The 72,089-nt window shown below is 39.4% G+C and overlaps 1 protein-coding gene across 1 annotated transcript; it reads left to right on the top strand.

Moving 5' to 3' along the window:
• Positions 1–37,272: 37,272 nt before the first annotated feature.
• Positions 37,273–61,188, top strand: LPL (lipoprotein lipase). The gene is made up of 10 exons (XM_043927732.1): positions 37,273–37,670; positions 43,126–43,295; positions 48,382–48,561; positions 50,239–50,350; positions 51,338–51,571; positions 53,131–53,373; positions 54,621–54,741; positions 55,634–55,816; positions 57,330–57,434; positions 59,689–61,188. Coding segments are annotated over exons 1-10 (1,437 nt in total). The 5' UTR covers positions 37,273–37,582; the 3' UTR covers positions 59,690–61,188.
• Positions 61,189–72,089: the final 10,901 nt, after the last annotated feature.

The raw sequence follows: 72,089 nt of genomic DNA, 5'->3' as shown, positions 1-72,089 counted from the left end.
AGTAGCTCCTTTCCTTTTGATCTTCTAATTTTATAGTACATCACACTTAATATTTGTATATTCTTCTACTCTAGCAGATTTGCTGAATTTATTTCATTTCCTCTTCACAAGAAGCCTGAGAAACTTTATGACCCTAATGTTAGAAACAGAAACTTTACATAAACAGAAATTTTCAGACGGTCACAGAAAATCTTAAGATTACATGGCTAGTCATGGGAAAAATGGGTTCAAAGTCCAGTTCTCTCTGATGTCAGATGCCCACTCCTTCCATTTTACCTTACCAGTCTCCACAATTGAGCAAATAAACAGGTAATCTGGGAGAAGGAGGTACTGCTTAGCCCTACATAAAGACCCTTCAAGTGACTGAGTTGGACAAAATGATGTTCAACACAGATTGGCTTTACAGAAATTACAGAGACTTCCCTGGTGGTCCAATAGCTAAAACTCTGCACTCCTGATGCAGGCAGGCCAGGTGAGATCCCTAATCAGGGAACTAGAACCCACATAATATTCCATGTGCTGCAGCTAAAAAGACCCCACATGCTGCAACAAAGATTGAAGACCCCATGTGCAGCAACTAAGACCCAGCACAACCAATAAGTAAATATGTATATATATATATATATACATATATATATTTTTTTTAAAGAAATTACAGAGTTTCCATGGTGGCTCAGTGGTAAAGAGGTTGTGGCAGGCAGATTACCTGCCAAGCCAGGAGACATGAGTTTGATACTGATTCTGGAAGATCTCATATGCCACAGAGGAGCTAAGCCCATGTGCCACAACTATAGCGCCTCTAGAGCCTGTGCTCTAGAGCCCAGGAGCTGCAACTCCTGAAGTCCATGTTCCCTAGAGCCCAAGCTCCTCAACAAGGGAAGCCACTACAATGAGAAGCCCGCACACCACAACTGGAGAGTAACCCGTGCTCACCAACTAGAGAAAAGCCCAAGAAGCAACAAAGACCCAGCACAGCCAAAAATAAGTAAATGTATTAATATAAAAAAAGAAATTATAGTCATGTTACTGATCCCAGATCATGGCCCTGATCTTCTCTTACAAGCCTCCTCCTTCCAAAAAGTGTAACAAACCTGAGAACTCAAATATAGTACTGTAATTGTTTCCATGATTGCATTTCAACTAAAAAGGAAAAGGAAAGGAAAGTGAAGTCGCTCAGTCGTGTCCAACTCTTTGCAACCCCGTGGACTGTAGCCCACCAGGTTCCTCTGTCCATGGGATTCTCCAGGCAAGAACGCTGGAGTGTGTTGCCACTTCCTTCTCCAGGGCATCTTCCTGACCTATGGACTGACATGGGTCTCTTGTATTGGCAAGCGGATTCTTTACCCCTGAGCCACCAAGGAAGCCCAGTTTTATTCTACATGTAATCGTTTTATGCCCCCGCTCTCTCCTCAGTCCCAGTACAATCTCTCTTGAATGTTTTTCAAACTCTCTTTCATGAGAAGCAGCGTGGTGACCTGAAAAGTCGTGGGCTGTGTTCTGGAGTCTCAGCACTGCTGTTGCTCACTAGGGATAGACCTCGTGGAAAGATAGCTCTTTCTGCTTCCATTTTTAGATGTTCTCTATGCCCCTTTAGCAAAAACATCCTGGAGTTCAGCATTTGGTTAACTTTATAACTATCTATTCCTTTTCCTCTGAAGATTCCCCACAAATTCAACCAGAGCCAAAATAATCTAAAACATTGTTGTTCAAAGAGTTACACATAGACAATCAGCATGGGCATCACCAAGAAGCTAATTCAAAATCTCAGGCTGACCTCAGACCTGCTGAGTCAGAATCTGCATTTCAATGAGGTCCTAATGATTGATTATACATTGAAGTTTAGAAGTTCTTATCTGAACATATACTTAGGCATTGACTCCAGAGCTTGGGAGCACAGTTCCTGGCAGTCTGAGGGAACAAGTCTGGCTGGGTCACATGACGGAGGGCGTCCAGAAGATTCAAGGAAGCCTATTTTTTATGATTAGAGTTTTTAGTCATTGACGTCAGTGACCTCAGAACTTCTTCCTGGTGCTATACCTGGAATGATGTCACTGTAAGATTCAGGACCATGTCTTTCAGCAGCAACAAAGAGCCAAGAAGATTATGCCTCCAAAATAAAGGGAAAACCAGTGAGAAATGAGCTAAAAGAAAAATCCTCCTAGTTCTTCCTGCCTCGAGATTTTATCCTCCTGTCTTTTTATGTCTTCTGCCTTTCTCTGGCCTCCAGTTTCTCTATTCCCCTTCTAAGTGGGGATATTGTTGAGATAGACTCTCTCTTCTGCTTCCTTTCTGACTTCTTTGAATCTAGCACTAACATTTTTCCTTGAAATAATACTCACTAAATAAGATAATTATCAAAAACTAGTAAAAGTTGCCAAGATATCTGGCTTAGAGCCAAAGTCTGGCCTGGCTCTTCTCTTGAGACCAAAAGAATATTGCCCTACAACTACCCGCTGTGTCCCCTCAGAGATGGCGTATGTCGCTGTAATTTCAGCTGCCATTGCTAAAGTCAAGTCAAATGTGAAGGTGAAAGGTTGAATTTAGCTTATAATACAGCAATGACTTCTGAATTTTCCATTATCTCGCAGCTTTAGCCTTCCTCTTTACAAGAGAGAAGCAGAAACTAATTTTTAAAGTACTCTGAGAGGAGCCAAGATGGCAGAGGAATAGGATGGGGAGACCACTTTCTCCCCTACAAATTCATCGAAAGAACAATTGAACGCAGAGCAAACTTCACAAAACAACTTCTGATCGCTAACAGAGGACATCAGGCGCCCAGAAAAGCAGCCCATTGTCTTCAAAAGGAGGTAGGACAAAATATAAAAGATAAAAAGAGAGACAAAAGAGCTAGGGACGGAGATCCATCCCGGGAAGGGAGTCTTAATAGAGGAAGTTTCCAAACACCAGGAAACCCTCACACTGGCGGGTCTGGGGGGAGTTTTTGAATCTCGGAGGGCAACCTAACTGGGAGGGAAAAATAAATAAAGTACTCTGAGCTGAAAAAATAAACATTATATAAGCACCATGCATGAGAGTAATTTTATATTTTCTCACTCAGAATGTATGTACCCTTGCTTGCTACTTTGTTCTAATAAGCTTATATATCTGATTTCCAAACCATAATAAATTAGAAAAGAGATAAATGTTGCTCTATGTAAGTGCGTTATAACAGCTATTGGGGATGGAGGATGCAGTAAAAGGGAGAAACCCTGCACATACACGCACACAAACAGACACACCAGAAGTACTATGGGATTGTTTTATGAAGAGGCAAAGATTGATCCTTACACCTGTCCTCTGGCCCTGAAAGCTTTGTTGTATTACAACTCAGTAGCCCAGTTAATATTCTTAATAACAGAGCTGAGTTATACAGAAAAATGTAAAATATTCTCCAGTAAGCTGAAAAATAAAAAGACACTTAAGCATAAGTTATGGTTTCCCTGGTGGCTCAGATGGTAAAGGATCTGCCTGCAATGCAGGAGACCCAGGTTCAATCCTTGGGTAAGGAAGATTCCCTGGAGAAAGAAATGGCAACCCACTCCAGTATTCTTGCTTGGAGATTCTCAAGGATAGAGGGGCCTGGCAGGCTACAGTCCATGAGATCACAAAGAGTTGGACAGGACTGAGAGACTAGCACTAACTAACACTAATAGTTTAACTGTAAAAACTGTAACCGTAGCATAAATAGAATTTAGACAATTTTTCATTTAAAATAGTCAAATAAAACCTTGTGGGGCTATGCAAGGATTATGACTAAAGCTTCGCAGCACCTTATAATTTGTATAAACCTTAAAGTTTTTTTAATAGGTTCTCATATACATTATTTTTCTCTCATTCAAATGCTATTAATGAAATTTGAAATAAGTTAGAGTAAATAAATGAGGGAAAATAAATATATTTTTAAGAAAAAAGTAGATGCCATCTCTATGGAAGCAGAGTGATTTCTGTTATGCTGGCTCTGTCTCTGAAATTACAGATAAAATGTTTTAGATAAATGGAAAAGAAAAATGTGTGTAAAAAAAAAAAATCATACCTCTGTGGCTACAAGAAGTTTAGTGATTACATGGTCCAATCACCCATATAATACTCAAGGTCTTTTTACAATATCTGTAATAAGTGATTCTTCAATTAGAATTTAATCATCTTAAGAGATGTTTTCACTTCTTTTATCTTTAAGTAACTCCCTCAGAATATTCCTATTTACAATGAGTCATAATCTACCTCTTTCCAGCATCTACCAATAATATCTAGCTTAATCTGTTTTGGTCTTTGTTAGTAGAGAAAGGACTCAGGAATAGAGGTAAAGAGAGGTGAGGGTGTTCTCTTCAAAGACCATTATGTGAAAGAGAAACTGGACTTGTGATCTATGCATAGAAGTTATGAAAAGGCAAAAGCCATTTAAGCAATAATTACTGTCCACCAAGGTGGCTTCCCTGGTGGCTCAGAGGTTAAATCGTCTGCCTGCAATGCGGGAGACCCAGGTTCAATCACTGGGTCGGGAAGATCTGCTAGAGAAGGAAATGGCAACCCACTCCAGTATTCTTGCCTGGAGAATCCCATGGACAGAGGAGCCTGGTGGGCTACATTCCACAGGGTCACAAAGAGTTGGACACGACTGAGGGACTTAATTAACTAATGTGAAACTTTCTTAAGAAATTCTGAGTTTCCCATTAATGGAAACACTCTAACAGTAGCATGATGACCATTTCCAGGATACTATAGAAAATCTTCCTGTATTTCATGGGAGATTATGTTTTACTAACTCAAACTTAGTTTTACTTACTACACTGTTACAATTTCTGGGTTACAACTCAATGCTCAATATTTTATCATTTATAAATGTTTATCAACATTTATCATTTATCAAATATTATCATCAGTAACATTTATTTTGTGCTCTTAATGAGTCAGATATTTCATATTTTGTTGTTCAGTTGCTAAGTCATGTCCGACTCCTTGCAACCCCATGGACTGCAACACACAGACTTCTCTGTCCTTCACTGTCTCCCCCAGTTTGCTCAAACCCATGTCCATTGAGTCAGTGATGCCATCCAACTGTCTCATCCTCTGTTGTCCCCTTCTCCTCCTGCCTTCAGTCTTTCCCAGCACCATGGTCTTTTCTAATGAGTAATATTTATATAATCTTATTATTTAATTCCAGGAAACAAGTGATATTATTAATGTTTCCTTTGATAAATAAGAAAACCAAGGCTTACAAAGATTCAGAATCCTGTCTTTAACCTATAGAGATTGAGAAAAGATCAGTGGTTGCTAAGGACTAGCAGTGGAAGGAAAGATTGACTACAAAAGAGCACAAAAAATTGGGGGAGGTGATGGAATTATTCTATATCACAATGGTGGTTATCACATGACTGAATGCATTTATCAAAACTCATAGAACTGTGCAGTATGTAGTTTTTTCATTGACTTCTTCTTTATGACTTAGGACTGAGCCACATATGTTAAGAATATGACACTGGGAAACTTATGTATCATTAACATTGTGTGCCAAGATTATTTTAAAAGTGATTTACTTATATGTGTGTTTTCTGTTATTTTAGATGAAGCATTTATTTCAGAAAGGGTTGCCATATGCCTCGATAGTTTGAATGATAAACTGAAGCCTTTCCTAGAATACTATTAGGGTCTAATGGTTATAAAATATCTTCTTTGAAAAAAAAAAGAGAGTGAATTGTACAACATGTTAGTCACTCAGTTGTGTTGGACTCTTTGCGACTCATGGCGGGCTGTAGCCCGCCAGGCTCCTCTGTCCATGGGATTCTCCAGGCCAGAATACTGGAGTGGGTTGCCATTCCTTTCTCTAGGGGATCTTCCCAACCCAGGGATTGAACCCAGGTCTCCCACACTGTGGACAGATTCTTTACCACTGAGCCACCAAGGAAGCCTGTACAACATAAAATATATCTTAATAAACCTGACTTTAAAAACCTTGCCCTTGATCATACAGTTGGTTAGTGCTCTTCTGTGGGCTGAGATAGTCACAAGTTTGGATTCTGTGGCTATTTGCTCCTTGCCTGTGATCTATAATTTGGGTAAGGTGCCACATTTGTAACTTTGACGCTTGGCCCAAACCCAAAGACTATATGGATATTATCCTATGGAAAAGTCTGTGTCTTAATAAGTTCTATCACTTTTTACTATATTTATCACTGTATTCACCTCTATAATTCATTTATCTATTCATGATTTCCAAACTTGCTACAATCTGATTATCTTGAAAGAGACCATTTTCTTTAGAAAGATAAGGTTTCTTTATCTCTATAACTATAATAATCTCTACAAACCTAGTATCTTTCACAGTACCTTATTCAGGCACAGAGGGTCTTTTACCTTAATAAATAACACCAGGAAAACTGAGATTTGGATTCAGCATGAGGGAATATTTCAGATAGTCACTGCTGCTCAGAGATAGATCAGGTGCCCACTAGAACAAGTGTGTCTCTACATCAGAGAGCAAGTAGTAGTGTGTTAGGCACTCAGTCATGTTCGACTTTTTGTGACCCCATTGGCTGTAGCCTGCCAGTTTCCTCTGAAGATCCGGTGATCTTCCCGACCCAGGGATCGAACTCCTGTATCCAGTATTGCGGGCAGACTACCTTCTGAGCCAAGTATTTCTAAAATCTTTAACTGAATTTATCAAAGCTCCCACATTAAAAAGTGCTCAATTATTTCTCTAAAGGCATGAGGAAAATTGACTTCATAGATTTATAAATGCAGACTATCATGAGGGATAAAAGAAGAAGACCTTGCTTTACTTCTACTCCCACTTAGCTTCTGTGCTTGCTGTGTATGTGTATGTGTGATCATGTGTCCTATTGAGTGCAACTTAAGGGCAGGATTTTTAAGCAACTGATGAATGAAATCACTCTGAGAAATCAGTTTCATAGTAGTCAATTTCATAAAAGAAAAAAATGTTTTTATAATGATGATATCTAAAGATATCTATCAGATGTTTTTATTATAACTGAAAATTGTTATAAGTGAAAATAATCTAAGTGATGTCTTTTTTCTTAGTAGTAATAAGAAAAACGAGTAAGAGGTTAAATCCACCTAAATTGTAAACATTTTTGAAAAACACATAATATAGCTTGCATTTCATTCACACAGATCTCAGATGCTCAGGTCAGATTTGTGCACACCACAGTAATCTCTGAAAGTTTCTAGCACCAACATGCCAATTGACTAACCATGGCCGTAAATGCAAGATACTGAAATCCAGGCAGCACCTCATCCTTACAAAACAGCTTGAATAGATACATACTCAAGGACAGAGTCCTATAGGAAATAAGGTTGGCAAGTCTCTGCAACAAAACGGATAAAAAGTAGATGATCTGACAAAGAGAAAGTCAAGTCGGGCTCCAGGGCTCTCCTCTCACCTGCATGCATGATCTTAAGTCACTACATGCTGGACTTTTGTTTCCCACCTACAATGTGAGAAGTACACAACTGTGTGCATAGATTACAGGACTAATTGTTATCATCTCAATAGCTAATGCAGTAAACATTTTAAATAAAATTCTGATCTGACATTGAGAATGTCTGGAAAATTCTTAGCTTTCAATATTTGCATGAATTTTGAAATGCCAAGCCATTGTGAAAATGTCTTTGAGCTTTCCTGTGTCTGGCCAATCGGGACAAACAGCAACCCATGTGAATTGAGTAAGATAAAGATTTATTTTAAAATAGAAAAATCTTGCCCCATAGAACTTGTGTCACTATGAACACTGGGAAATATCAAAAAATTATTTCTTGTAGTTGCTCAATAGTGTTAGAAAAGGTTAAATGAAAGGGACAAATTGCCTAATATACACTCCTTCTTTAAACCATGAAACAAAATTAGACAACTACATAAAACCAGGAAGTCCTAAAACAAAAAAAGTAAAGAAGTAAGTGTCTACTGGAATAAAAATCTTATAAAACAAGAAAATATGCGTATTATATTCTATAGAAGACAAAGAAATTGAAGAATTGCATAGCCCAGTGTGAAATAACATTTGAAAGCATGTACTTAATCTACAACATGATACATCAGGTCTCAAAGATCAATTAACCTAACAATTTACTTAGCATGTCTATCTATATGCTTTTTTGTATAGTGTTTTAAAATTTTAAAAGAGTTTTCACATAAACTGTCAATTTAAGACTTCATAAAACTCTTAGGGAAATAGAGTAGCCTAAGCCCATCAGGATGCCTGTCCCTACCTTCTGCCCAGATGCCAATGGGAATGGCTTACATAAATCAGTAAGAAAATCCTAAAGATCGAGTATCCTTATGTATCTTGTGAGACCTGCTGGCCACCTTTTTTACTTCCATTCCTGGATTCGAAAGAAGTAACACACAATCTCCAAACCAAAAGCTGTCACTTGCAGATAACTATGCGTGTGTGCTCAGTTGCTCAGTCATATCTGACTTTTTGCAGCCCCATGGACTATAGCTCACCAGGTTCCTCTGTCCATGGGATTCTGCAGGCAAGAATATTGGAGTGGACAGCCATTTCTTCCTCTAGTGGATCTTCCCAACCCGGAGATAGAACCCGTGTCTCCTGCATTGGCAGGAGGATTCTTTACCATTGAGCCCCCAGGGAAGCCCCACAGATAACTTTGGGCACATCCAAAACCTTGGTCTCTATCAACAGAAAGCTACATGTCTTAGCTTGGGACATAGCAGATCCTGACAATCTAGAGGCTGTGCACTTATGCAAAATATTGACAGAGATAACACTACCACCAAGAGTTGTTGTAAGAACTGCATCTATCCATTCAATCAATATTTATTGAGGCCAGAGTGACATCACCAAGATGGCAGCATAGGAAACCCCAGCCTCTATCCCCCAACAAAGACCAACGATTAGATAGCTATCCATGAGCAAAAACAGTTCTGGGAGAGCTTGGTGTCCACTTAAGAAACTTTAACAACCCAGTGAAATTTTTAAAAAATTAAAAATAAATGCAAAATAAGAGAACGAAGACCACTTTATTTTCCCTGAACCATCCCATTCCTCCAAACTGGCATTCCTCATTTCCAAAATGGAACTCTGTTTAGAAAGCATTCCCTTCAACAGGAAAGGAAGAGAGTGGGATGAGTGACCAGCTTTCCCAGCATTTCAGATACCACATGAAGGTCCAGTTTCAGTTTTATCCTACCCAGACCGCCAAAGCTGACACTTATAGAGTTCGCTAGAAACAAGGAGAAAACCAGGGGCTACCAACAGCAGCCACATATGGAAGTGACTGAGGTTCACAGTAATCTGCTTTTACACGTAAAACCACCACCTTTTGACAATAAGGAAGAAAGCAATGGACAGCATAACTGATGCAATCTCCTTGCATATTTCACCAGGTTTTCACACAGGTATGTGAATTCAATGACTCCAGCCACCTAAGTCCTTTCCTGATCCCTCCCTCCACCTCCCAGAGCCCAGGAATCGCACTAGCAGCCAGCCCAGTCTTCTGCAGCTGTAAAATGCAAGTGTATAAAATGCAATTCTAGACCCCTGTGTCTGCACCCCACCACCAGTTGTGCACATACTTGGGTCTAGCCCCTCTAGTTGTGCACCTGCACACTGCTGCCTGACATCCACCAACAGCCTTCACTGTGCGTGCTCACTCAGGAAAGACTCTGCAGCCCCAGGAAAGCACATATGACAGTCATAGTCGCCATAACTGCTTGTGGGCCCAGTCAAAACCTTGTCTTCTGTCACTGGCCTTCACCACTGTGATTACCTGCAACCAGCCCCTATAGCTGAGCACCTTCAAGCTATCAGCCCAAGCACCTCACCATGCTGCACTGCCAGGTACCTGGAGCAAGACCCAACAGCCAGTGAAGTACATGCCAACAGCCAGGGCCTCTGAACTATCCGTGTACCAGCAGTAGCCTATCCTGCCCTAACAACTACAGAAATGCCACATCTTATCCCTGTCACTACATAGGTAGTTGCAGCTGGCCTCCAGAGCCAAATGTGTGCATACTACCAGCTCTGGTCCCCAACATTATTTGCAGTGGTCCCTAACCAGTGGACCTGGAGGCACAGCTGAAAAACCCGAGAACCTTTGCAACTACCATGGACACCCAGTAACACTCACCAAGGGCCACATTGTTATCAATGCCTTGGACTCAATGGCCTGAGTTTAAGGGCCATAATGCCTCCTGAGCTGCAGGGCCAGCACACACTTCTCACTTGTCACCCTGCAACCCTAGACCTAGGGCCACGGGATGCACCAATGTGTCTGCACTTGCAGGTAAAAGCCTTTCTTACTGAGATCATTTCATAAAGTCTGACCGTGGTGACTGCTTCAGCAAATGTGCAGAAATCTACATAAAACTCCAGGGACCAGGGAGAATCAGGGAAACACTGACTCCACCAAAAGAATGCTGTAAACCTCCCGTAACAGGCCACATAGAAATGGAAATAAAGGAATTACCTGGCAAATAATTCAAAAATAATTACTATCAAAGTGCTTAGAAGTCTACAGGAGAACGCAAACAATAATATTAGGAAAGCAATACAAGAACAATATAAGAATTTCAGTAAAGGTAATAGAAAAGATAAAAAAGAACCAAGAAATTTTGGAAATGAAGACTACAATGGCTGAACTGAAAAATTCAATAGAGAGCTCCAACAACAGACTTGACTAAGCAGAAGAAAAATTAGTGAGCACAAAGATTCAGATAAATAAAATTGTAAATGAAAAAGAACACACTATAACTAATACTGCAGATACAAAGAATCGGAGAGATTACTAAGAACAGAAACATTCAATAGGGCAAGGAGAGTTTCTGAAACTAATGTTAAGAGAATTAGATAGTCACATGCAGAAAAAAAAAAAAATTGGATCCTTATCATATACCAATCACAAAAACGAACTCAAAGTGGATTAAAGACTTAAACATGAGACCTGAAATCACAAAACTCCTAGCAGAACACATAGTGAAAAAGCTGCTAAATACTGATCTTGGTGATGATTGCTTTTGGGGTATATGACACCAAAAGTATAAGCAATAAAATCAAAAGTTAGCGAGTAAGACGACAGCAAACTGAAGAACTTTTGCACAGGAAAAGAAGCATTCCAAAAATGAGAAGGCAACTTGTGAAATGGAAGAAAGTACTTTCAAATCATATATCTGTTGAGGAGTTAATTCCAAAAATATATAAATAACTCATACAACTCAATAGCAAACAACCAATGAAAAACTGGGCAAAGAAAATGAATAAAAATTTTTCCAAAAGAGACACCTGAATCATTAATAGGTACATGAAAAAGTGTTCCACATCACTAATCATTAGAGAAATAAAAATAAAACCACAGTGGGCTATCACCTCACACCTTTTAGAATGACTATCATTAAAAAGACAAGCAATATCAATTGTTGGTAAGGATGTGGAAAAAAGATCCCTTGTACACTGTTAGTGGATAAATGGTGCATCCAGTGTGGAAAACAATATGGAAGTTACTCAAAACATTAAAAATAGAACTACTATACAATCCAGTAATTCCACTTCTGGTTATACATCCAAAGGAAATTCAAATAGGAATTGAGAGAGATATGCACGCCTAATGTTCATTGCAGCACTACTCACAGTAGCCAAGATTTGGAAACAACCTAGGTGTCCATTTGTTGATAATTAGATAAAGGAGATGTGGTATGTATTTATTGATATGTATGTGTATAGACAATATTATTCATCTACGAGAAGAAAGGAAATTCTGTCATTTGGGACAACATGGATTGACCTTGGGGACATTATGCTCTGTGAGATAAGTCAAACAGAAAAAGGCAAATATTGTATTATATCACTTATATGCAGAATCTACAAAAGCAAAACTATAGAAACAAGAGTATAAAGTTGGTTACCAGGGGCTGAGGGGAGAATGAGAAGATATTGATTGACGTGTATAAACTTCAGGTTATGAGTAAGTTCTGGGGATCAAATATCCTCAGATATAATCTCCTGGTGAATATAGTTAATAATAGTATATTTTATATATGAGAGTTGATGAGAGAGAAGATCTTAAATGTTCTCACCACAAAAAAGAAATTGTAATCATATAATATGAATAAGGAATTAGCTATGGATCTGGTGGTGGCTCAGACAGTAAAGAATCTGCCTGCAATGCAGGAGACCCAGCTTCAATCCCTGGGTTGGGAAGACCCTGGGAAAGGAAATGGCAACCCACTGCAGCATTCTTGCCTGGAGAATCCCAAAGATAGAGGAGCCTGGCAGGCTACAGTCCATGGGATTGTGAAGAGTCGAACATGACTATGCAACTACCACTTCACTTCACTTCAGTGGTGGAAATCATTTTGTAATATATCAGTGTATCAAGTCAACACATTACCCAGGCTAAATTTGCATAATAGAATATGTCAATTATATGTCAATAAAATTAGAGAATAATAATAAGTAAATGTTGTGCCTTAAGAAAGGAAAAGTGCTTCATGAACAGTAAGGACTTATTTAAAATACTGTACTTATTCAAAAGAGATGAGAAAGATGGACCTAATTCAAATGTCACAAGTGAAAAAAAAGAAAGTGGGTTCCTAAAGCCCCCTGTCTTAGGGTCCTGGTTAAGCTTCCTGCATATAATGGTGCCTTGAGTCCTAACTAGGACTTTCATGTGTAAAATATTTGTAGAATTGGACTAATGATTACAACCATGTTATGTAAGAGAGACTTTTATATATAAGTGCAGCCAGCCAGAGTGTTTTCACACTTCAGTCATGTGAATGCTGGGGCAAGGCCCTCTGTGGTCCAAGGGATGAAGCCGTGCCAGTTACTCTCTGCCCACAACAACATCCCCTCAGCTTTCCATAGAAGCTTTAGTTGGAATGAAAACATGGAAGGCAAAATACTTGTCAAAACTGGGGCATGCTGAAATGAAGACAAAACTGTTGTTTTGTGTTTTTTTGACAAAACGATTCTTTATTTTCTTCCAGTATGTCAAGTTCTCACAACACTCAGCACACACAATCAGATCTTTGCAAATGCATGGAAGTAGAAATGTATAACGGGGAAAGAAGAAAGAAGAAGAAGGTGCTGGGAGAGAAATGCAGAGTGCGCTGTGAAGGTGAGAGCAGGAAAATCAGAGCTGAACCAGATGAAGAGCGGGACGGACGCTTCTCTCCTCCAGAGTGGGGACGCCGCAGCTCCCAACTCCACGCAAAACCTGGGATTATCGTTTTGCTGAAAGTTCTACTCTCATTTTAGGTTCAAAGGATTCATTAACAGAAGAAACCACTCGTTACACACAGACAATTTCAATTTTTTATAGAGGACTGCTTGGCTTAATTTCAATATACAGTCATTAAAAGAAAAGAAACAGTAGAAGTAACAGCATATATGTCACCAGATTGGGCCAACAACCTACATCCAGATTTGAACAGCACTGAGAAGAACCTCATTCATTGGGGTCCCAATTAGGAAAGGGTCCCAGACAGTGTGTTCATCCCACAGATGAGACTTCAAATTACAGCTCTGGGGGCTCCCGCTTATAATCCCAGACCAAAAACTGATATCATCATCAGTTTGCATGCAAAAATGCAGCTCTTGTTTTTCTTTAACTTTTGCAGTGAAGCTTGTCTCACCTTGTGAGTCATAAGACTTCTTAGACCCTGGGACAGGTGGGGGAAGTCAGCCAAACCTCCAGTGGCTCAAGAATTCCAAGACCCACTCCATTCTTGTGTGTGTGTGTGTGTGTGTGTGTGTGTTTCCATTTATTTTTATTAGTTGGAGGTTAATTACTTTATAATATTATAGTGGTTTTTGCCATACATTGACATGAATCAGCCATGGATTTACATGTATCCCCCATCCCGATCCCCACTCCCACCTCCCTCCCCACCCCATCCCTCTGGGTCTTCCCAGTGTATCAGCCCTGAACACTTGTCTCATGCATCCAACCTGGGCTGGTGATCTGTTTCACTCTTGATAATATACATGTTTTGATGCTGTTCTCTCAAAACACCCCACCCTCGCCTTCTCCCACGGAGTCCAAAAGTCTGTTCTGTACATCTGTGTCTCTTTTTCTGTCTTGCATATAGGGTTATCATTACCATCTTTGTAAATTCCATATATATGCATTAGTATACTGTATTGGTCTTTATCTTTCTGGCTTACTTCACTCTGTATAATGGGCTCCAGTTTCATCCATCTCATTAGAACTGATTCAAATGAATTCTTTTTAACAGCTGAGTAATATTCCATGGTATATATGTACCACAGCTTCCTTATCCATTCGTCTGCTGATGGGCATCTAGGTTGCTTCCCATTCTTATCTAAAGTGCCACTGATTTGCTGTGCTTGCAGGCAGGCAAAGAATCTAGGAGGTGTCCAGGCAGGTCAGAAGCAGGCTTCTGTAGCCTGAACAAGACTTCCTCCATTTTAATTTTCCTAACTTTCTTATATCCATTAACTTATTGGCAGCAATAGTAGTAATCACAGATATTCTACAAGGCACAATTCCTTTCATCTCTGAAATTTCATTAACTCTGGGCCCTTGCAAATTCTTACCTGAGGATTCTAAGAGAAAGCTAATACTGGAGACATAAAGAGTAGGAAATAACATTTGAGTCCATAATACCTGAGTTCTCATGGGGGGAAAGTATAGGTGATACACTTTCAATATAAATGATCAACATGTCTTAGACATCCAAAACAAAAACAAAACAAAAAAAGAGTTCCTAACTGAATCATGAAGTAGTTTCTGCACCATTGGTTACAATACATAAAAATTAAGGGGCTGTTTCAAACAACACATGATAAGATTTAGGGGAGACAGTTTATTCACAACAGGTGATGGAGATCTCTAATAAGTAGGGCTCGCACATTTGAGAGGTTGGTTCACATAGCAGTCCCTCAGTGCCTTGTCACAATCTTTCAGTAAGTGGGTGTGATTATTAAAGTCCAGATAGTTCCCAGTAAAATGTAGCAACCAATAGTCTTGCAAATACAATGTATAACACATGAAATAGGTACATAATACTTGTGTCAACTGCATTATAATGCTATATGGTTCCCTGCCACCAGGTAGCAGTCCATTTTGTAATGCCTTCAGGAGTAAACATAGGAGGGTTCTCAGGAACCCATTATCTAAATTTTTTTCATGCATATGAATTCAGTTCAGTTAAGTCACTGAGTCATGTCTGACTCTTGGCGACCCCATGGACCGCAGCACGCCAGGCCTCCCTGTCCATCACCAACTCCCGAAGTCTACCCAAACTCATGTCCATTGAGTCAGTGATGCCATCCAACCATCTCATTCTCTGTTGTTCCCGCCTCCTCCTGCCTTCAATCTTTCCTAGCATCAGGGGCTTTTTCAATGAGTCAGCTCTTTGCATCAGGTGGCCAAAGTATTAGAGTTTCAGCTTCAACATCAGTCCTTCCAATGAAAACTCAAGACTGATCTCCTTTAGGACAGACTGGTTGGATCTTCTTGCAGTCCAAGGGACTCTCAAGAGTCTTCTCCAACACCACAGTTCCAAAACATCAATTCTTCTGTGCTCAGCTTTCTTTATAGTCCAACACTCACATCCATACATGACTACTGGAAAAACCATAGCCTTGACTAGACAGACCTTTGTTGGCAAAGTGATGTCTCTGCTTTTTAATATGCTATCTAGGTTGGTCATAACTTTTCTTCCAAAGAGTAAGCATCTTTTAATTTCATGGCTGCAAAAACCATCTTCAGTGATTTTGGAGCCCAGAAAAACAAAGTCAGCCACTGTTTCCACTGTTTCCCCATCTATTTGCCATGAAGTGATGGGACCAGATGCCATGATCTTAGTTTTCTGAATGTTGAGCTTTAAGCCAATTTTTTCACTCTCCTCTTTCATTTACATCAAGAGGCTTTTTAGTTCCTCTTTACTTTCTGCCATAAGAGTGGTGTCATCTGCATATCTGAGGTTATTGATATTTCTCCTGGTAATCTTGATTCCAGCTTGTGCTTCCTACACCCCAGCATTTCTCATTATATACTCCACATAGAAGTTAAATAAGCAGGGTGACAATATATAGCCTTGACATACTCCTTTTCCTATTTGGAACCAGTCTGTTGTTCCATGTCCAGTTCTAACTGTTGCTTCCTGACCTCCATGCAGATTTCTCAAGAGGCAGGTCAGGTGGTCTGGTATGCCCATCTCTTTCAGAATTTTCCACAGTTTATTGTGATCCACACAGTCAAAGGCTTTGGCATAGTCAATAAAGCAGAAATAGATGTTTTTCTGAAACTCTCTTGCTTTATCAATGATCCAACAGATGTTGGCAATTTGATCTCTGGTTCCTCTGCCTTTTCTAAAACCAGCTTGAACATCTGGAAGTTCACGGTTCATGTATTGCTGAATCCTGGCTTGGAGAATTTTGAGTTTTACTTTACTAGCATGTGAGATGAGTGCAACTGTGCGGTAGTCTGAGCAATCTTTGGCATTGCCTTTCTTAGAGATTGGAATGAAAACAGATCTTTTCCAGTCCTGGGGCCACTGCTGAGTTTTCCAAATTTGCTGGCATATTGAGTGCAGCACTTCCACAGCATCATCTTTCAGGATTTGAAATAGCTCAACTGGAATTCCATCACCTCCACTAGCTTTGTTCACAGTGATGTCCCCTAAGGCCCACTTGACTTCACATTCCAGGATGCCTGGCTCTAGGTGAGTGATCACACCATCGTGATTATCTGGGTCATGAAGATCTTTTATGTACAGTTCCTCTGTGTATTCTTGTCACCTCTTCTTAATATCTTCTGCTTCTGTTAGGTCCATACCATTTCTGTCCTTCATAGAGCCCATCTTTGCATGAAATGTTCCCTTGGTATCTCTTACTTTCTTGAGGAGATCTCTAGTCTTTCCCATTCTGTTGTTTTCCTCTATTTCTTTGCATTGATCGCTGAGGAAGGCTTTCTTATCTCTCCTTGCTATTCTTTGGAACTCTGCATTCAAATGGATATATCTTTCCTTTTCTCCTTTGCTTTTCACTTCTCTTCTTTTCACAGCTATTTGTAAGCCCTCCTCAGACAGCCATTTTGCCTTTTTGCATTTCTTTTTCTTGGGGATGATCTTGATCCCTGTCTCCTGTACAATGTCACAAACCTCCGTCCATAGTTCTTCAGGCACTCTGTCTATGAGATCTAGTCCCTAAAATCTATTTCTCACTTCCACTGTATAGTCATAAGGGATTTGATTTAGGTCATACCTGAATGGTCTGGTGGTTTTCCCTACTTTCTTCAATTTAAGTCTGAATTTGGCAATAGGGAGTTCATGATCTGAGCCACAATCAGTTCCTGGTCTTGTTTTTGCTGACTGTATAGAGCTTCTCCATCTTTGGCTGCAAAGAATATAATCAATCTGATTTCAGTGTTGGCCATCTCGTGATGTCCATGTGTAGAGTCCGCTTGTGTTTTTGGAAGAGGGTGTTTGCTGTGACCAGTGCCTTCTCTTGGTGAAACTCTATTAGCCTTTGCCCTGGTTCATTCTGTACTCCAAGGCCAAATTTGCCTGTTACTCCAGGTGTTTCTTAGCTTCCTACTTTTGCATTCCAGTCCCCTAGAATGAAAAAGACATCTTTTTTAGGTATTAGTTCTTAAATATCTTGTAGGTCTTCATAGAACCATTCAGCTTCTTCAGCATTACTGGTCGGGGCATAGACTTGGATTACCATGATACTGAATGGTTTGCCTTGGAAATGAACAGAGATGGTTCTGTCATTTTTGAGATTGTATCCAAGTGCTGCATTTCAGACTCTTTTGTTGACTACGATGGCTACTCCATTTCTTCTAACGGATTCTTGCTACAATAGTAGATATAATGGTCATCTGAGTTAAATTTCATATTCCAGTCCATTTTAGCTCGCTGATTCTTAGAATATCAATGTTCACTCTTCCCATCTCCTGTTTGACCACTTCCAATTTGCCTTGATTCATGGACCTAACATTTCAGGTTCCTACGCAATATTGCATAGGCATTAGTAGGCATTAAAATTCCTTGGGCTTTATCCTTTTGAGCAAGGTAGTATAACAACTGCTTAGAACAAACAGTGCAATCAAACATGTAAGTTAAGTGTTAAGTTTGGTATAGCTTAAGTACTACTGAGTCATTAAACAAATGAAAAACATCTTTGTCATACATTAGGCTAAGTTCATGTGGTTTTAATATAGTAGGCAGTCATGCAGCATTAATGGTCAAGGCTTGAACTATATCTTTATCATTGTTGTATAATCTAGCAGACAGATAAATTTTGTCCATGGAAAGCCAAAGAGAGGACTGACCTTGTTTGTTGGGCAGGTGAAGTGATCCTGAGGTCAGATCCAGCTCATGTTTCTCCAGCTGAAGATTCCCCAATATCTTTCTCCATGTTTTTTTAATTGTAGCTTGGGGTGTCAGTGACAATCCACATTACAGTCAGGCTTCCAAGAATAGTATATTCACAAAAATAGCAATGTGTTAATGGCACATGTTTCCATTTTTCCTGTCTGAGAGGCATCATTAATATGGTATTTTCCTTCCCCTGTGCAATGACATCGACAGGTACAGTAGGACTAGAAGTATGCTTCACCCAGATTTTAGCTTCAACTGCATATATTTCATTTGTGGTTCTAAACCCTTTATCACCTCTAACTGTTAGTAAATTGGGAGGTTCTCCTTTTTGTATTTTGAAAATTACACACAAAAAAACCAGAATTGGGCAATTCAATCATGTTTATTAATAAATAGATCATCCTTTTCTTCATTTTGTAAAATTACTTGAATTTCTCCTTGGTAATCTGGACCTATGATTCCCCTACAGACACAAATCCCCTTTAACACTAAACTGGAGCATTCTTTGATTAATCCAAAGTGTCCAGGGGGCATTTTAATTCCATTACCAGTTGAGATAGCACGTATCAATCCCTTAGCAAGTGTATGATCAGGTATAGAGTATGAATCCAGTCCAGCGACCTCAGGAGTAGCTCAGAAAGGAGCTGGTGCTCTTGGGGTAATTTCCAAATACTCACTTGTTAAAGAAAAACTGGAGCTACAGTCTTGCAAGCAAAGTGATGATAGTATCAGTTTGCATCCCACGATTATAAACAAGAGCCTCCAAAGCTCAATTTGAAGTCTCACCCGTGGGTTGGATGCACCGCTCAGGACTCTTTCCCAATTGGAGGATTGTTCCCTTATCCCCATTAGAGTTCTTTGGCAGATATCCCTCCAAGAGTTCCTATTCAAGTCCTATCAGAACTTTCACAGGGGACATTGCAGAGAGGAACAACAATGAAAGAAGGAGTGGGGTTCTAATCCAGCTGCCCAGCATGGCCTCAAGCAGGTCCCGAGCATCAGTGAGCTTCATTTTCCTCTCATGTAAGAAGAATCTGTGACTTTTTGTCCTGCCTACCTCTGAAGGCTATTGTGGATCAAGGAGGATAACATGGAAAGTTTTTTTAACGCTGAAGTACCATTCCAATGTCAGTATGAGAGGAGAGCAGGGGATAAGAATCTGCACCATCAAATGCCTCTTGGTCACTGCTGGACAGAGATCATCAGCTCTCTTAGATGATCACTTATCCCCAGGGGGGTGTTAGGGAAAAGTCAGGGCTCATACATCCTCTAATTCACTTAAGAATTTTGGTGCTGAAGTTTATTCTTTAATGCTCAGCACATGAGAGGGGACATTCTCTCACAGTGTTAGTGATAGGGAAATTTATATCAATGCTGTCTTTCTTTTGCCCAAGCAAGCAGGAGAGTTAAACATGTTGTATCATCTTGTGTGTGCTAAGTCGCTTCAGTTATATCTGACTCTCTGTGACCCTATGGACTATAGCCCCTCAGGCTCCTCTCTCCATAGGATTCTCCTGGCAAGAATACTGTAGTGGGTTGCCATGCTCTCCTCCAGGGGATCTTCCTGACCCAGGGATGGAACCCACATCCTTATGTCTTATGCAATGATAGGCAGGTTCTTTACCATTAGCCCCACCTGGGAAGCCTGTACCACCTTATGTCACATCTTTAATAGGTCATGTTCCTTTGTACAGAAATGTTAAATTATTACATTATAGAAAGTAGGAGTACATATTTATAACTGTAATATCAAAGGCTAAAGAAGATGCTTTTATTTTATTCTGATTCTCTGCTCCCTTTCTTTTCTGAAAGACCGATTGTGCTTCTAACAAGAAAAGCATGTTCTAAGAAAACACATGGACAGAGTCCCGAGTTTGTCCCTTTGCTATCTCCAGATCTTAACTCCATCCATTGTTAATTTTCCTCACCAGTTTCAATTCCATGGTTCTCAGCAGAGTGCCAATATATTCTCCATGCATGATCCTTGGAAAAGGTTACTACTTTTCTTGATAAATGACAGAGCACAAAAGAAGTTTGAAGGAAGCCATCATGTGTACTTCTGTCATTAGTTCAAATTTTCTTTGTTCCTTTTAGGTACCAAGATAAAGGAGATTTGCAGTTAGGCAGTAGGAGAATAAGCAAATGGTCAAAAGGATTTTGGACTTTTACAAATAATGTCTGTCTCCTCATGTGTGTTCTCAGTCAAATAGGGCAGGAAAATAAGCCCCAGGTAAAGTAATTGAATGGTTCTATGAAGACCTACAAGACCTTTTAGAACTAACACTCAAAAAAGATGCCCTTTTCATTATAGGGGACTGGAATGCAAAAGTAGGAAGTCAAGAAACACCTGGAGTAACAGGCAAATTTGGCCTTGGAGTACGGATGAAGCAGGGCAAAGGTTAATAGAGTTTTGCCAAGAGAACACACTGGTCATAGCAAACACCCTCTTCCAACAACACAAGAGAAGACTCTACACATGGACATCACACGATGATCAACACCGAAATCAGATTGACTATATTCTTTGCAGCCAAAGATGGAAAATCTCTATACAGTTAGCAAAAACAAAACTGAGAGCTGACTGTGGCTTAGATCATGAACTCCTTATTGCCAAATTCAGACTTAAATTGAAGAAAGTAGGGAAAACCACTAGACAATTCAGGTATGACCTAAATCAAATCCCTTATGAATATACAGTGGAAGTGAGAAATAGATTTTAGGGACTAGATCTGATAGACAGAGTGCCTGATGAACTATGGACGGAGGTTTGTGACATTGTACAGGAGACAGGGATCAAGACCATCCCCATGGAAAAGAAATGCAAAAAGGCAAAATGGTTGTCTAAGGAGGCCTTACAAATAGCTGTGAAAAGAAGAGACGTGAAAAGCAAAGGAGAAAAGGAAAGATATATCCATTTGAATGCAGAGTTCCAAAGAATAGCAAGGAGAGATAAGAAAGCCTTCCTCAGTGATCAATGCAAAGAAATAGAGGAAAACAATAGAAGGGGAAAGACTAGAGATCTCCTCAAGAAAATTAGAGATACCAAGGGAACACTTCATGCAAAGATGGGCTCAATAAAGGATAGAAATGGTATGGACCTAACAGAAGCAGAAATATTAAGAAGAGGTGGCAAGAATACACAGAATTGTAAAAAAAGATCTTCACAACCCAGATAATCACAATGGCATGATCACTCACACTCACCTAGAGCCAGACATCCTGGAATGTGAAGTCAAGTGGGCCTTAGGGGGCATCACTATGAACAAAGCTAGTGGAGGTGATGGAATTCCAGTTGAGCTATTTCAAATCCTGAAAGATAATGCTGTGAAAATGCTGCCCTCAATATGTCAGCAAATTTGGAAAACTCAGCAGTGGCCACAGGACTGGAAAAGGTCAGTTTTCATTACAATCCCTAAGAAAGGCAATGCCAATGAATGCTCAAACTACCGCACAATTGCATTCATCTCACACACTAGTAAAGTAATGCTCAAAATTCTCTAAGCCAGGCTTCAGCAATACGTGAACTGTGAACTTCCAGATGTTCAAGCTGGTTTTAGAAATGGCAGAGGAACCAGAGATCAAATTGCCAACATCTGCTGAATCATCAAAAAAGCAAGAGAGTTTCAGAAAAACATCCATTTCTGCTTTATTGACTAGGCCAAAGCCTTCGACTGTGTGGATCACAATAAACTGTGGAAAATTCTGAAAGAGATGGGAATACCAGACCACCTGACCTGCCTCTTGAGAAAAGGCCTGTATGCAGGTCAGGAAGCAACAGTTAGAACTGAACACCGACCAACAGACTGGTTCCAAATAGAAAAAGGGGTACATCAAGGCTGTATGTTGTCACCCTGCTTATTTAACTTATATGCAGAGTACATCAAGAGAAATGCTGGGCTGGAGGAAGCACAAGCTGGAATCAAGATTGCCAGGAGAAATAGCAATAACCTCAGATATGCAGATGACACCACCCTTATGGCAGAAAGTGAAGAGGAACTAAAAAGCCTCTTGATGCAAGTGAAAGAGGAGAGTGAAAAAATTGGCTTAAAGCTCAACATTCAGAAAACTAAGATCATGGCATCTGGTCCCATCACTTCATGGCAAATAGATGGGGAAACAGTGGAAACAGTGTCAGACTTTATTTTGGGGGGCTCTAAAATCACTGCAGATTGTGATTGCAGCCATGAAATTAAAATATGCTTACTCTTTGGAAGGAAAGTTATGAACCAACCTAGATAGCATATTAAAAAGCAGAGACATTATTTTGCCAACAAAGGTCCGTCTAGTCAAGAATATGGTTTTACAAGTGGCCATGTATGCATGTGAGAGTTGGACTGTGAAGAAAGCTGAGCGCCAAAAAATTGATGCTTTGATCTATGGTTTTGGAGAAGACTCTTGAGAGTCCCTTGGACTGCAAGGAGATCCAACCAGTCCATCCTAAAGGAGATCAGTCCTGGGTGTTCGTTGGAAGGACTGATGCTGAAGCTGAAACTCCAGTACTTTGGCCACCTCATGTGAAGAGTTGACTCATTGGAAAAGACCCTGATGCTGGGAGGGGTTGGGGGCAGGAGGAGAAGGGGATGACAGAAGATGAGATGGCTGGATGGCATCACTGACTCGATGGACATGAGTTTGAGTGAACTCCGGGAGTTGGTGATGGACAGAGAGGCCTGGCGTGCCGCGATTCATGGGGTCGCAAAGAGTCGGACACAACTGAGTGACTTCAACTGAACTAAACTGAGAGTAACTGGATCTTTAGAACAACATAAAAAGGCGTGAGTACTCATAAAAATAAGCCTAGAGCTCAGTCATAATTGATGCCTTTACTTGACTGCCTTCTGTTTATTTTGACATTCTCTTCATATATTCACATTTAAACCTCAGTGGAAATTATATAATGATGATATAAATAGTGGCAACATGTATAAATGAAACATAGTGTCTGGGTTTGAAATCATATAAAATTAAACATGTATGGTGACGTGTCTGTGTTATGCCACGAATCACCATCGTACAGTATGGTTCTGATACTGGATTCATATACAGCAATGCATGTCTACACTGAAAACGTGAAAAAGAATACCAAGCTGTTTGCAGGTTTGCAATTATTCAGATTTTCTTTATCATATAAACAACCTGTCTGAATAGCTTCTATATACTCTTTCTTAAAAAATTATTTATTTGACTGGTCTGGGTCCTAGGTGCAGGAGGTGGGGTTTTTCTTTGGGACATGAGAACTGTTAGTTGCAGCATGCAAAATCTATTTCTCTGACCAGCGATTGATTCTGAGCCCCGTGCATTGGGAGCACTAAATCTTAACCACTGGACCACCAGGGAAGCCCCAGCTTCTATATATTCTTGATGGAATAAAGACAAACTCTAGAAACCATAGCTGCTACACTACTACAGAATTCTTTTAACTCCCAACTGCGCAACCAAACCAATGCCACAAAAAATAACACCTCTGCTTACTGATAGTTCAGTTCAGCCGCTCAGTCATGTCCAACTCTTTGCATTCCCGTGGACTGCAGCACACCAGGCTTTCCTGTCTATCAAACTCCCGGAGCTTGTTCAAACTCATGTCCATCAAGTTGGTGACATCATCCAACCATCTAATCCTCTGTCGTCCCCCTTCTCATGTCTCATTCTTTCCCAGCATCCGGGTCTTTTCCAATGATAACTAGGCACTCAAATATATCATACAAGAGCAGGTATTTTTTTTACATCTTTCTATAGCATGTCTTTGCAAAGCATGGGCTAATCCTCACTGAGATGTAGCAAATGATCACAAGATCATGTATTCAGTCCCCTATTTTATGTCACCACATAGCCATAGATTAAAATTTTCAACCGTTAAAAAAAGTCAACCCAAATTTTTATCATTTAAGAAAACAAATCCTATTTGCCTAAATCTACAAGGGCAAACATTTTTACAAAGAACTATTTCAAACACAGAATGATTCCATAGGCACCATAAAAATAGCCACCAAATATGCAAGCTCTCCGACAAACTCAAAGAACAGAAAATCAAAACCAAAATCCAAAGCAACAATCAAAGATTCTTACTGCCTCTCTCAAGAAATTTACAAATTTACATTCAGTGCAAACTCCTCTTTATAAAAACAAAACAAAAAACATTGTTTCCATCTTATACATTTATTCTTCACTTCTTAAAAATAAAGCCATATTTATAATAAAGATATTAAAATAGAAAAAATTAATTATTTCTCTCCGATCATGGTTTTTCTCTTGTTTAAGATGATTGAGATTTTCTATTTTAGAAGAAAACAAGTACCCAGAAAGAATCTATGTGAATGAGAAATAAAATATTAGATTTGGGAATAGAGTGTATAGTCCCGCTCTTTACAAAAACCTCACAGCTATGATCTCTTTGTTGACAACTGAGATTCCAGGAATTTAGGGTTTGGATTATTTGTATTCACTAGTTAGTTTGTAAGGGAAAGCAAAAGAGGAAGGAGAAGAAATTTTGGCACATGTCCAGTCACAGCCTTCATGCCTACAGAATCCTGGTGTATGTTTCAGTCCAGGGAAAATGCCACCTCTCACCTAGATCCAGACCACTGGGCATTGGAAGCTGAGCTGCCAAAAAAGTGAAGAAACAAACGTCAGTGGTCACCAACTAGCTGCCACATCCTTCCAAAGTCTTCACATTCTCAAATGTCATCCATGCAGATGTCTTCAGAGCATCTTAAAGAGAATATAATTAGGAGCTAAGGCATCAGTTGGGTTTGCCTCCTGACTCTTCTAAGATGACAGCACAGTTACGGAGCGTGAGAGACAGCCCTCTTATAAAACTTCAGCTGCAGGAAATTCAGAAGCACACAAATCACTCCACTCGAGCACCTCAGAGTGATAGACACTGAACACACATGATGTATTGTCTCCCACATTTTTACTAGTAAATTCCCATAATGGAGAAGTGGCCTCGGGTTCTGGGTTCCAAGGACACTTCCTGGTGAGTTTCTTAGAACTTTGACCTATGAAGGGTAAAATTCTAAGCATCAGGAAAAGCTCCTACTTGTTGCGATAGTACAAACTGAGCCAGAACAATTCTGAGTGGAATTCACTTTCCACTCAGACGTCAGCACAGTTTCAGAAACACCATCAAGTTGAGTAAGCATGAAATGAAACTTCTTTCTTGTTACAATTTTTAATTATCAACTTTGAAGGTTTACTTCTGGGGAGCAACATAACATTTCAAAATGCTCCTTTGTCATACCTTAGAAGAAAGCAATGTCAAGAAGGTATGAATAATCCTTAAACCTCAACATGTGTAAAATATCCTTCATCTCACCAAGTCCTTTAAAAATTGACCTCTTTTGATTTCAAAACCCCCTAGGAAGAAGCCAAGGCAGATACTATTATCTCATTTTTACAAATGAAGAATCTGAGAAGCTCAGAGTGGTTAGATAAATTGCTAACCCCCAGCCCACATTATAAACTGGAAAACAAGGACTTGTACTTCACCCTTACAACAGCATGGAATAGTAATAGTCCACTGTATCTCAACTTCCTTAACAAAATAATAGCAATAAGAAAAAGAAAACTTCCATTCTTGACCTCTGGTGAGGTCAAGTTCTCACAAGCCACATCCAGTTTCAGAGTGTGTGCATTCTCAGTCGCTTCAGTTGGATCCAACTCTTTGTGACCCTGTAGATTGCAGCCTGCCAGGCTCCTCTGTCCATGGGATTCTCCAGGCAAGAATACTGGAATGGGTTACTATGCCTTCCTCCAGCGGATCTTCCCAACTCAGTGATCAAACCCTCGTCATCTGTTTCTCCTGCATTGCAAGTAGATTCTTTACCGCTGAGCCACCAAGGAAGCCCAGATTCAGAGTAAATCTACGTATAGGCAAATTGTAACATTTTTGTTTAATTCATATTCAGATATTGCACAGAAAAATAATATTATCAAATGTTTATTGAGGGTTTGTGATGCAGTGTTTATGACAATAAGTTGAAAATTTACATTTTACTTACAATTTGTGTTTTGCTGAATATTCATATCTATCAAACTGTATAGAATGTTTGATAAATTTATATGCATAAAATATGTTGGTGACTGCATTTTTTTCATTTTTCATCTAAATATTTTGTAATCTTATCATAGAAAAATCAAAGACCAAAGGGGTAAAAAAAATCTGCTACTCTGAATCCTAGGCTCTTCCACTGGGAAGACGGTCTTAATAAAAAGAGTTCTAGACTTTCAGGCAGGAGACACAGATAGTAATATTAGATTTACCCCAATAAATATTTTTAGAAGATTCATTTAGTTCCTCACTTTCTGAATCTGGTAAATATAAATACGGGCTCTTATCCAGAGGACAAAGAAGCTCAACAATCTTTAAAAGAGAAAAAAACAGTGAAGAAAGTTTTAATGGTGAAAAGTCAAGTGGAGGAACTTTGCAAGTAAAAAATTTTTAAATACTGTTAAGTGGATCTTAAAATGTCCCTACCCAAAACAATGCAATGGAAAATGTACTTCGTTTTCTCTCCAAGAGAGACCAGGGTCTTCCCTAGTTGCTGTGATCAGCTCCAAACCTGCCTTCTCTGGATGACAGATGTTTTTCTTTGTGATGTCCAGCTCCTTAAGGTCTGGCAATCTGAGACTGAAGGATGAATTCAATAACCCCCACTTTAAATGCTCCTCCCCATCACACACACACACAGCCACACACACCACACACACACACCATTATATACCCAATTTAGGTGTCTCAGACTGTAAAGAATCTATCTACAATGCAGGAGCCCTGGGTTCGATCCCTGGGTGGGGCAGATCCCTTGAAGGGGGAAATAACAACCCACTCTCGTATTCTTGCCTGGAGAATCCCATGGACAGAGGAGCCTGGCAGGCTAAAATCCATGGGGTCACAAAAAGTTGGACACAACTGAGCAACCGACACATTCACAAGAATAAAACAGGAAAACTGCATTGACAATTTACATTTGGAAAAGGGTGTATTAGGGAACAGCACTGTTTCCCCATGTACTGCTTGGCAGGGACAGCAAGGACTTCCTGCTCTGCTAACTAAGGAAGTTTCTTGGTCCCCCAGTCTCACTGTCCCCTGTTCTGATCTTTCTCTTTCTTGTTTATTAACACCTTCATTCAGATAATATTACTTACATGCTATACAATTCACACATTAAAATGTATATTTTGATGATTTTTAATATATTCACAGACTTGTGCAACCATTACTATAGTCAATTTTAGAACATACATATCACTTCACAAAGAAACCCTGTACCCTTTAGCCATCTTCCTTAATCCTTCTGATCCAGATGCCTTTTGATGGATTGCTCTTATTCAATGCCCTTCTTAGATACATCCAAGGTTGAAACTGGAAATGATTCTCTTCTTGGGGTTCTGAAGCCAGTTTAATAGTTTGTTTACCATCAATATAAGTAAATGATATTAAAAGGAAGCAAAAGTGATAAGCAATAAAATTTCCCCCCTAGTCTTTAATCCTATTTATATTTGAAACTTGTTAGAGATCTTTTCAATACCAGTTGTTTCCATTTTAATTTTTTTTTATTTTTAAAATTTTGTTTAATAAAATTGTGTATATTTAGGGTAAGCAGTGTATTTTGATAGGCATATAAACAATGAAATGATTACTACTGTCAAGCTAATTAACATATACTGTCCCCACATACTTACCTGTTTTTGTGTATATGTGGAAAGCACCTGAAATCTACTTTTATCAATTTCCAGTATACAATTTAGAATTATTAACTATAGTCACCTGCTGTACATTGGTTCTCTAGAATTTATTCGTCCTATGGAACAGAAACTTTGCACCCAGTAACTAACATCTGAACACTTCTCCAACCTCCACCACCAAGATAATTAACATTCTACTCTCTGCTTCTAATCATGCAACTTTTTAAGCTTCCATGTATAAGTGAGATCTTGCATTGTTTTTCTTTCTATTTGGCTTCCTTCACTTAGTGTTGTATCCTCCAGTTTCATCCATGTTGCCTCAAATGGCAGGTTTCTCGTGGTTGAATACATTCCATTACATGTCTACATATTCTTTAACCATTCATCCATCAACAGATACTGAAGCTGTTTCCATATCTTAGCTGTTGTGAATAATGCTTAAATGAAATGGTAGCACAGATGTATCTCCAAAGACCTGATTTTATTTCCTTAGGATGAAATGAGATTGTAAGATCATATGGTAGTTCAATTCAATTTGAAGAAGCTCTATAGTTCTTTTTCCCTAATAGCTGAACTAATTTACATTGCCAGCAACAGTGTACATAAGTTCCCTATCCTTGCCAACACTTCTCACCTCATGTGTTTTGGTGACAGCCATCCTGACGGGTCTGAGATGATATCTCATTGTAGTCTTGCTCTTTATTTACCTGGTTATTAGTGATATTGAACATCTTTTCATATGGCTGGTGACCATTTGTACATCTTTTTGAAAAAATGTCTATTCAATTCCTCTTAGTCAGTCACTCAGTCATATCCAACTCTTTGTAACCCCATGGACTGCAGCACGCCAAGCCTCCCTAACATCAGTTCCTCTACCCATTTTTAAAATTGGGTTATTTGAGGTTTTTTGCTGTTTGTTTTGGGTTTCTGTTTTTGTTTATTTGCTGTTCAGTTTGTGAGTTCTTTACATATTTTGGATATTAACCTTTTATCAGATATCTGGCTTGCAAATATTTATAGGTTGCCTTTTTATTTTGTTAATTGTTTTCTTTGTATGCAGAAACTTTTTAGTCTGATAGAGACAATTTATTTTGGCATTTGTAGCTTGTGCTTTTTGGTGTCATATCCAAAAAAGTCATTGCCAAAAACCAATGTCAAGGAAGTTTTTCTCTATGTTTCTTTTAGAAGGTTAATAGTTACATTCAGTCTTCAATTCATTTTGACTTGATGTGTGCATGTGTGTGCGTGTGTGTGAGAGAGAGAGAGAGATCTAAGATAAGAGTCAAATTTCATTCTCTTGCATGTGGGCATCCAGTTTTCGCAGTGCTATTTATTAAAGAGGTTAACATTTCCCCATTGTGTATTCTTGGTACCCTTGTTGAAAATTAGTTGACTGTAAATGCTTTGTGTTTATTTCTGGGCTCTATAACCAATTCTATTGGTCTATGTGACTGTTTTTAATGCCAGTACCTTACTGTTTTGATTACTACAGTTTTATAGTATAACTTGAAATTAGAAGTGTGTTGCTTCCAACTTTGTTCTTTTTTCTCAAGACTGGTTTCATTGTTTGGGTTCTTTTGTTGTTTCATATTAATTTCAGGATTGGTAGTCTGTATCTGTGAAAAATGCCATTGGAATTTTGACAGGGATTGTATTAGTTTGTATACTGCTTGGGTTGTATGGCCACTTGAATAATACTAACTTTTCTAATACATGTACATAGGATATTTCTCCAATTATTTCTATTATTCTATTTCATTAATAAATGTTTTATTTTTTAGTGTACAGATCTTCATCTTCATGGTTAAATTTATTCCTAAGTATTTTGTTGTTTTTGATGCTATTATAAATGGGTTAGTTTTCTAATTTCCTTTTCAGATATATTATTGTTGTTATAAAAATATGCAACAGGTTTTTGTATGTTGATTTTCATAAACAGGAATCATTTCCTTTTTTCTTTTTAATTTGATTATCTTTCTTTCTTTTTCTTGTCTGATTGCCCTTGCTAGTACTCCCAATAGTGTGTTGAATAAAAGTGGTGAGAGTGGGCATCCTTGCCTTGAACAGGATCTTACAAGCAAAAGATTTAATTTTTCCGCATTGTCTATGATGTTACTATGATGTTTCTGTGAACTTTTTATAAATGATTTTTATTATGTTAGGTAAGTTCCTTTAGACCTATCTTGTTGTGAGTTTTTATCAGGTATGGAAGTTAAACTTTGTCAAAAGTCTTTTCTGCATCTATTGCGATGATCACGTCGTTTTCAATTTTTATTTTGTTAACATAGTTTCTAACATTGATTGATTTATGTATGTTCAACTAGCTTTACATCCTGGTATAAATTCCATTTGCTCATGGTGTTTAATTTTTTCAGTGTATGGTTGAATTGGGCTTGCTAGTATTGAAGGCTTTTGCTTCTATGTTCATCAGAGATATGGCCTATACTTTATATCCTCTACACATAGCAAGTCCTCCATGAGAGGTAGCTGATATTATTATCATTTTATTTTATTTTACATTTTGGCTGTACCTCATAGCTTGTGGAATCTTACTTCCCCAATCGGGAGTCAAACTATTGCCCACTATAGTGAAAGCTCAGAGTCTTAAACACTGGACCATCTATTATTTTAAACGAAAATTAAAATGACACCATTTTTCACTTCACGAGTTGGTAGAGATTAAATATTTCAGTAATACACAACAATGGCCAGAATATATACAATTACCCAACTCTCCTACATTTGTAGATTAGAATGTAAACTTGTGCAATTTCATTAGAGAACAGTCATCTTTACTTATTAAAATAATAGCCACACCTTTTGACTCACTAAAGTGAAAGTCGCTCAGTCATGTCTGACTCTTTGGGAGGCCATGGACTATACAGTCCATGGAATTCTCCAGGCCAGAATACTGGAGTAGGTAGCCTTTCCCCTCTCCAGGGGATCTTCCCAATCCAGGGATCTAATCCACATCTCCCTCACTGCAGGTGGATTCTTTACCAGCTGAGCCACAAGGGAAGCCCAAGAATACTGGAGTGGGTAGCCTATCCCTTCTCCAGCAGATCTTCCTGGCCCAGGAACCAAACGGGGCTCTCCTGCATTGCAGGCAGATTCTTTACCAACTGAGCTCTCAGGGAAGCCCTTATAAGTGATAGCACAACTTTAAAGTGAAAGTGTTAGTCGCTCAGTTATGTCAGACTCTTTCTGACTCCATGGACTGTAACCCACCAAGCTCCTTCTGTCCGCGGAATTTTACAAGCAAGAATACTGGAGTGGGTAGCCATTCTCTTCTCTAGGGGATCTTCCTTACCCAAGGATCCAACCTGGGTCTCCTGCATTACAGACAGATTCTTTACTGTCTGAGTCTCCAAGGTTTAATAAATGATGGTACAACCTAGCCATAAAAAAGAAAGAAAAAGGGGAGAACCCTTCTACATAAACTCATTTCTGCAAAAAGAAAGAAAAAGCTATGCGTGTATGGATGAAGAAACACAAGCACACTTTTAGAAACACATGTATGCAGGCAAAAATGTATGTACTTTTCTAGAAATATACACATGAAAGGAAACTATTAGCTTCTGTAGAGAGACTAGAGGATTGGAAGGCTGAGATTACAGAAAGACTTTTCTGGTGTCTATAAAAAGCTCACAGGCAAGGATGTTAATTTTGAATTCCTAGAGTTTCAGTTGTAAAGAGAAATTACTAAGTAAAATAATATTGCTCACACAAAAAGAAATCCTGTTTTCTCCCCTGTTTAGCACTAGATAATCTTTTATTGTTGTTCAGTCGCCCAGTCGTGTCCAACTCTTTGCAACCCCATGGACTGCAGCACACCAGGCCTCCCTTTCCCTCACCATCATCTCCCGGAGTTTGCCTAAGTTCACGTTCATTGCATCTGTGATGCTGTCCAGACATCTCATCCTCTGCTCTCTTCTCCTTCTGCGTTCAATTTTTCCCAGCATCAGAGACTTTTCCAATGAGTCGTCTGTTTGCATCAGATCCCGCTTTAAGGATCACTGCCTTGTCATTTCCAAGGGGCTTGAGTAACTCAATGAAGCTATGAGCCATGCCGTGATGGGTCATAGCAGAGAGTTCTGACAAAACGTGATCCACTGGAGGAGGGAATGGCAAACCACCCCAGTATATTTATTGTGAGAACCTCATGAACCATATAAAATGCCAAAAAGATAATCTTTTACTCAATGTTATTAATTCATCCAACAATGATTGATGAAGGATGTCCTAATTTCCCAGCACAGTTTGCTGCTGTGGAAAGTACCACAGAGGTGAAAAGAGCAAAACAGTTCCTTCACCTATATATAATTTAACAAAAGAAGCAAGAAACCCCAAATAACAATACAAGAGCCTAAAGATAAGTCGATTCTGGGTCAAGTCCCTTAAAATGGTTTTTTGATACTTTACAGTATCACCAGGATGTCAGCAGGGGGCACTTCAAACATGTCCTTGGTGAGTCAGGCTCAGCTCATGTTCATTCTAGGCCTTTGATGCTTTGTCTGAAAGTATCACAGAATGTGAAGCCCTCCGCATAAAACTCTCCTGCTCTCTTTTGATTTCCTACATGGACTTAGGTTTTTAACTTCGGTTTTGTTTTTCTTTGAAAATGGAAAATAAAAACTGCTTTTAAACAAATAGGGATTATAAATCCACGGATTATGTTTGCGACATTCTTTTTCGTTTTTATGAGCTGTCCTCTAGTAAAGACCTAAATCTTTGTCTCCCTCCACCTGTTGCAGTTCCTCTGTGGCAGAATTTGTGTCTGTGGTAGGTTCTGATGCAACCCCTCACTGTGTGTATGTGTGAATGTGTGTGCTCAGTTGCTCAATCATGTCTGACTCTTTGCGGCCCATGGACTATAGCCTGACAGGCTTCTCTGTCCATGGAATCTTCCAGGCACGAATGCTGGAGTAGGTTGCCATTTCTTCCCAACTCAGGGATTGAACCCGAGTTTCCTGTGTCTCCTGCGTTGGTAGGCGGATTCTTTGCCACTAGTGCCACACGGGAGACCCCAAAGCCTTATTGGGGTTTATGCCATTGCAGATGCCACTGCAATATGCATTTGCTTTTTTTTTCAATTATTCTCTTTAAAAAAAAAAAAAAAAACCTTAATTTTTTTTTAAATCTCTTAACTGTATTTAAACAAATATTTTAATGTTGATATTAGCACATGATTTTTTTTCCTTTCTCTTCATTTTTTGTTTTCTTAAGTGTTTGGAATAGCGGAAGAGATGGATATCTTCAACCCAATAAAATGAAAATCTTTAAAATGGGTCTGATTTACTTAACACCATACTTCTATCATTTAAAGCAATTTTCCCTACACCCCGCAATTCCTTTGCCCCCAAAGCAAAGAAAGTAACCCTGTTCCCTTTACTTGATCCTGATGGAGGAAGGAGATAGTAGCAAATTGGCAAAATACAGCATTTATTTGTACTTTAACTTTTTGAGAAGAAAACTCCCAGCTTTACCAATCAAGAACTAATTCTATCTGTCTGAGATTAATCCTCCCTTGGATAGGTAGCTACTTGGGTAGCTTTGTTGGGTAATGAATGAAAGAAGAAATATACAAGACCAGTATCTTCACTTATCAACTGCTCCAACCTCAGGTCCCAGATTCCAGAGCTATAACTTCAGCTTCATTCTCATCCTCATCCTTATTGTCATATTATCATCTCTGTTCAGATACAGCTTGTGTTTCCCCCTCTCTACGATTCAATCCTAGGATAGAGTTGGGTAGCAATGGGAAAGTCTTTTATGGCAATATTTAGTAACATCTTGTTTTTGTTTTAATTAAGGTCAGTAGATCTAAATATTTTTTCTGGGTTGCCTTTCAGTGTCTCAAAATGTTCCTTTCCTCTTGCCTTTGCTGATTTCTTTCAGTCCCCTTATTTTAAGTTGTGGCTAGCATCATGCTCTATCCTTTAGGCATGCGTGCGTGCTTAGTTGCTCAGTTGTCCAGTGACTCTTTGTGACCCTATGGATTGTAGCCCGTCAGGCTCCTCTGTCCATGGGAAATTTTCCCAGCAAGAATACTGGAGTGGGTTGCCATCTCCTCCTTCAGTAAATTTTTTAAAATATTTATAATTTTGAATTTACAAATTTTATTTGTATTACCCATGTTTTTTTCTAGGTTAAATATAATTTTGGTGATAGAGACCAGGTTCACTTCAATGCAGATGCTCTTTTAGAGTCCACTTAGACATTTCATCATATTAATTTAGCAAAAGAGCAACAAAATAAAAGCTGCAATGAACCACACATGTAGAAAAAAATATCTGCTTCCCAGCTTTTTTTGGTTTGGGCAAAGTTTGGGCAAGGCACGTTGTTAACGCACAGACAGTCTGGACTTGGAGATCATGTGAGCCTGTACATGAGAACACAGAGTAATTGGCAAATAGAGCAACATTAAAATATAATACAGCAAATACATTTTCATTCTTTGTTTGGGTCACACACACACAAAAAGAACCCAAAACACTTTGTGATTTGTGGTTACCGTTATTTAATCTTTCTTGAGTTTCATATTCCCTCCTCTATACAATAGGAATGTCATTAAGTTCAGGAATTTTGAAATGATTAAGTGCAAAAACGGATGAAAAGTACCCAGCGTGTGCAAACAACAGGACTTTAATTTAAATGATAGATATATAGATAGGTAAGTAGATAGAAAAAACTTTCCTACATGTGGAGTTCTGGAGCTTTCTGGTCATTTCTTTAGGCATGCCCATTTAACGTTTTACTTACATTGTTTTAAGCTTATACCACAAATGTCCTCCCTTATACTTGCTTGTTAAAGGTTTATAAAAAGCTTAGTATCTTTAACCTGAAGCTTTTTATGTCTGTTACAAAGGAAACGTCACTCGGGGGAAAAGTCAAGGCTCACACCATCAGTGATCAGATAACCTTGCTGAAGTTTGGGCGAGGCACTTTGTTAACGCACAGACAGTCTGGACTTGGCGATCATGTGAGCCCGCGCTAGGGAACACAGGCGCCCGATGCTCCGAGGGCAGCCAATCAAGAGAGCGCCTTGGCGCCACACCCACCTGCCCACTGCTTGTTCCAGGGCTTAGCGCCAACCTGTCTCCTTTTCTACCACGCCGAGCTGCTGGGAGTGACTTCTTCCTGGAAATCTCTGCAACTCTGATGCACACGCAGTATAACCATACAGGCCACTACAAAACCTGTTTCATATTTTTAAAAATTACTCTAACTCTTGATTGCTTTGAGTTTGTGTCTGTTAACCTGAAAAATCATTTCAAACATACATTATAAGCATCACACTTCCCTTTAGCAATTATTATTAATACTCAAAATTTTGCAGTTCTCTGAAAGGCACAGCAGTGCAGATTGATTTGGCTGTCTTGAAAAATATTTCTGATGAAAATGAGCTTCATTTGTATTCTATATAAGATAGTAAACATTTCTCCACTTTTGTTTATATGTTATTTACACCTTGAGCAATGCAATGCAAATGTACTCATTTTATATCTTTCTTTAAAGTTAGAACTTACTATAGAATTTTTAGAGGACTGCCATGTCATAGTTGTTCATCCACTGCTTGATCTGTTCTGCTACTTCTGAAGCTCTTATAGGAATTTAATTCCTTCACATGTTTTGTAGGATAGAATGAATGGGCACAATATACTGTTTAATAATTGTAATACAAGACAAATTGTGCTATGGCATTTAATACCTTGAGGCTTCCCAGGTGGCTCAATGGTAAAGAATCCCCCTGCCAATGCCGGAGACCCAGGAGACTTGGGTTCAATCCCTGGATGGGGAAGATCCCCTGGAGAACAGAAAGGCAACCCACTCCAGTAATCATGCCTGAAAAATCCCATGGATAGAGGAACCTGTTGGGACTATAGTCCATGGGGTTTCAGAGAGCCGGACATGACTGAGCACAGCACACATTTAACACTTAAAGATAGAACTCTATTCTGTAGAATAACAAACTCTGACTATTTGAGCACTATCAAGTATTTTGTTTTTGCGAAAAGCTTAAACTCTGAGCCTAATTTAAATTGTATGGGCTTCATCTGTCGAGCATATAAATGTAGATTGTGTTTGTGTGTGTGTTTGTATGTCTGTGAGAGAGGGGGATGAAAGGAGAGATGAGTAGAAGGAAGCATTAGAAGTATTCAGAGAAATAATCCAATACAGACAATGACTTGGAGGGTTTGGGTTATGAGCCCATTGCTCAGATGTAAAGTGGAGTGTATAGAGTTAATTGTCCCTCCTGGCTAATTAAAATTCTTTCCATTTAAAAAGACATTTGAAAGTATTCTGAGCACTTTGTCAAAAAAAAAAAAATACAATATCCAAAGGGATTTCATTATTCGTGTTATTTTACTTGCATATCTGAACACATCTTGTTTAAAATATAATTTATGTACCATAAAGCTCGCCCATTTAAAATGTATAAGTCCCATGTTTTTAGTGAATTTACTCAGTTGTACAAACACCACCATAATGTAATTTTTGAACATTTTCATCACCATCCCCTCCAAAATCATCTCCATTCTCCTGCCTCCCCTAGTCCCCAGAACTAGGCAATCATTAATCTACTCTCTGTCCCTAAGGTTTGCCTATTAGTGGATATTCTATGCAAATGAAATAATAGGATATGCGTCTTTTGTGACTGGCTTCTTTCATTTAGCATAACAATGCACTTTCAGGCTGTCTGGCCTCAACATTCTGCCTCTGAGGATAAAATGTTACTTTGCATTTCTTGGTGAGTTTGAGGATTGAGTATAATTTGCAAGAGGCAAAAATTAGAAACTAGTTAGAGCAAGAGGGCTTTTCTCAACCACATAAGCCAATCCATTTTACAAAGTTAAAATACCAGATTGTGCAAGTTCAAGCTGCAGAAAAATGTGTGTCCATGGGTCCTTAGATTGACATTGTCCAGGAGAATTGGGGGTGGGGGGAACAAAAAACAAAACAAACAGACAGACACTGCAAGTTACAAACGAGCCATCAAAAGAAGTTGGGTATTGCCCAAATATAGTTTAACAACTTAACTTCCATTCCTTAGAAAACTGATGATTACAGAGTATTTCACATAAAGCCATGAAAACCTTTGTTTGGTGTTTGTATAGGGAACCCATGAAAGCCAGACCCCTTACAAAAAGCAAATTGCCCTCCTAGAGAAAGTAAATTTTTTCCTTCTGCCCTTTCCCCTTCTTCTCCCTGGCAGAGTTGAATCTCATTATAGTTTGCTCAAATATTTGGAAGTGAATTTAGTACCCTCCCCCCCAACTTATGAATTTATAGCCAATAGGTGATGAGGTTTATTTGCATATTTCCAATCACAAAAGCAGCCGTGGAGTGGAAACAGTGTCAGACTTATTTTCTCCTCCCCCACCTCCTCCTCCTCCTCTTCCAAGGAAACCTGCCGCTTCTAGCTCCCCACCCTCCCCTTTAAAGGGTGACTTGCTCTGCGCCAGACCGCTGCTCCAGCCTGCTGCCGCCTCGGGCTCAGCGGGTCTACGGGTCTGTCCGCGCTCCCGCCCGGTGCCCTGCATCTCCTACAGAGGGACATCCCCCGAGATGGAGCGCAAGGCCCTACTTCTGCTGGCTCTGAGCGTGTGGCTGCAGAGTCTGACCGTCTCCCGCGGAGGGCTGGTCGCCGCCAACAGTAAGTTTTGTGCGCGCAGACTCCCCACTTGCTGAGTAGGCTCAGTGGCCATTTGCACACGTTGTGAGGATGAGAAGGAAAGAAAGTAGGAAGGGGTTGCGATGCGCACCGGCGACTCTCCTCGCCCGAGCGCTTGCCTCAGGAAGGGTCGCGGGGGTGGGATCTAGAAGGAGCGCGGAGGAGATTTTTTCCTGATCTCTCTGGGGCGGCTCCGAGAACCCCGTTCTCTTTCCCGCGCAGTCCTCTCTACTCCGGCTGGGGCTGAGTTCCCTGGAGCCTGGGCGCTACTGGGAAAGGAGCGGGGAAGGTCCGGCGGAGTGTGAGGGGCGGGGCCAGGGGGCGGGAGGAAGGGCTCGGCCGGCGGTGGCCTGCTTTAACCTCTCCTCTTGCAGGGGCCCTGGAATGAAAGGAAGGGGGCCAAGGTGACCCTGACTTGGCCTTGGTCGCAGCTAAGCCCCAGCCAGTGGGAGCGCGAATAGAAAGTGGCCCCTTCTCCCGGAGAAGCCGGCCCGTGTGGGAGCCGGGCGGGGGGCTGGGGGGAGAAGGCATTGACCCAACTCTGGACCCTCTTGCTCTCCACGTGGAGGGACGTGGAGGAGAGGACGCGGGGCGCGAAGTCCTGGGCACGCGGGGTCCTGCACGCACTGGGGCCCCGGGGAAGCTGTCCAGCTCCCACTCTGTACCCTCGGCTTTACTTATCCGCCAGCAAACCCGGTGAAGGGTTGACCACCGCGCCCCTCACCCCCACCCCTCGCCGTGAAAAACGTGGCAGAGCGACCAGCAATCTGACCACTGACTTGGAGATTGCCAGGTTTGCGCTTGGCTACCCTTACTGTCCTCGGACTGTTCTCGGAGCTGAGCCCGGCTCGGGCACCCTGCCCCGTGGTGCGGTCCGAGCTCTTGGGGCTTCTTGGGCGCCGCGGGGAGGCCACTGGCGGAACCCCGGTCACCGCTCACCAGGGTTAAGGCGTCCAGGCCAGATGTGAGTTTATTGCAGGGAAGAAGAGCGCCCAGCTCGAGACCTGCCCACAATAGAGGCAGCCTGTGTAACTTGAGCCTTGGTTCAGCTAACAAGCAGCTGAACTAAAGAGGCAGCTGAAGCAAGTCATAAAAAGAGGCAACGTTTTCTTCCCTCTTCGGTGGAATTGCAGTTAGGGCGGTGCCTCCTGGATGTGCTTTCAGGAGGCACGTCCTGCAGTGAGTGGCTCATTTTATAGTGAAGTTGGTCTCTGACTTTGCTGCTAAACATTTATTTCAGCACAGAGTGTGAAATAACATTTTTTAATTTATTTAAGTTGAGGTAAAATTGCCTAACCATTTTGTGTTAGTTTCTGCTGTATATAAAATAGCATGTTTGATAGGTTAAAAAAAGGAAAGCTGATAAAAGTATCTTTCGGATCAGTTTGAGAACACTAGAGGTTCAATTTGTTGTTGTTCAGTGGCTAAGTCATGTCTGACTCTTTGCAACCCCATGGACTGCAGCACACCCGCCTCCCTGTCCTTCACCATCTCCTGGAGTTTGCTTATACTCATGTCCATGGAGTTGGTGATGCCATCCAACCATTTCTCCTCTGTTGTCCCCTTCTCCTACTGCCTTCAGTCTATCCCAGCATCAGGAGAAAGGAGACTCAGGAGACATGGGTTTGATCCCTGGGTGGGGAAAATTCCCTGGAGGTGGGCATGGCAACCCAGCCTGGGATTCTTGCCAGGAAAATCCCATGGATGGTGGAGCCCAGCAGGCTAGGGTCCATGGGGGTCCCATAGAGTCCTACAGGACTAGAGTGACCGACCACACACACAGGCAAACATCTTAAGAAGTAGCGTGTGCCCCTAGATAGTGTTTTACGCTATCTGAGAAAACGGTTGGAACAAACTCCAAATTCTTATTTCAGAAAGTACATCACAGGATAATGTTACTTAGACCAAGAACACACACACATAAGTGTCATTCACAGTTTTAAAGTTTTGGTCAGACTCCCTGAGAGATTCAGGACCCTAAATTACTGGGCTAGTCAGTGTCGCCTCTCTGGGTTTTGTTTCCTCAGCCCTAAAATGAGGAATTTAGACCAGACTCGGAATCCTCTTAGACCCTTTAATTCCTTACTTTTCGATGCAAATGGACACACAAGTGATTAAGGAATTAAATTGGATTTTAATCAATCTATGTTTTTCCTAGCTATAAATGCTTTGTAAGGGAGGAATCATTTGGAAATGGACTTGAAATTAATACCCCTCATCCTTCCTTCCCACTCTCCCTCTAACCTCCATCCCCTCTTTATATTATGCCTCTCCTATCACAGCAACTCTCTGCCCTCTTTCTCCTCCAAACTAATTTAGGTAGGAATGTAGGACATTCAGAGTAGAAAGGGATAAGTGTGAGGAGGGAATGGTAAGTACCACCACTTCTGGGCTCTGACTATACTTCTCCATTTTCTATTTCTAAGAAAAACATGAGGATATGGGCACTGCCCTCTTTTTCTTGGAGCCACAACAATCTCTGCATGGCCTCGTTAGGAAATTGGAAGAGCTCGGTAGCTACAAGTCTGTTTGACTGGCCATCGTGAGTTTCTAGGCTAATATCTGAGTTAAACATGATGAGTGATGACGGCAAAAAAGCTCACAGCACCTTCAGATGAAGCAGAGCTCAGCAAGAGCGTGATTGATTACTGTTGGAAAGGTGGGAGTCCGGCACGGGAAGATTTCTCAGTAGGAGAGTTTCACTTTCTTTCTGGCGGTGTATTTTTAGCTCAACACTCCTTTCTTGCTTTATTTCAGGAGGAGAAATTAGGCTGTAGAGTTTACAGCTGCTATTTTTGCAAACATTTTTTTCTATAAAATTGGAAAGTAAATCTGCTTGTTAGGTAAGCAAGCGCCTTGTCTACATTGGAATGTCTGAAAACTCCAATCAATTCAGTCAGATAACAACACTGATTTTTCCCCCCAAACCTTTTTTTGGGGGGAGTCAGCATTCTACAGAAGCTGAGTCAATAACTATGACCATCAGCCTCAGAGAAGAGATGAATTACTGATGAAGTTCTTTAGGAGTGTATGTTTGTGTGTGTCAGGAAAAACAGAGAAAGGAAGGAAGTAAAAACTTTAAGAGAATGGCATTATAATTGAGCTCATATACCTCATGTCTTCATATAAATGTTAATCTTATTTATCTGATAACTGTGAACTGCCTTTAGAGTCACTTTGCTGGGATGCTCAATGCTCCTCCTATAATGTACCTCCTATAATGTATAGTTTACCTTTAAAGGGTTTTGACTTGACCTAATTTCATCTCTGTGATTTATTATCTATATTAAGATAACTCCTCACCTTTGTTGACACACTTAGATTTTTTGTTATTTATTTAGGAATTAAGAGATAAAGATTATATAGTCAAGAAATGCATTGACTTGTTAACTTACCTGATGCCCCCAAATCTCTCCTTAGTGTTTGATGAGGACACATCTAATGGTGTGATGTTACTAATATGATGAGTCAAGTTCAGAACAGAGGCCCTTATAAAGGATTAAACCTTAGGCAACTGCCCCTGTAACACACTATTCTAAGGTGACTTTACTTCTAAGGGGATCTAGTGAAATGTCCTTTTAGCATCATTTCCATTTATAAAAAACAATAATTCCCTTAGTAGCAATTGAGTCAAATCAGTTCATCTGCCAGCCAGGAGCAATCCCAGTGTATATATTACGATGACTAAACATACTGTTGACCCATAGTCAGGGTTCATTCTTCTCCCTAACTCTTCCTGGCCTAAGTCAGTTGCATGAGGGCTGGTAGAAATTGGGAAAGCACACTCATCTTTAGATTGCCAAGACATCCTTAAGGGATTACAAACAACCAGGTATGTGGAAATACCTTTGGTGTGTGTCAGAACACCAAGGAGAGGGAAAGACTGATTAAACACCAGTTGCATCTATAATTTCATATATAGAAGAGACAAAGAACTGAAAACATCACATAACATATAGAGGGGTACTGTTTTCTTGTCAAAGGCTTCATTATGCTTTCCGTAACTTAAAAAAAAATCCATGAAAAGCGAAACAAAAGTTTCCAAATACAAATTTTCTTGCAAATGTATGAATTTTCTTCTATTTTTCTTTACAAGCTATGCACCCCATAGAAAATGATGGCTGTGGGAAATTGGAGCTCTGAGTGATCCATTTGGTAATCTAGTACAAGAGTTAAAGATTGAATAGACTTCTTTTTCATAGAAATATACAAATCTTGACTTAATAATTTCAAAGAATATTCTTAGTCATTTCAAAACCACCAGCAGCTCTAGGGCCACCATGTTGCATAATTCTAGAAAAAAATAGACTAAAAGTGACTGTTATCTTCTGGAGTTATGCAGAGCAATAATCTTAAATAATCAGTTTGGCAACCAGGTGGTGGGTGAGATCTGTCTGCCAGATTGTTCAGGTTATTTCTGCTTTAAAAAGCTTGCTGATCAAACATGTTAAAATAAGACTGCTAAGAGGGGAAATATAAGTTATTTGATACAGAGTGATGTGGGTGAAACTAATCTAGTTTGAAATTTTCTAAGGCAGTTTCTAACAGTAAAAGAACTTCTTGGGCAAAATCAAAAGTAAATTGCAATACAATTTACTTAAAATTTACTTAAAATGGTTACTGTGATATTATATGTACTTCCTACAAATACCCTGTGACGATTCATCAACATTTAGAAGTATTGTCCAGAGATTCAAAAATAGGCCAAAGTTTTCTTTCTCTCCTGATTCAGTTGGGGCTTAATAATGAAGAATGGATTCTTTCCAAAACCACCCCCGCTGTAGTATTTTAAGCGTCGGCTTTGTGTGGAAGTCTGTAAAGACATAAGTGAGGAAAGAAATATTGGGGGAAAGAATTAATCATGATTCATGCATAAGACAGATATTTCTGAACAAATCACTAAAGGATCTTTTAAAGCAATTTTGAACTGATATATCTTTCCATGTGGGTAAGAATTATTCCATTCAAAATTTCCCCATGCTTCCAACTTTTCTTCTTGTTAAAATTTTTAAAAATAATGCTAGTGAAAAGGAAACAGTCTTCCCTCAAACAAGCTTTGTTGTTGTTCGTTTTTGTTGTTCAGTCACTATGTCCGACTCTCTGTGACCCCAACAACTACAGCATGCCAGGCTTCTCTTTCCTGCACTATCTCTTGGAGTTTGCTCAGACTCATGTCCATTGAGTTGGTGATGCCATTCGACTATCTTATCCTCTGCAAAGTGTCAGATACAACTGAGCACTGGAGCACTGTCAACTCTGAGTACCACTGGAGAATCAACCATTCTCTTGCAATCCACTTTCTTTCTTTTTTTTTTTTTTTTACTTTAGAAACAAAAGTAGCGTTAGTGGTATTTGCTTGTGAATCTAAAACACACTAGTCCAGCAAATAAAACAAACCACCCCCTAATTAACCTCCTATCCAATTTTTCCTTTTCAGGGATTACAGGAGGAAAAGATTTTAGAGACATTGAAAGTAAATTTGCTCTCAGGACTCCTGAAGACACCGCTGAGGACACTTGCCACCTCATTCCTGGAGTGACGGAGTCTGTGGCTAACTGTCACTTCAACCACAGCAGCAAAACCTTTGTGGTGATCCATGGCTGGACGGTAAGGAAGGCTCTTTAGGAAGGAGTAGAATGGCATGAACTAAGCATTTTAACAGCCTTGTTGAGAGCCCAGTGATGGGAACCCAGTGATGGCTTTGCTTTAAACTGGAATAAAAGCAGTTCTGGCTCAGGTGGGGATTGAGGATTCTAAAGCCACAAGTTGCTTGCTATACAGAGTGAAGTAAGTCAGAAAGATAAAAACGCATATATGTGGAATCTAGAAAGCTGGTACGGATAAAATTATTTGCAGGGCAACAATGGAGATACAGACGTAGAGAACAGATGTATGCACGTGGGTGAGAGAAGAAGGAGAGGGTGGGGTGTGTGGAGAGAGTAACATGGACACAGACATAACCGTATGTAAGATAGAGAGAAACAGACATAACCATATGTAAGATAGAAACAGACATAACCGTAGGTAAGATAGATTGCCAATGGGAGCTTGCTGCGTGACGCAGGAACTCACAGGAGGTTCTGCAACAACCAAGAGCAGTGGGTAGGGAGGGAGGTGGGATGGAGGTCCAGGAGGGACGGAGCATAGGTACACCTATGGCTGATTCATGTTAACATTTCGCAGAAATCAACATAATACCGTAAAGCAATTATCTTTCAATTAAAAATAAATGTTTAAAAAGTGTATAAGAAAAGCCACAAGTTCATGGGCACTTCCTCTGGACAGTGCTAGCCTTCAATTTACCATGGTACCTAGCTGTGACCTCAAACTGGCCATTCCCCTAGCCTTTGCTCAAGGACAGAGCAGAGTGTAGGTCAGAGGAAGCGATGGAAACCTGGCGTGGGCCTGATTCATCCGGCGCCTCGCCCAAGTCCTTTCCTAAGGAAGATGAGCTGTGAGAGTGAGGAGTGGGCTGGGGGTGGAAGGAAGAGACTGTTTCTGTTCTGCTTTGCCATTCTCTAGCTCTGTGACTGGATCCAGCCACTTCTTACTACTGGGCCTCAGTTTACTGCTCTGTTAAAAAAATGAATTTAGACTAGACCTCCCTCCCCTCCCAACATTCTCCAACTGTAAACTTAAGGAACTTTTCTAGAGATGAAAGAGGGCTAGCCAGGGAACTGTCAGGCAAGATGATTAGGAAAGGTGAAAACTGCTTATATTTACTTTTCAAGAATATGAAAAAAGTAGCTCTCTTTAAATATACCTGCTAGTCCCTTCACATGGTATTGTTCTTACTTAACTAGTTTGTTTTCAATATTTTCAGTTCTTAATGAGCAGATTTTTATAGCTTATTAAAAAGAACTTAGATAAAATTGATGCGTAAAGAAATATTATCTTTCCATTATGTCCAGAGTTTGTGAATGTGGTAATAGATACTTAACTTTAATGAAGTGAATCTGCTAATGGTTGCTATTTCTACTCCTGATTTTTTTTCCTACATAACTTAAGTGCCTTTGTTATTGACAGTGTAGGACAATTGTTATTACTTTTATAAAGATGAAGGCAACAACTAACGGAATTCACAGGAATATTTATTTTAACAAAACACATCTATTTGCTAGAGTTCAGGTAGCATATTATATATCTTATGATAAAGTTACATTTTCAAATTTCTGACATAGATCTTTTTACATTTTAAGAGGTTTATATTGGAAAATATAATTTTTGGTTATTTTAAACACATTTTGGCTATATTTAGAACTTAGCTTTTAATACTTTTCAAAAAAGTTTAAGCTTAACATTCATATGACAGAAATAAATATCTCAGGTATCTCAGCTTGTCTTTGAGAGAATTTTGTAATTTAGGAATTTTTGAAAAATATTTCCTCCTCACACTAAGATGACATGATTCACCCAGTATCAGTAGATAGTGGTAATTTCTATCATTAGCCTCACTGCTTAATAAGACCACTTATATTCTGTGGGACTGAGTTTCATTGCGCAGAACTAGGTGATCTGTGCATCTAGGCATTTCAGTGAACAACCTGGCTTCCTTGTATTCTGTGGGACTGAGTTTCATTGCGCAGAACTAGGTGATCTGTGCATCTAGGCATTTCAGTGAACAACCTGGCTTCCTTATATTCTGTGGGACTGAGTTTCATTGCGCAGAACTAGGTGATCTGTGCATCTAGGCATTTCAGTGAACAACCTGGCTTCCTTATATTCTGTGGGACTGAGTTTCATTGCGCAGAACTAGGTGATCTGTGCATCTAGGCATTTCAGTGAACAACCTGGCTTCCTTATATTCTGTGGGACTGAGTTTCATTGCGCAGAACTAGGTGATCTGTGCATCTAGGCATTTCAGTGAACAACCTGGCTTCCTTATATTCTGTGGGACTGAGTTTCATTGCGCAGAACTAGGTGATCTGTGCTTCTAGGCATTTCAGTGAACAACCTGGCTTCCTTATATTCTGTGGGACTGAGTTTCATTGCACAGAACTAGGTGATCTGTGCATCTAGGCATTTCAGTGAACAACCTGGCTTCTTCAGTGGGACCACCTGGTGCAGGTGGCAAGGAAGACTTCTAGTGCAGCTGTGCCTGTGAATCAAAGCCATTAAAAATTAGTACTGCTTTAAGGAAACTGAGAAGGAAAAAAGCTGGAAATATTACCTTTTTGGAGCTAAAGAAGGTGGGTCTTTGTTTTCCAGTCCTATGTTGGGTTGCTGTTACAGTTCAGTCACTCTGTTGTGTCTGACTCTTTGTGACCCCATGGACTGTAGCACGCCAGGCTTACCTGTCCTTCAGCATCTACCAGAGCTTGCTCAAATTCATGTCCATCGAGTCGGTGATATCATCCAATCATCTCATCCTCTGTCGTCCCATTTTGCTCCTGCCTTCAATCTTTCACAGCATCAGAGTCTTTTCTAATGCGTGGTCTTTTCTCTTCACATCAGGTGGCCAAAGTATTGGAGCTTCAGCTTCAGCATCAGTCCTTCCAATGAATGTTGAGGACTGATTTCCTTTAGGATTGATTGGTTTGATCTCCTTGCAGTCCAAAGGACTCTGAAGAGTCTTCTCCAACACCATAGTTCAAAAGCATCAATTCTTCGGTGCTCAGCTTTTTTATAGTCCAACTCTCACATCCATACATGACTACTGGAAAAACCATAGCTCTGTCTAGACGGACCTTTGTCAGCAAAGTAATGTCTCTGCTTTTTAATATGCTGTCTAGGTTGGTCATAGCTTTTCTTCCAAGGAGCAAGCGTCCTTTAATTTCATGGCTGCAGTCACCATCTACAGTGATTTTGGAGCCCAAGAAAATAAAGTCTGTCACTGTTTCCATATAGCTTATAGAGCTGGCGTTTTATCACTGCAAGTAGATTGGGAACCAAAGTGGTCACAAGAAGACATTTAGGAGTGGAGAGTAACTTCCAGATCATCTGATTTCTTTGTTTCATAGGTGCCCTGGTAAGATTAAAACAGTGCCTGTGTTCATAGACGTAATTAGGGGAAGAACTGGGATTGGAACCAACATCTCCTGAGTCCCAGGCTTGCTTTTTCCCTCCACAGAGCACAGCAATGTGGTGAAAATTTGCCCAGTTTGTTTGTGTCAGGCGTGAATCGAGAGTTCATGTTTTAATGTTTTATCCTACAAAATAGATTAAACAGAATGGAAGTATATGGCTGACTCATGTTGATATATTGCAGAAAACAACACAATGTTAAGAAGCAATTATCCTCCAATTAAAAAGTAAATTAAAATAAATAAATAAATAAAAAGTAAATTAATTTAAAAAAAGAAAACAAATACAAAAAAAATAATAATAAAGGAAGCAGATCTGAAAGGACTCACCACATAAGATCAAAGTTTCAAATGAAGTCCCTTGGTTTGGGAATTCAAGAGTCTTATTTTTTCTATTGGCGTTACTCTAAGAAGAATACAGGTTTTCCAGATTTCCCCTTAAAAGCAGCCTAAGACATTTATTTCAGAATCTTCTTTGTCTGTTGAGTCATGACATTTACTAGGGCTACAGTATGATCAGCTCTCAGGTTGTATTAGGGGTGGGTAGATTTAAAACAGATTTTTTCTGTGTATAGGCTCCTGGCAGGATGGCATGAAATTTTGTCATCTGTATTTTTTTTCAATGTGTTCCATTATTTTAAAATAAGCATATTCGCCAAGATGTTCAGTGTCTCCTCTTTGATGGCATAAATCTTTTCACTTTGAATTTGGGGGCCTTTATCAACAAGAAGCAAAGAATTACAGATGGCAGTTTGCTTATCTCCAAAACAAAACCAGTCTCATAATTTTGGAAATTTGATAATTAAACTTCATTAATTTGCACTCTGATAATCAAGAATTTGAAAGGATGTTGAAAAAGTCTGAGCTGAAACTAATAATTTTCTAATGTATTAAGAGATTGCTAAATAAAATTATCTTCTGTTAGAATAGTATGTTTAAAACTATTTTTTTATTATCACATCAAATTTTGTATGTAAATAACCCTTTATAAGAGTAAAGCTGTGGAATCTAGAAAGACAGCAAAGATGACAATCCTACTTGCAGAGTAGCAAAGGCAACGCAGAGAGAAAAAACAGACTTTGGACACTGGGGGAATGAGAGGGTGGGATGATTTGAGAGAAAAGCATTTAAACATATACATTGCCATATGTAAAACAGATAGCCAGTAAGAGTTTGATGTATGACACAAGGAACCCAAAGCCAGTGCTCTGTGATAACCTAGAGGGGTGTGATGGGGAGCGAGGTGGGAGGGTTCAAAGCAGGGGGACCTATATACCTATGACTGATTCATGTTGATGTATGGTAGAAGCCATCATAATATTGTAAAGTAGTTATCCTCTAATTAAAAATTGAAAAAGGAAAATGAAAAAAAAAAGAATAAAGGATACTCACATTGCCCAAAATATTTCTGTTGGGAAATATTTATTAACCCAATTGAAAGTATTTAAACTAAATTTCTTTTAAAATAGTCTGTCATTATACTGTAAATTTTAACTTGCTCAGATTGATCTTTCATTTCAATACTATAAATTATTGAAGTTTTACTGATGAGCCAACGGGCTTCCTATGGATTTTTCCCCCCATTTAATGTATGGGGTTGACATATGTTATCTATTAATATAGCAAGTTGTAAGTGGGCATTTTAAGGATGCTTGTATCGTTCTCTTCAGGTAACAGGCATGTATGAGAGTTGGGTGCCAAAGCTCGTGGCTGCCTTGTACAAGAGGGAACCGGACTCCAACGTCATCGTGGTGGACTGGCTGTCACGGGCCCAGCATCATTATCCAGTGTCTGCGGGGTACACCAAGCTGGTGGGACAGGATGTGGCCAAGTTTATGAACTGGATGGCGGTAAGACTGGGGGAAGGAGCCTTGTATGTCCAAAACAGACCAGTTGACTAGAGCTGAACTAACAACTGATTTTGTTCCTTTGTGGGAAAAAAGAGAAAGTGTCAGTTGCTCGGTCTTGTCTGACTCTATGCGACCCTGTGGACTGCAGCCTGACAAGCTCCTCTGTCCTTGGGATTCTCCAGGAAAGAATACTGGAGTGGGTCGCCATGCCTTCCTCCAGGGGATCTTCCCGACTCAGGCATCGAACCTGGGTATCCCACATTGTAGGCAGATTCTTTACCATCTGGGCCACCAGGGAAGCCCTTTATTCCTTTACATTTAGATATAGATATTTTTTTGGGTCAACTCATATCTTCAGAATAAGCATGGACATTATTTTTTTCAGCTAATAGTAGCATTATGATAAAAAATGATAAAGCTATAAAATCCATAAAGCATAGTCCTGCCCTGCACTGTCCTTTGATATTTTCATAGTGAATAGATTTGCTGAGACCAAGAACCTTAGTTCTTAGTTCTTAGTGGGCAGAACAGACAAAAACTTGTTATTTCAGGGCAGAGGAAAGATGTCATGTTCAGCCAAATCCTTCCCTACCAGTTGGCTGGCACATGGAAATTTTATCGAGGCTTTGACCTGTTAGAATACCAATCTTTTGATGAAAATTTTATTATTACTTCTTCCTTCAGTTCAGTTCAGTTCAGTTCAGTCCAGTCCTTAGTGTGGATTAAACATTTGGATTTTTGTTGAGAGTTGGAGGAGTGATGGAGATGAGCTAGGGGAAAAAATGGCTGAAAAGTGTGTAGGATATGAAGTAACTGAAGGTCAGGAGCTTTATTCACTTTGACTCTCTGAAGTCATCCTCTGAAAATTACCTTTGGAAAGTATCTTGGGGTTGAAATGAAGATAGTACTCTCACAGGCCATTATTTAAGCCAGGTACTTAAAAAATAAGCTCTGTTTATTGAATCTAGCATTAAAAGATAAAAGTTCTTTTCTTGACTCTTTTGCTAACCAGGAGAGTGAACTTGGGCAAATCAGATCACATTCCTGGAACTCAGACTTCTCATCTGTTGAATGAGAAGGCTGGCCCATATGTGTCCCATCCTCTGTAATACTTTCTGATTTTAAGTCATTGCTTGAGCAACCTTAAAGAATAAAGTAACACAGGGTATTTGAGTAGAAAATGATGAGTTAAATATATATCTGTATGTGTGTGTCTATATATATATAAATACCTATATATAAATATGGTGCTCAGTCGCTTAGTCATGTCCAACTCTTTGTGACCCCATGGACTGTAGCCTGCCAGGCTTCTCTGCCCATGCAATTTTCTGGGCAAGAATACTGGAGTGGGTTGCCATTTCCTACTCTAATACATAAATATACACATATACATATATTTTCAGATGTATGGAAATTCACATTTCCATACATTTCTATTTCAGACATTTGGAAAACTTCTCTAATTTAAATATTAGTAAGGAAAGAAAAAAATCTCAACAATATAGTCTATGTTCCTCTTACCTGTAACAAGAAATTAAAATAAAGAGTTAAGTTTCAGTATTGCCTCTGTTTTGAAAATGATATTTATTTATTTGAAATACTATTCAACTTTTGTTTCTTTTAGCATTGATATTTTGCAAAGAACTGTAAAAACTCTTTTCTGTTCATCTTCCAAAGGATGATTTTAACTATCCCCTGGACAATGTGCATCTCTTGGGATACAGCCTTGGGGCCCATGCTGCTGGTATTGCAGGAAGTCTGACCAATAAGAAGGTCAACAGGATTACCGGTAAGAAAGCAATGCCATTTTCTCTTAAAACGAAAGAACTGCATTGCCTGTTGCTCTGAAAGAGAATCAGGATGCTTGTCAAATAAACATATGCATGTTACCCTCCTGGGTATGCCTGGCCGTTTGATTATCACATGGGAGGGCTCTTTTTCTGGAATAAGATAAAATCCAGACCCTTGCTCTCATGGGCTCACCATCTACTGGCAGAAGCAGAGAAACGATGCCGAGTTAAACACAGGAAGCCCAGTGGCAGCTCAGAAACCCGTTTCCCTCCTCCCTCTGCTCTGTGCTGTGATAGTGTATTGCACACGTATTTCTGACCTCTCACATCAAAACTGGAAAAAAAGGAAAAGGACCCACACCAGAGGCCATTTGGGAAAAGGAGACCTGTCATCCGGGCCAATGGCAGTAGATGGTTTGGCCTGTGTAGAGAGGAAGAAAGCCCAGCACTATTTACAGGCCTTCTAACCAGGCACAGAAATAATTTACAAAAGGGAATCAAGTCATCCTGTGTCAAAATTGTTATTTAATGATTAATTTGAGAAATTCAAATTTTATTTGAAGAAGAGATAAGCCTTCTTTTATGAATCTCCTAATTTAAAACTCAGTCAGTACAGAATTGGAGCTGATAACAATCTGTGACTGCCAGTTACATTCAAATGATGAGCAATGGAATGCTAAGGTGATACTGATGGAAACTAAAACTAGTGGGAATTAAAAAATCTCTGAGTGACCTCCCTGGTGGTCCAGTGGTTAAGAATCCACCTCGCATGAAGGGAACACAGGTTCCATCTTTTCTTGGGGAACTAAGATCCCACATGCGGTGGAGCAACTAAGCCCACACACCTCAACTGGAGAGTTCATGCAGCCCAAAGGGAAGACCCCACGTGATGAAATGAAAGCTCCCACGTGCCACAGCTAAGGCCTCATGCAGCCAGATATATAAGTAAATACAAATCTCTGAGGACTTTTTGTTTTCCCGCTAAGGCCTAGATCCAGCTGGACCTAACTTCGAGTATGCAGAAGCTCCAAGTCGCCTTTCTCCTGATGATGCAGATTTTGTAGACGTTTTACACACATTCACCAGGGGGTCACCTGGCCGAAGTATCGGAATCCAGAAACCAGTGGGGCATGTTGACATTTACCCTAACGGAGGCACTTTCCAACCAGGATGTAACATTGGGGAAGCTCTCCGTGTGATTGCAGAGAGAGGCCTTGGAGGTAAATATAATTCAGAAGTTAACTAAATGTAAGTTGTTGTCTTAACTCTTACTGATCAAGTGCCCTACCATTCTCCACAAGTACATAGTTTGAGTATACATTTAGTCAAGATGTGATTTTGAAGAAGTCTGTCACATTTTAGCATAATCACCTTGGAGCCTCAATACTTCCTGGGGTCAGATAGACATTTCATCTTGTATTATATAGTAAGCTGCGCTGAATACTACACTTGCAGCAATAAAAGGGAAAAAAACAAGCAAACAGTGAGATGGCAAGAAAACTGCCTTGCCTTTGATAAAGTGTTATCTTGCTACACATTAAACTTTGAATACAGTGCAAAACCAGTAGAGTTATTTTTAATTCTACTAAAAGTAAAGGACATGTTAATTAGTCCAAATTTCTTTTGCCAGTCTTTTAAAGAGATGTACAAATCAAAAACAAATCACCATTCCCCAAGAATAAATATTCCAAGTTTTTAAGAAGAAAATACGGTTTAATATTAGTTTTTAATGTTGAATAATCATGTTGCTGCTGCTGCTGCTAAGTCGCTTCAGTCGTGTCCGACTCTGTGTGACCCCATAGACGGCAGCCCACCAGGCTCCCCCGTCCCTGGGATTCTCCAGGCAAGAACACTGGAGTGGGTTGCCATTTCCTTCTCCAGTGCATGAAAGTGAAAAGTGAAAGGGAAGTCGCTCAGTCGTGTCTGACTCTTAGCGACCCCATGGACTGCAGCCTACCAGGTGCAGGTCCATGGGATTTTCCAGGCAAGAGTACTGAAGTGGGGTGCCATTGCCTTCTCCAAATAATCATGTTAGTATGTGTTAATTTTATGATTTGTTTTAAGGGATCTTTGCATACCTTGTGGACAATGGGACCTACCTATAACCAATATACTCCAATGTTTTAGGCATACTTTACAGAATTTACAGGATAATGTTGCTAATTTTAATTGTTAAAAAAGCTTATGATAAAAAGTTGTACTTTTATGACATTGCTGATTATTTCCATAATTCTATAATTATGCATTTATAGAAATATAGAAATAATACATTTTATAATTACAGAAATTATAGAAATAATTATCAATAATTCTATTATTGCTATAATTTAATGTAGAAATCATGAACAGTGACACACTCCTCAGTTATTCACAGTATCTATGATAAAATGCTGTTAATATGGCAATTATACCTATGATGTGGTTTCTAGGGGTATACTTCCAGAACCATCTAGAGGTATTATATAGTTTCAATATAAGTAAAAGGTGTGATGAACTGGGGGAAATCAACTTCTATCTTGGATATCCTTATTATAGCTTCGTAAAGATACACATATAAGACAGCATAAGTGTCTAAAGTTCCTGATAAAATTGTCAACTTTAAACACTCTTGGAGTAGGGAAGAAAGCTGCTATCAAGAGTGCCTCCTTAAACAGGACCTACAATAAAGGAGATCATTTTGTTCTAACACCACATCTCAGCTGTATTAAACATGCAAGATGAAACACTCATTGTGAACCGTCACAGAGTTGAAATGTTCCTTGTGTCTCTTTTTCCCCAGATGTGGACCAGCTAGTGAAGTGCTCCCACGAGCGTTCCGTTCATCTCTTCATTGACTCTCTATTGAATGAAGAAAATCCAAGTAAGGCCTACCGGTGCAATTCCAAAGAAGCCTTTGAGAAAGGTCTCTGCCTGAGCTGCAGAAAGAACCGTTGCAACAACATGGGCTACGAGATCAACAAGGTCAGAGCCAAAAGAAGCAGCAAGATGTACCTGAAGACTCGTTCTCAGATGCCTTACAAAGGTAGGCTGGAGACTGTTATAAATGGGAAAATGGATTTGATCTTATTTTTTATTATCATGCTTGTTGCATCACATGTACTGATTTTGTCCACTGCAGGAGAGACAATAAAACAGTGTTGCTCCATTCTGAGCCCTCATTTGTGTTTCTGTTGGTAGAGGGGAAGTCACGCTAATGCATTTTGCTGGAGTTCCTAATTCCCACTGCTAGTGAGGCCCCGGGCTCAAGTACGCTACCCTGCACAGAGGTCCTGCCTGCCACCATCCTCTGCACTTGTGCCCATTAGCGTGGGCCACCACATTCGTACCAGGCTGCGTTCATGTGAAACCATTCATACAGAGTCATCAAACTATGGCCCATGAACCAATTCCAGCCCAGCATCTGCTTATTTAAAAAAAAACTTTTGTTAGAATGTAACCACATTAATTCATTTCTGTATTGACTAAGGCTGCTTTCATGCCTTCATGGCAGAGTTGAGTGGTTGAGACAGAGGCTCTTTGGCACGCAAAACCTAAACTCTTTACTCTCATCCTTTGCAGAAAAAGGATGCCAGCTCCTAAAATCTGCTTTGGGGTTTCCCAGGTGGCTCAGTGGTAAAGAATCTGACTACAATACAGGAGACGCAGGTTCAATCCCTGGGTTGGGAAGATCTCCTATGGAAGGAAATAGCAACCCACTCCAGTATACTTGCCTGGAGAATCCCATGGACAGAGGAGCCTGGTGGGCTACAGTCCACGGGATCGAAAAAGAGTTGGATGTGACTGAACTACTAAACAACAAACAACAAAGTCTGCTTTAAGTGAAGGCAGGAACCACCTGTATTTGAAAATACAAGTAGTCCTGAGAGGGAAGAATATACCAAACCTTCTAAGATACTCCCATTTTGTTAACAGTCTGAGTCTCTTGCATTGCAGGCAGATTCTTTACCATCTGAGTTGCTTAGGAAGCCCAGTACCCGATCAAAGATGACTACTTTCTGGGTCTGCTTACCAAGTCAGGTACACCTGGATTTTTCCTATCCACTAGAACCACACTCTTCTGCAAGGGAATAGAATTCAAAGCCTGAATATTCTAGTAGTAAGCACTGTACAGATATGAAGCAATCTTTCCGAGTCACATTTATAGTCATGTATGAACACTTCCTGTTGATCACTAGTAAGAAGCAGTCTGCTGCTGAGAGTGCATGCTTGCTTGTGCTGTGGTGTTTCCATAAAGACTGATCAGAGCTTGTTCTGATTTTCTCTCTACAGTCTTCCATTACCAAGTAAAGATACATTTTTCTGGAACTGAGAGTAATACATACACCAACCAGGCCTTCCAGATCTCTCTGTATGGCACTGTGGCTGAGAGCGAGAACATCCCTTTCACTCTGTGAGTAGCCACAGGATTTTTACCTTCAGCACGGGGGTTTATTATGGCACTGTTACCTGCCCTGACCATCAGTCTGAGGAACAGAAAGGACATAGGATAGCAGTCCCCAACCTTTTTGTCACCAGGCACCTGTTTTGTGGAAGACAATTTTTCCACAGATCAGGAGATAGGGGATGGTTCCAGTGATTCAAGAGCAGTACATGAACTGTGCACTTAATTTTTATTATTATTACATCAGCTCCACCTCAGATCATCAGGCATTAGATCCCAGACCCCTGACATAGGACTCCTAAAAAAAGGTGTACTCAATAGAAAATTTTTTAAAAGGCAAAAGATGTTCATTACAGTGGAACCCACAGTAGCATAAATTAGAAGCAAAGTAAGTGTCCAAAACTGAGGCAATGGTTAAGTGAATTGTGGTTCAACAAATCAATAAAATCAATCTAGCCTCTAAAAAGTGTAGTTATAGAAAACTAGGTAAAGCATGTTAAAAAGTGGAAGGTAAAACATGAAGTGAATAAAGAAAAAATAGAGAACCGCATGTACACTATGATTGTGACAAAGGAAACACATGTTCACATATCAATACAAATAGGAAGGGAATATACGAAAATGAAAACAATATCTCTAAATGATGGACTTATGAATTTTTTCTCTTAAGAATTATATTACATAATTCATATTGTTAAAAGTTGGAATACTTTAAAGGGGTGTAGCCATCTTTCAAAATACTCTTAAGTGCCATTGACATTCATCTTGTGTATTTTGTTGGACATTTTTTGCATTTTTAAAATATTCCCCAAAGAATAAAGCTATTTACCTTTTAGGAGAAAGAGAAAGGGAAAAAATTCTGATTTTCAGAACTAACCAAATATGTTGATTTTTTATTCAGGCCTGAAGTTTCCACAAATAAGACATACTCCTTTCTACTTTACACGGAGGTGGATATTGGAGAACTGCTAATGTTGAAACTCAAATGGATTAGCGATTCATACTTCAGCTGGTCCAGCTGGTGGAGCAGCCCCGGCTTTGATATTGGGAAGATCAGAGTAAAGGCAGGAGAGACTCAAAAAAAGTAATTAATTTTTCTCCATTCACTTCCGATTCACTCAGTTGTCTTTACTAGAAATAGTATTTCTGGAGCCTCCAACATTCAGGTGAAACTTTAGTAGGCTTTGTCTTAAAAACTATATACCTATACCCAGGGACTGAACCCAGGTCTCCTGCATTGTAGGCAGATTCTTTACCTTCTGAGCCACCAAGGAAGCCCCATTCAGTATAAAAGTTTTAAATCCTCTGAGGCTGTCTATGTAATTAATTTGAAACTATATACCTAGATAATTATGCTTATTATTTCTTAAGAGTATTATTATATAGAGAAGTAATGATATTTCTGCATTTCATGGAAAGAAAACATAAACTGAGTTGCCACAATCATTGAGTAAAGCTGAGATTAGGAGCCAACAATCTCAACTTCTCATTTAGCATTGATTCCTGCAAGCACAACACAGTTATGCAGAGAACCTTAGTGATGCCACTTGGACATTCAGAGATTAAAACCAACCTCTTGGGACTTCCCTGGCAGTCCAGTTGTTAAGATTGAAAGTTTCCACTGCAGCAGGTGTGGGTTCAGTCCCTGGTTGGGCAGCTAAGATCCCACATGCCAAGAGATATAGCCAAATCTTTAAAAACAAACAAAATAAAAACCAACCTCTTCAAGAAGGATGAGATTCCAAGATAATCTCATCCTCTCTCCCCCACCCAAATCCACATAGATCTATAAAATGAATTGTCTAGAGAGCCTCAGAGGATTTAAAACTTTTATACTGAATGGGGCCTCCTTGGTGGCTCAGAAGGTAAAGAATCTGCCTACAATGCAGGAGACCTGGGTTCAATCCCTCGGTTGGGAAATCCCCTGGAGAAAGAAACAGCTTACCCACTCCAGTATTCTTGCCTGGCGAATTCCATGAACAGAGGAGCCTGGCAGGCTGCAGTCCATGGGAATGCAGAGTCGGCCACGACTAAGTGACTACACTTTCACTTTCTTTCATACTGAATGTACAGGGATTTTGCAAACTACAGTATACCATTATTGTAAATAAAAATGACTCTTTAAATTAGGATCAATAATATATTTCTCTTGTGTCATTTCCTTTTATAACCAAAGTGGAGGAGGGAAAGAAGTTGTGAATGGAGAGGCTATACAGAGTATGTGTTTCTCTAGCAGGGCCAGTTGAAGACTGATTTCTGAATTCCTTAATGCAGACACTAAAAAGTGGTAAAGTTGATCTTGTATCATCTTTTGGTAAAAGCCTGGTGACTTTAAACCTGCTCCAGGCTATCTGTATGCCTGTCTATGTTCATGAACTAGCTTTATTGCCCAACAGTGCATTAAGCCCTCAAATAACCATCTGACTCAGATGTGTTGCTGACTGGAATGGCCTGAGTATAAACAGTTCATTATTAGAAATATCAAAACAGTCAGAAGAATCATGTAAGTTTCAGACAACCCTGATAGAAGCATTTATTTTTGAACAGTCATTTTTATTGTTCCAATATGCTGTGTTCACATACATTTTCTTCCACAGGGTGATCTTCTGTTCCCGGGAGAAAATGTCTTATATGCAGAAAGGAAAGTCACCTGTGATATTTGTGAAATGCCATGACAAGTCTCTGAATAGAAAGTCTGGCTGGTGAGCATCATGGGCTCAGGCTCTCTGGGTATCTTGAACTTGCTCTCCAAGGGATGCTGCTTCATACATTGCCCTTCACCCCTGAAGTAGAGGCTTGGATTGAGTCTTGTGATGAGAACCTTCAGGTGGTCTTTCTTAAAGTCTTCTGTATACACATTAGGAGGCTTCCTAACGGCTCAGTAGTAAAGAATCCGCTTTCCAATGTAGTAGATGCGGGTTCGATCCCTGGATCGGGAAGATGCCCTAGAGAAGGAAATGGCAACCCACTCCAGTATTCTTGCCTGGGAAATCCCATGGACAGAGGAGCCTGGAGGGCTACAGCCCATGGGGTCACAAAGAGTTGGACACAACTGAGTGACTGAGCATACACACACAAACACATGCACATTAGACCTGTCCATTTGCTTTTAGCAGTACTTGCTCTATTTTCTTCTTCCAGTTCTTTCTGCCAGCTCTGGTGCACTTGGTAGGTTTTATTTTACTTCTTGAACCACAGAATCTTCCCTTCTGCGTCTTCCTGTACTGCAGCCTTGCCCCCTTTACAGACCTGTGTGCGGAGCACACAGCACAAGTTTGTAGCCATCACCGTGGCTGTGGGCACAGCTCCTCCTGGGAGGTACCCAGGGGAATGAAACATCAGCCGAAACCAGAGTCCTCCTTGATTCTGAGTGCCGGCAGATTCCAGGACAGGGAGCCAAAGGGGCAGCTGCCAAGCATCCATCTCAAAACCCCCAAAGATGGGAAGCTTGTGGACTTAAGAGTTTAGAAGACGGTTCTCTTTTCCACCTCAAAACAACTGCCTGGCTCTTTTCTACCTGACCTTTAAGGTTAATCCACATGGCAGCTGTCAGCTGAATTTTTCCAGAGCGTCAGTACTAAGTAGAGAATGAACATGTGACTGCCCCTCTCTCCACCACATCCCCTCCTGGAATTCCCAAAGTATGCCATTTCCAGTCCTCCACTCATTCCCCTGCCAGGCGAAAGTGCTGAAGGGTTGTAGGGATAAAGGGGGAAAGCTTAGATCATATCATACCAGCCAGTGACACAAAAAACAATGGGACAAGTTGGTCACAACATCATCCGGAAATAGAAAAGCTGATTGCTTTTGGTTTGTCTTGCCCAGTTACATTTACAGACAAAAGTACAGAAAAATTCTGTAATCAGAAAAGGCATATTAAAGGCCGTATGTGACACATCTCTTTTACTTTTAATTTCTATTTTATAATACAGTTTATCAATGGATAAGTATGGATTTCAGACTTTATACATGTATAATATTTATCTTCTTTTAGTTTTTTACTTTATGGCATTATGACATATATACTTTGGACAAGATGACACCATCTGGATTAAAAACATTAATGTACAAGCACTCAAGATAAACTTGAAATGGAGAATAGTTACTGGTATTGAGCCAGGGAGAATAATTGAATTTTTATCTAAGTGTATACTTCTACTAAGAGCTTCATTGCTTTGGTTTTCTTCATCACAAATCTGAGATGATTCATACTTGTTTTAACTCTTCAAAAGGGACTCCTATATGAAGTTTTATATATGAGTAAGTTATGTAGAAACATACACTTTATTATGTATATATTATCCCAAGGTCATCCACAACTTTAATCTATAATGTGAATTTAAAAACAAAACAAAACTTGAAAAATTAGGAACCAACTCTTAGCTGTTTATCAAGTATTTCTTGTCACATTTGTGTAAGTTATGACTTTATCTAAGATAGTTTAATGATATGTTCTTCATCTGATGATAAGATTACTGAAACAACAGATATTTAGGGAGTTTTTTTTTTTTTTTTAACTCCTGAACTTTATCTAGGAGGTAATTATGACTCAGACTAATAACCTGCCATTTCTCACCTCTGTGACTAAGTCAGTGAACTAAAAGCTTCTCTCTCATCTTCTGGTAAAACTCTTTGAAAGACTCATATCACAAGAAAAGGGGAAAAAAATAGGTATGTTATTTAACAAGTTTTAGAAGTAAGAAATCTTTCTAAATCTTGAAATCATTTGATTCAGTCTTCTGAAAAGGATACTCCTTATCAAGACAAGGCTAAGTAAATATTAGACTGTCTTTGACTCCTATGAGCCTGCCACTTCCTCTGATTACGTTTATTCTCACAACCTTTGTTCTGAACTTCTGGTTGACTACTTTTCATCTTGAAGGTGGAGGGGGGGAGAAACGGTTATAAAACACTAAGCAGATAATAAATTGCCATTCCTCTTCTGTTTTCTCTCAGAAACTTGGCAAAGCTACAGAAGAAAGAACAGCATATGAATTCTATGAAGAATGAAGTAACTTTTACAAAAGACGCCCAGTTCTTTAGATGGTGAAAAGTGGATTTTCCTGAGTATTTATCCCAGCTCTAGCCTTTTTAGTTGTTTTAGGAGACAGTCTCAAATACTAAAACTAATTCAATTTGAGGCATATAGTGGCCAAATAGCACATCTTCCAACAGTAACAAATAACAGATATGAAAAGCACTGCATTCTGTCCTTTGAGAAAAAAATAAAGAGTTATTTAAAATGGTAAAATAATCAGATCTCTTCATGTAGTAAGTTTAGCCATAGCCTAAAATTGATTTGAATCTCATTTTTAATTGGAATTCTGCATTTTCTAGATTGATAACATTCTTAAAGCTTTCTCTGAGTCTAAATATAGAAAGTAGTGATTTTTGCAGCATGAGTAGGACCCATTTACGTATCAATCAAAATCCCTACTTTCTTGGAATTACTCTCTTCTTGCCATTGGAATGTTGTCCAAGAGTGACCCAGGAACTAGTGACTTGGAGATAGAAATGAAGAATAGAGTCGATAAAGTCCTGGACCTTTAAACACCCTCTACGGTTGGTTGCATCATAACCAAGTTACAAATTAAAGGAGTTACGTAAAGTTGAGATCAATTAAATCTTAATAAACTTTACAGTTTATGGTTTAGTATTTCCCCTTCCTTTTCCTGCTTTGTTTCAAGATTATATTTTAATAGTTTTTCCCTAGATAGGCTTTTCAAATGAGCCTGTTATCATCGGCTGATACAGAATTTTCACTACAGAGAAAAAAAATGATGCCGTAATTTTATTATCAGATTTTCAAAATTATATTCATTGAAGCCCTTTAATGTATGACAGTTACTTTCAATTTTAGGCTTATTTCAGCCATGCTTTTGTCAGACTTTGAGCATGTCTGTTTCTTCTCTAACTCTGATAAGAAAATATGTGTTCAAGATGAAGCTTTGCATCATGCAAAGTCCTACAAATTTTAGACTAAGATTGTTTTTACTAAGTAAAGAAACAGAAAAGTTACAGTCATATGTTCACTGGCAGTGCTTAAAACCATTGTGGACAATGAAAAGGATCAATTGCTATATCCACATGAATTGTCATGAAAGTTGTTTTTAACAACTAGTCAAGAGTGAGTGAACATTTATTTATAAACTAGAGCTCATATTTTCAGAATGCTTTTCTATATATTATTATAAAATGATAGAGAAGTCAAATATTTCAGAGGCTATTGCTGGAAATCCAAACTGTGAATGTGTGTGGGTGTCTGAACACATATTCACATATGAAGCCCCACATGTACAATTATTCCTCAGCTTGGCTTGGAAGGTTCCAGCGGTGCGGGAACACTCCTTCATCTGAGAGAGACGATTGTGCCTGTACAAAGGAGAAGGAATGTTATGATTAGCATCAGCCAGTTTGGAATGAATTCTCTCTAAAATAAAATGCTGTGCGACCTGTTGTTGGCATCCCCCTTCATTGTTATAATTCATTAATTCTCGGGATTTGGGTTTTGAGCAAGGGTGCATCAATTTAAGCAAGTATGAATTCAATCAGTGTATGGTCCTGGGACCTCTGACTGCTACAGACTTCACTATATATATATCAGCAATGCTTTGACTTTCAGTGTTATTTATTAGCTGTAAATATATGTGTGTCTGTGTAAAGGGAGATTGTACATATTGGAAAGTTCATTGTGGCTATCTGCATTTATAGATGTTTGGTGCTAATTTTGTACGTGTTTTTATCAGTGACAGTGTCACTGAGCCAACTTACTCTGACGAAACAATACAATAAAATGGGCTTTAAAAAAACACAAAACTTACCTGTGTGAAGGAATGGAATCTACTTTTAATAAAATTGACATTTTATTACAGTGCTAAGTCATTATTTTGTATCATTTAAACCCCCTTAAAAGAAATTTATTCTTAGAGCCAGATTCATTCAGCAAATTTTTACTGAATAATCCCTACGCTCAGTAAAAAATACAGCTTCTAAAAATTACAGTGCACAGTATATTTTATTTTTTACATCTACATTTGTACAAAGTCTTAGAGATCATTTAAACTACAGCAAAAAATGATACAGAATTTTTCCTAAATAAAACACACAGAACTTTTCTTGCCTGCCAGATACTTCTTCACAAGTAACATGTTAGATTAATATTAAAATATATTCACCATTTCCTGGAATAATGTCTCTGTTTCTGAGATCTGATCATTAGCTACAAAGCAAATGGCATTTGTATAATACAATGAACCCTTTGGAGGTGCATTTTTAGACCTTTCCTTTGAATTGTTTTGATAATGGAAAAGAACATACAGCCCACCCATGTAACTAAGTAAGGATTGCTTATTAGTACAATCAGTACTTAGTATTCTTGAACCAATTCTTGGAGAATGGATTGCTGCTCTAAGATTCAAAATAGTTTACTATTGGTTTGATTTCCTGGCCCACACTTTCTTCATTTGAAGTGTTATGAATTGTATACTTTGTTTTTTCTAGTTCCCTTAAACTAAAATAAGTATGGTTTTATAAAATTTGTAATGACCTCTTAAGAAATTTACCAGTTACTAATGTTTAGACACGGCCTCTATTTTGTTCATTAAGGAAAGTCTATTGGAAAGCAGAATTATTATACTGAATCTGAATGCTTATCAGCTACTTCTGGACAACCCAAACTTCTAATCTACCCTATTAATGTTCCAACTGTGCCCACTGAGTTTCAGAAATGTAAGATCTATGCCTGATTGTTCTCATTTCCACTCTATAAGTGTCAAATGATTAAGGAACGCCATCAATAATATTGTAGTAACTTTGTATGAGAATGGATGATTACTAGACTTATCATGGTGATCATTTCATAAGGAACTCTGGATCAGCTGAGGATCCCCCCTGAGTCTTTGAGTACTGGTCACTGGGTGTCTGTGTGTGTGAGAGAAATGGGGAGGGGGATAATGAACTACCAAAGGTTCAGGAAAAAGCTCACCAAAAGGAACAAAGAAAATAGTACCTATACAGCTCACATAGAAATAAAATAGTGCCCGATTCCAACTCACAGACAAGAAAAATCTCATAATTAGTGTTACCAAGTACAATGAACAAACGAGCTTTGCTTCAATAGTTCAATAAAAATAGATCTAAAACACTTCACTGGTCCTGTCAACACAGCTTAAAAGAAAGACCCAGAGGCTAAAACTGTTTTCAAGAACCTGTATCTCAGAACAAGGCTAAAGAATATTTATAAGAATTTTGAGCATCCACAAAGGCAAAATCCACAAATATACCTGATCAAAAACTATCAAGAATGCAAAAGGCAGAAAAATGTGACCTGTACCTAAAAAGAAAAAAAATCAAAACCAACCCATATGACAGAATCAGTAGTTCAGGACCTTAAAATAGTTATAATGACTCTACTCCATATGTTCAAAGAGCTGGAGATAAGATTGAGTATGTTAAGTAGAATCATGGAAGCTCTTTTAAAATAATCAAACATTCAGGGATGAAAACTAAACTGTTTGAGATGAAAAGATAAACTGGAGGAAATTAATGGCAGACTAAGTATTGCAGAAGAAACGATTAAGGGCTTGTGGCTCAGTTGGTAAAGAATCTGCCTGCAATGCAGGAGACCTGGGTTCGATCCCTGGATTGGGAGGATCCCCTGGAGAAGGGAAAGGCTATCCACTCCAGTATTCTGACCTGGGGAATTCCATGGATCAAGTCCATGGGGTCCCAAAGAGACGGACACAACTGAGTGACTTTAACTTAACTTAAAGTATTGCAGAAGAAAGGATTAAGGGCTTGTCAGACATACTATACAAAATGTAGAAGAGAATTGAAAATATCAAAAATTAAACAAAGCCTCAGTGAACTGTGGGATAACTTGAAGTGTTTTATTAAATGTATCATTGGAGACTTCACATGAAAGGAGGACTTCTTAAGGAAGAGAAAAAATATGAAATGAAAAAATGGTGCAAATATTTTAAAATCTGATGACAACCACAGATTCAAGAAATATAATGAAACCTAGAAACAAGAAAACTACACCAAGGTTCACAGTAATCAAGTGTCTCAAAACAAGTGAGAAAGAAATATTTTAAAGCAGCTAAAGAAGTAAGATATATAGAGAGGAAGAAATATAAAGATGGTGGAATATTTCTTGTTGAAAAAAAAATTCATGAGATACAATTGGGCAACATCTTTAAAGTACTCAAAGAAAAACACCTGTTGCTTAGAAGTTTATACCTAATAAAAATATCTTTCAAAAACAGAAGTGGGTGGGGGAAAGAGCTTTTCAGACATTGTTGTTCAGTTTCTCAGTCATGTCCAACTCATTTTGACCCCATAGATGGCAGCACGCTAAGCTTCCTTGTCCTTCCCTGTCTCCTGGAGTTTGCTCAAACTCATGTCCATTGAGTCAATGATGCCATTCAACTGTTTCATTCTCTGTCACCCTCACATACAAAAGCTAAAATAATTCAGCCACAGTAGATTCACACTACAAGAAATGCTTCAGAAATATTAAATATTCCTTAGGTGGAAAGAAAATAGTACCAAATAGAAATATGGATCTACACAACATAATGAAGACCAGTAGAAATGGTAACTATTTGGGTAAATATGTAAGATCTTTAAATGTGTTTAAACAATCACCTGATTAAAACAAAAATAACAAAAGAATAGTGGGGTTTCTCACATACGTAGAAATAAATAGATGACAATAGACCAGAGATTGGGAGGGGAGAAATCAAAGTATACAATTGTAAGGTTATAATGCTGAAGTGAGGTTTTATCATATAACATCTTTAGAACTAAAGCTGTCATAAGGTAAAGGTTTATACCATAATTAGTAAGGCAATGAGTAAAATTACAAAACAGTTTGAGCTAATAAACCAAGGAAAGTGAGCTAAAGTTTATGCTAACAAACTCATTATCTTCTATTTCTCTTTGTTGCAGGCTATCTTCAATAAGATATCTCTGAGTTTTTCTTCCTAATCAACATTTTAACACCTAGTTCACTCTCTTTCCCGCCAATGCTAGTCCTATTATTATCGATTTCAGTATTCACACTATAGCAAATTTTCTTTTCCAAAGATGGCCACAACAATATCTCTCATTCCATGTGTTTGTTCTTCTGCAATGTTACTTTGCCACCAATTTCAAGAGCTAGTCTCTATCCTTCACTTCCCCTTGAATCTATGTGGGCCCTGAGACTGCTTCTACTAATAGAATATGGGGAACTTCCTGGCCGTCCAGTGGTTAAGACTCCAAGCTTCCAATACAGAGGATGCAGGTTTGATCCCTGACTGGGGAACTAAGATCCTGCATACTGCATGGCCAAAAAAGCAGAATATGGTATAAATAACACTATATCACTATACCAGTTTGGGTATAACTCTTTACTGGCTTTGTGGTTTCTGCTTTCTGCCCCTTGGAACACTCACTCTTGGGACACTTCCCTTTGTAACCCAGTGCTTGTGATGTGAGAAGTCCAAGTTACAAGCAACCATATGTTGGCAGTCTGGGCAACAGCCTAGCTGAGCTTCTGGCAAGTAGCCAGCATCAACTGTCAGCCCCATGAGTGAGCCATCTTGGACTTCCACACAGTTGAGTGTTTAGAACACAGTAATTTCAGCTATTCACTGGAACTAACCACAGTACTATGAGAGATCTAATACATTGTTGTTTTACCTAAGTTTTTTATTAGCTTTGTTATACAAAAATAGATAACTGGAACATATACAAATAATGTGTTCAATATAATGGCCTCATAATTTCTTCTTTAAAAAAATTTTTTTTTTTTGATGAGCTGTGAGGTATGTAGGATCTTAGTTCCCAGATTAGGGATTGAACCCATGCCCCCTGCAGTGGAAGTAAGGATTCTTAACAACTAGACCACCAGGGAAGTCCTTCATAATTTCTTTACATCCTGTCCTCCCATGATCTTGTCTTTCAACAGACTACTTTTATAGAGACTTGAGTCATATTTTCAGTTCAGTTCAGTTGCTCAGTCATGTCTGACTCTTTGTGACCCCATGGACTGCAGCATACCAAGCCTCCCTGTCCATCGCTAACTCCAGTTTACTCAAACTCATGTCAATTGAGTCAGTGATGCCATCCAACCATCTCATCTTCTGTCGTCCCCTTCTGCCCCCTGCTTCAATCTTTCTCAGCATCAGGGTCTTTTCAAATGAGTCAGTTCTTCACCTCAGGTGGCCAAAGTATTAGAGTTTCAGCTTCAGCATCAGTCCTTCCAATGAATATTCAGGACTGATTTACTTTAGGATGGACTGGTTGGAACTCCTTTCAATCCAAGGGACTTGCAAGAGTCTTCTCCAACACCACAGTTCAAAAGCAATTCTTTGGCACTCAGCTGTCTTTATAGTCCAACTCTCACGTCCATACATGACCACTGGAAAAACCATAGCTTTGACTAGACGGACCTTTGTTGGCAAAGTAATGTCTCTGCTTTTCAATATGCTGTCTAGGTTGGTCACAACTTTTCTTCCAAGGAGTGGAGAAGAGTCTTCTAATTCTATGGCTGCAGTCACCATCTGCAGTGATTTTGGAGCCCCCCAAAATAGTCTGCCACTGTTTCCCCTGTTTCTCCATCTATTTGCCATGAAGTGATGGGAACAGATGCCATGATCTTAGTTTTCTGAATGTTGAGCTTTAAGCCAATTTATTCACTCTCCTGTTTCACTTTCATCAAGAGGCTCTTTAGTTCTTCTTCGCTTTCTACCATAAGGGTGGTGACATCTGCATATCTGAGGTTATTGATATTTCTCCTGGCAATCTTGATTCCAGCTTGTGCTTCATCCAACCCAGCATTTCTCATGATGTACTCTGCATGTAAGTTAAATAAGCAGGGTGACAGTATACAGCCTTGACGTACTCTTTTTCCTATTTGGGACCAGTCTGTTGTTCTGTGTCCAGTTCTAACTGTTGCTTTCTGACCTGCATTCAGATTTCTCAAGAAGCAAGTCAGATGGTCTGGTCTGATTCTCATCTCTTTCAGAATTTTCCACAGTTTACTGTGATCCACACAATCAAAGGCTTTGGCCTTTGACCAGTCAATAAAGCAAAAATAGATGTTTTTCTGAAACTCTCTTGCTTTTTCGATGATCCAACGGATGCTGGCAATTTGATCTCTAGTTCCTCTGCCTTTTCTAAAACCAGCTTGAACATCTGGAAGTTTATGGTTCACATATTGCTGAAGCCTGGCTTCGAGAATTTTGAGCACTACGTTACTAGCGTGTGAGATGAGTGCAATTGTGCGGTAGTTTGAACATTCTTTGGCATTGCCTTTCTTTGGGATTGGAATGAAAACGGACCTTTTCCAGTCCTGGGGCCACTGCTGAGTTTTTCAAATTTGCTGGCACATTGAGTGCAGCATTTTCACAGCATCATCTTTTAGGACTTGAAATAGCTCAACTGGAATTTCATCACCTCCACTATCTTTGTTCATAGTGGTGCTTCCTAAGGCCCACTCGACTTTGCATTCCAGGATGTCTGGCTCTAGGTGAGCGATCGCACCATCATGATTATCTGGGTCATGAAGACCTTTTTTGTATAGTTCTTCTGTGTATTCTTGCCACCTCTTCTTAATATCTTCTGCTTCTGTTAGGTCCATAACATTTCTGTCCTTTATTGAGCCCATCTTTGCATGAAATGTTCCCTTGGTATCTCTAATTTTCTTGAAGATATCTCTAGTCTTTACCATTCTATTGTTTTCCTCTATTTCTTTGCACTGGTTACTGAGGAAGGCTTTCTTATCTCTCCTTGCTATTCTTTGGAACTCTGCATTCAAATGGGTATATCTCTCCTTTTCTCCTTTGCTTTTCGCTTCTCTTCTTTTCACAGCTATTTGTAAGCCTTCCTCAGATAGCCATTTTGATTTTTTGCATTTCTTTTCCATGGGGATGGTCTTGATCCCTGTCTCCTGTACAACGTCACGAACCTCTGTTAATACTTCATCAGGCACTCTGTCTATCAGATCTAGTCCCTTAAATCTATTTCTCACTTCCACTGTATAATCATACGGAATTTTATTTAGGTCATACCTGAATGGTCTAGTGGTTTTCCCTACTTTCTTCAATTTAAGTCTGAATCTGAGTCATATTTTAATACTACATTATATCATTACTAATAACTCATATACTCCATTTAAATTTCTCCTCTTTTTGACCACTACTACTTGTCTTTTTAGTTAATAAATTTAATCCAACAATTCCTCAGATGCCCTAGGATTTCCATTTCATTGATTTATCCTTCTCTTGCTTCCTTACAAAGTCTCACTTCAATCCTTACTCAGCCTTGATTTCAAGGCCCAGCCCAGCGTCATTATGACTCCACTGCCAGGACTCTCAAGGCCCTTGCTTCTCCCTCTCTGAATTGAGTTTTACAGGCAAAACACAAATACTCCAAACATCACTTTCTCAGTGACTGCATCTGAGAATGTGACTGCAAGCACACCAATGTATACACGTGCACACACACACACATCCTGCTGACTGTCTACTTTAAATTGGTCACCACTTCATTCAAACAATACCTTATAACTGCCCAACATCCCTCCTACATTTACAAACATTCTTTTATTCTCCCCGATGATTATTTCACCTCAACTCTCCAATAATTCCCCACCTCTCCTCAGTCCCAACTGATGGCTACACTTCTGATTTTACTGAGAATATAGAGGCAATCATAAAGAATGTCTATGTGCAACACTCCAAATGATACCAATTTTCCTGCTCCATATACTCCGCTTTCCCTCCATATAAAAGAGATGTTTTCAGGCTTCCCTGGTGGCCCAGTGGTAAAGAATCCACCTGCCAATGCAGGAGACACAGATTCAAGCCCAGATCTGGAAAGATCCCACATGCCTCGGAGCAACTAAGCCGGTGCACTTCAGTACTGAGTCTGTGTTCTTAGAGCCAGGAAGCCACGACTACGGAAGCCCGCAGGCCCTAGAGCCTGTGCCCTGCAGCCAGAGATGCCACCTCAGCGAAAAGCGTGTCCACCACCTGGAGAGTAGTGCCCCAGCTAGAGAAAAGTCGGCACAGCAATGAGGAGCCAGCACAGCCATAAATAAATCTTTTTTTTTTTTTTTTTAAGAGAGGGATGTCTTCCCTGTTTCTATCTAAGGCCAATTCATGCACAGATTGATTGTTCAGGAAAAAGAATTCCTTCTTTCCTACTCAGACATCACTCTAAAGTCATCCCTGTTCTCCCCTGTCCCTCAATTTTTACTTCAGGGTCGGTCATCCTAAAATGGCCTATAGATGGTTCCTCAGTGGCATACAGATGGTTTTACTGAAGAAATGGCCAATGCGAGAGGGACACTCTGAGCCTCCTTTCTGTCTGCCTTAAAGTAGGAAATAAATCACTTGTGTGAAAATTCTCTACCTGTATCTGGAGACAGAAGGACACCTTCACCAGAGACAGGGAATTCAGGCCAAGAAGTCTGTATAAACATTTTTTTAGTCCTTTAATTTGCTATCTAAACTCAAATTCTCTTTAGATACTTCTCTAATTTTGAGCAACCAAAACCTAAGTTTCTTTGTCCTCTCAGTTTTCCATAGATTTAGATTTATTGTTTCTTGTCTAAAAAAGTATAAAATCTGCCTGCTCTGGTCACCTCTTAGGTCTTATTGATATAAGACCTCCATGCACATCAATGAAATTTACTGTGCCATCATGGCAGTTTGAATCACTTCTATGGGGCATTTCTTTCAGGTTTCCTCTGGCAAATCATCTTGCTTTGCCCGGTTCTGAGTCCATATTTGGTTTATCTCAGGGCCTTCCCATGTGTGCGTGTGCATCTCTCAGCAAAGATAGATTCTTGTGCAGAGGCCTTTGGGTAGGTTCACATCACCTACTATGGGGTGTTGCCCCCCACTTTTGACTTTCAAGGAAGGTCTCCTTGACCTTGAGAATGAGAAATATGTAGTTTCATATCTGGGCAGGGCTTAACACCTCCTCTTCTTCATCTTGGAGTATTTATCCTCAGGGGACAAACTCTAGCTGTTCAGCCTGGGGTCCATCTATCTCCTGCCTCAACTGCTGCTTAACACCAAACACCAGTCCCATGATCGCACGTTCATCTCCAACCACCATGCCATGTATATACTCTCCTTTACAGCAAAGTTGTCTGCTGTGTCTCCACTTGCTGTTTCTACTTCTCCTCTCCATTCCCAAATGCTAATGAAGCTGTCGATTTCACGCTGCCAAAGTGAGTTCTGCTAAGGTTGTCGGCAACTGATGCTGCTGCTGTTCAGTTGTTCAGTTGAGCCTGACTCTTTGTGACCCATGGACTGCAGCACTCCAGGCTTCCCTGTCCTTCACTACCCCTCGGAGTTGGCTCAAACTCATGTCCATTGAGTTGATGATGCCATCCAACCATCTCATCCTCTGTTGTCCCCTTCTCCTCTTGCCCTCAATCTTTCCCAGCCTCATGGTCTTTTCCAATAAATTGACTCTTCAAATCAGGTGGCCAAAGTATTGGAGCTTCAGCTTCAGTATCAGTCCTTCCAATAAATATTCAGGATTGATTTCCTTAAGGATTGATTAGCTTGATCTCCTTGCTGTCCAAGGGACTCTCAAGAATCTTCTCCAGCACCACAATAGGAAAGCATCATTTCTTCAACGTGCAGCCTTCTTTATGGTCCAACTCTCACATCCATACATGACTACTAGAAAAACCATAGCTTTGACTAGACGGACCTTTGTTGGCAAAGTAAAGTCTCTGCTTTTGAATATGCTGTCTAGGTTTGTCATAGCTTTTCTTCCAAGGAGCAAATGTCTTTTAATTCCATGGCTTCAGTCATTGTCTGCAGTGATTTTAGAGTCCAAGAAAATAAAGTCTGTCACCGTTTCCATTGTTTCCCCATCTATTTGCCATGAAGTGATGGAGCCAGATGCCATAATCTTTGTTTCTTGAATGTTGAGTTTTAAGCTAGCTTTTTCATGCTCCTCTTTCACCTTCAACAAGAGACTTTAGTTCCTCTTCATTTTCTGCCATTTGGGTGGTATCACCTGCATATCTGAGGTTAATGATATTTCTCCCAGAAATCTTGATGATAATGGTTATATCAACTATCAACTTAAAAAGAAAATTCAGAGTATGAAAATAATTTTGTATGTATTTATGTAACAACTCTTCGTTAAATAGAAGCATAAATAAATGAATGATGATTATCATAATTAAGTACTTTTAAAACCTTTATGAATAGTATAAATGAATAAAATTCTTCACTTCACTCTCTGTATCTCCACTTCTGTAGGTTTCCTTCAGCAGTAGGTGTAATTGAACTTAACCAGTAGGTGTAATGGAATTTAACCAGTATATGCATTCTTCCTGGGATGTTCTAAAAATACATTCTTCTTTGATTTACCAAAATAAATTGCTCAAGAGTGTAGCAAACATGAACATAATTAATTCTAGAAAGAGATTTTCCTGTATGTCCTAAGAAGAAGAAAAAAGGAACTGAGATATGGATCCAAAAAAAGCTAAGGAAAGAGTGGGAGAGTTGAGCTGAGGTTAACAAAAAAGCAACAGAAAACAGAAGTTAGAGACAAGGAAGGAAGACATTTATGTCATAAGACTATTTTTTAAATTAATTTTAAAAGAAAAAATAACTTTTGTTTCCATCGTATGTGCCAACATCATGTGAGATAGTGTTGTACACAGAGGGCAATGACAGGACAAGTTAAATAAAGAGTTGGTTGAATTCATCACTGTGAACTCAGCACTTTGATATCCAAGTAAGGGCTAAAAAAATTAGGCTCTCAAAAATCCCCAAGTCGGAGAGTCTAGGTTGGAAATGAGGCCTTGGGACTCCCCTATTACCACATGTGACCTTTGGGCTAAGATATCATTGATTAACATACTATTGGAAATAAGGAATATTCTATGTGAATCCAGACCACTAATCATTTCAAGGTGAGCAGAGCATGAGGCAAGGGCACATAATAACTCCATATGCATCAGATAGTATCACCCTGTTCCTTTACCATTACTGCTCCTCTGATACTAAAGGAATGATGTGAATAAGTGAGGAAAGTAGCTTTTATCCACACCAGTTAAAAAAGAAACAAGTTCTATTCATTACTTTCTGTGAAAAAACAAAATTAGCAGGAATCTGCTCACTATTATTGTAAGTTTTATCACTGTGGACAACTTTCCACAAGATGATTTGTCAAAGGAATTGATAAAACTACAGTATTTCCCAGATTTTCTCATAAGGTCCATTTCTAGCTCATCAGAAAAATTAATGGAAATAATGAGGTTCAAGTTAAAATATCGCCTTTACACACATATCAAAAGCAAAATCAAAAAATAATAAATTGACTAAGAAATA

The sequence above is a fragment of the Cervus elaphus genome, chromosome 16 (genome assembly GCF_910594005.1).
Source record: "Cervus elaphus chromosome 16, mCerEla1.1, whole genome shotgun sequence".
Lineage (NCBI taxonomy): Eukaryota > Metazoa > Chordata > Mammalia > Artiodactyla > Cervidae > Cervus > Cervus elaphus.
The sequence above is the reverse complement of the archived record's forward strand: the minus strand, read 5'-3'. Positions and strand labels throughout refer to the sequence as shown.

Bases quoted from the DNA above. Each gene is read 5' to 3' on its own strand.
- LPL (XM_043927732.1), top strand. From the start codon at position 37,583: ATGGAGCGCAAGGCCCTACTTCTGCTGGCTCTGAGCGTGTGGCTGCAG. The intron at 48,562-50,238 runs GTAAGACTGGGG...CATCTTCCAAAG, and splicing joins AGTTTATGAACTGGATGGCG to GATGATTTTAACTATCCCCT. The intron at 51,572-53,130 runs GTAAATATAATT...CTTTTTCCCCAG, and splicing joins TGCAGAGAGAGGCCTTGGAG to ATGTGGACCAGCTAGTGAAG.